The sequence below is a fragment of the Helobdella robusta genome, assembly GCF_000326865.2.
Source record: "Helobdella robusta unplaced genomic scaffold HELROscaffold_6, whole genome shotgun sequence".
Classification (NCBI taxonomy): Eukaryota; Metazoa; Annelida; class Clitellata; order Rhynchobdellida; family Glossiphoniidae; genus Helobdella; species Helobdella robusta.
Genome location: NW_008705330.1, coordinates 4,893,732 through 4,948,544, shown reverse-complemented (window position 1 = coordinate 4,948,544; position 54,813 = coordinate 4,893,732). Strand labels below are relative to the sequence as shown.

At 31.8% G+C, this 54,813-nt stretch overlaps 8 protein-coding genes across 8 annotated transcripts; 5 read left to right on the top strand and 3 right to left on the bottom strand.

Moving 5' to 3' along the window:
- Positions 1-2,442: 2,442 nt before the first annotated feature.
- On the top strand, positions 2,443-2,760 carry HELRODRAFT_164484 (hypothetical protein; the record flags this gene model as incomplete). Its single annotated transcript, XM_009029416.1, has 1 exon — positions 2,443-2,760. The coding sequence occupies one exon, from the start codon at positions 2,443-2,445 to the stop codon at positions 2,758-2,760; it is 318 nt and encodes a 105-aa protein (XP_009027664.1).
- A 4,854-nt stretch (positions 2,761-7,614) lies between these two features.
- Positions 7,615-9,170, top strand: HELRODRAFT_164483 (hypothetical protein; the record flags this gene model as incomplete). The annotated part of the gene is made up of 2 exons (XM_009029415.1): positions 7,615-8,281; positions 9,130-9,170. 2 exons carry the CDS (start codon positions 7,615-7,617, stop codon positions 9,168-9,170), a joined length of 708 nt encoding a protein of 235 aa, XP_009027663.1.
- Positions 9,171-14,503: 5,333 nt separating this feature from the next.
- On the bottom strand, positions 14,504-17,104 carry HELRODRAFT_186556 (hypothetical protein; the record flags this gene model as incomplete). Its single annotated transcript, XM_009029414.1, has 7 exons — positions 14,504-14,605; positions 14,925-15,105; positions 15,654-15,838; positions 16,099-16,238; positions 16,417-16,563; positions 16,721-16,885; positions 16,987-17,104. The coding sequence occupies 7 exons, from the start codon at positions 17,102-17,104 to the stop codon at positions 14,504-14,506; spliced, it is 1,038 nt and encodes a 345-aa protein (XP_009027662.1).
- Positions 17,105-29,710: 12,606 nt separating this feature from the next.
- On the top strand, positions 29,711-34,117 carry HELRODRAFT_68612 (hypothetical protein; the record flags this gene model as incomplete). Its single annotated transcript, XM_009028934.1, has 10 exons — positions 29,711-29,790; positions 30,106-30,166; positions 30,311-30,453; positions 31,224-31,346; positions 31,623-31,725; positions 32,034-32,109; positions 32,384-32,475; positions 32,984-33,041; positions 33,374-33,486; positions 33,929-34,117. 10 exons carry the CDS (start codon positions 29,711-29,713, stop codon positions 34,115-34,117), a joined length of 1,038 nt encoding a protein of 345 aa, XP_009027182.1.
- A 658-nt stretch (positions 34,118-34,775) lies between these two features.
- HELRODRAFT_164480 (hypothetical protein) lies at positions 34,776-36,826 on the bottom strand (the record flags this gene model as incomplete). The annotated part of the gene is made up of 6 exons (XM_009029413.1): positions 34,776-35,390; positions 35,630-35,757; positions 35,857-35,956; positions 36,025-36,135; positions 36,419-36,469; positions 36,698-36,826. The coding sequence occupies 6 exons, from the start codon at positions 36,824-36,826 to the stop codon at positions 34,776-34,778; spliced, it is 1,134 nt and encodes a 377-aa protein (XP_009027661.1).
- A 722-nt stretch (positions 36,827-37,548) lies between these two features.
- Positions 37,549-39,292, top strand: HELRODRAFT_95765 (hypothetical protein). Its single transcript, XM_009029412.1, has 3 exons — positions 37,549-38,149; positions 38,314-38,441; positions 38,642-39,292. The coding sequence occupies exons 1-3, from the start codon at positions 37,570-37,572 to the stop codon at positions 38,828-38,830; spliced, it is 897 nt and encodes a 298-aa protein (XP_009027660.1). The 5' UTR covers positions 37,549-37,569; the 3' UTR covers positions 38,831-39,292.
- Positions 39,293-41,759: 2,467 nt separating this feature from the next.
- Positions 41,760-45,015, bottom strand: HELRODRAFT_164478 (hypothetical protein; the record flags this gene model as incomplete). Its single annotated transcript, XM_009029411.1, has 8 exons — positions 41,760-41,821; positions 41,975-42,143; positions 42,407-42,667; positions 43,183-43,344; positions 43,824-43,964; positions 44,133-44,214; positions 44,456-44,586; positions 44,854-45,015. 8 exons carry the CDS (start codon positions 45,013-45,015, stop codon positions 41,760-41,762), a joined length of 1,170 nt encoding a protein of 389 aa, XP_009027659.1.
- Positions 45,016-51,392: 6,377 nt separating this feature from the next.
- Positions 51,393-52,178, top strand: HELRODRAFT_164477 (hypothetical protein; the record flags this gene model as incomplete). The annotated part of the gene is made up of 1 exon (XM_009029410.1): positions 51,393-52,178. The coding sequence occupies one exon, from the start codon at positions 51,393-51,395 to the stop codon at positions 52,176-52,178; it is 786 nt and encodes a 261-aa protein (XP_009027658.1).
- Positions 52,179-54,813: the final 2,635 nt, after the last annotated feature.

Genomic DNA, 54,813 nt, shown 5'->3' with positions numbered 1-54,813 from the left:
TGTTGTTGTTGTTGGTGTTGTTAGTACTGGTGGTGGTGCATGTTGTATGTGCAATTTGTTTTTTTTTTTGGTATGTGTGGTGTTTGCTGTGATGTATATTGGTAAAATGATTAACTAATGATTAGCGGTTGAAATAGTTGTAAGATGTTTGGGTTTTAATTCCATCTGATTTTTGGTAATTTTGTTGTTGCAGTCCCGTATTTGCACTTGGTTTTTTCTTGCTAATTAAATGAACAGTGACATAATCAGTGGCGTGATCTGTTTGATCGCATTTCGAAAACATTGGAGTCGAGTCATACAGCTAGCGTACATCCATCAGCAACTAACAAAAAACAAGTTGTTGAATATAATTTTACAACGAAATTATTGGCGGCGCTTCAACATCAATCTCAACACGAAACGGTTTCGAGTGCCGTCTTTGATGGTAGATGCTATACAAATTGGACATGTCCTATGTATCACATAGGATGATGATGAGGAAGATGGTGATAATAATGACGATGATAATATGATGATGATGGCGACGATAATAATGATGGAGTTATTAACAATCTCCTATATAATTATGCGAACCAATATAGTCGCATTTTAGTTGTACAGCATTTTAATGATCGTTGTCGATACACGTACACGTCTATAAATAAAGTCAACTTTTGTTGAACTAAAGAAATCGCCGGGAACAAAATCTGTTCAGGAGGACTGGAAAAGTGACAATGGAAACTGGACGGATCATTTGAAATGATCGCAAATCAAGAAGAGTCTGTAAAAATAAATTAACTTCTTCCTAGATTCCAACTAACTTCGAATCACGTGTAACAATCGTCCTTGGTAAAAGGGTCTTGATTATTATTATTTTTATTGTTATTATTATTGTTATTATTATTATTATTATTATTATTATTATCATTATTATTATTGTAGTTGCATTTGTGATGATATTCTAGACATCATCGTCTTAATCATACATAATTACATAGTCCTTCGTATCAAACTCACTCCGTAAAACTTTAATAAACCATCTCCAACGACAGTAATTACGTGTTCACGTTCCGGTGCGTGTTCACAGTTTGAAATAAAAATCACGTGATTCATTGATAAACATTTGCTAAGGCTGTCTATTTAATTCTCTGCTTTCAAATAGCTACATCATCATTATCATCATCGTCTTCGTCATCATCATCATCGTCGTCGTCGTATTAATGATATTAATGATAATAATATAACAGCGTTTAATACGCTGTTCTTCTAACCGTTCGCCATTTCTATACTATCATCATCGTCGTCGTCGTCATCATCATCTGTTATTGCCATTCGCATTTTTATTTTATTTCTATTATTATTAACACTAAAAATAATTTTATGAGTTTTTTCTCATCATAATTATTATCATATTCATCAGAATATTCGTCATCATATTCATCATCACCATCATCGTCATCAATGGCTATACTTAACTCTTTATCTATTTACTATTGATAATGATGATGCTGAAGATAGTGATGATGATGAAGATGACGATGAAGAAGAAGAAGGGGAAGAAGATTATGATGAAGATAATAACAGTGGTGATGATGACGATGATGGTGTTGATGGCATTGAATTTGAACGTTGACTTTAAAAATAATTGCAACTGATTAAAATGAAACGTCGTCGTTATTGGGAAATTTTTGATTTTATGTATACACCTATGTATGTGTTTATGTGTGTATGTGTGTTTGTTTGTGTTTGTAAGTGTGGGTGTGTGTCTTTCTCTTTTTTTCTCTCTCTCTCCTCTCTTGATGTTGTTGCTGTTGTGTGTGTGTGTGTGTGTGTGTGTGTGTGTGTGTGTGTGTGTGTGTGTGTGTGTGTGTGTGTGTGTGTGTGTGTGTGTGTGTGTAATACCAAATGCATTTACGAAAAAAAATAAAAATCACATACAAGGATGATTTATTGGCTGATGATAAAAATTAGAATGAGGCTGGAGATAATGAAAGTACTCTTGATTGACAGAGTAGTGATGATGAGGATGATGATGAAGGTGGGGTTGGTGTTTGACAAAAAAAATAATTTAAAATAACTACAAATAATAACACTGACATACAAAAAATTTTTTTGTTTACTTCTGCAGTAAATATATGTATTTCCAGTTAATATAAGCACGCTGATTTCAAATCTACAATCCGTTTGTCTGTATCACATCAAATGTTTGAGTAAACCTCAACTGAAGCTCAACTTATTTTCATCAGTTATCGCTAATAGTTATTTATATTCATTATATGGTCATTAAAACATAAAAAAACTTATCAAGACTTTTTGTTGGTCAAAAATGTCATCTCATTGAAAATGATTTGCAAATAATATTTTAAAATGTTGTTATTGCTCATTAAAACAAAACATGTTGATTGAAATTGCATATAAAGTTTATGAAAGAGGCTTGAGTGTTTTGCAAACAGACTTTTGACAATGTTCAAATTCTGGGGCATCAATCACGTTGCAGCTACCAGCAGTGACCTGCAAGCCCAGCCTACCCCGTCGTCTCTGGTCTGGAGGCATGATTCCATTGAAGCAGTTAAAGCATTTTGGTCACATCATGCGGAAGGAAAGAATGGAAAATCTAACCAATACTGGAAAAATTGCATGGAAAATAAATCGCGGTCAACAACGAACAGCATTCGTGAAGTCTTGTGTCACTTGTTGAATATCACCACATTTCAACTACTACAAAGTGTTAAAGATCGAGTTTTGTGGAGGTCGATGGTCGCCAATGTTTTTAAAGGATAAGAAGCACGAGAAAGAATGAAGCGTATTTTATAAAAACAGTTGAACGTTTTTCTTTGGAACGAGATGCGATAGAACAACACGGTTTTCAGATTTGAAATCAGCGTAAAACAAATTATATAGGAACATTTAACGTTTTATGGGAAAAAAATCATGTGTGCCAGTGTAATTGTAATGATGATGGTAAAAATTGTGACGAAAATGATTATGACGGCAAGGATAATTAAGATGATGTGACGACAAAGATGAGAGGATGAAGATGAAGACGATGATTATGATGACATTTTGAGTGCAATTGTTTCTTTGATGTGATGCTTTTAAACATTCTATGATGATGACAACGACGACGACGAAGATGTTTCTAATGAAAGTGAGAATGGTAATGATATCGATAGAGCGACAAGGATGATAATGACGACGATGATAATGATGACGATATTTATTCAAAATTATGACTATGATAATGATGACAAAGACTATGATGATGAAGTAATCATTTGGCGAGTAAAAAAATGATAGAGAGCCTTTTGTATCTAGAGGTAAAAATGACGGCTATGATAATTTATTGAAGATATTCGTGAGGATGATGATAATGACGACGGTGATAATGATGATGATGATGAAGAGGATGATGATGATGAAGAGGATGATGATAAAGAGGATGATGATGAAGAGGATGATGATAAAGAAGATGATAAAGATGACGATGTCTACGATGATGATGATGATGTTCTGTTATATTCGTCGCTCTTTTTTGATCTGACAGGTCGAACTTTTAACCAAGTAGACGATATAATTACTGTTGGTGAATGCCGACGACACGGCGATAAAAATATAATGATTAAAATGGATAATGATGATGATGAAATGAATGGTTAAAATGGTTGATGGTGATGATGACAACGACGATGATGATGATGATGGTGGTGATGATGGTGATGGTGATTATGAAACGAATGATCAAAATGGATGGTGATGTTGAGGAAATGAATGATGATTGAATGATTGATGATAACACCAACATTAAAGACTGGAAGGATGTTGGCTAACATTAATGACAAAATGCTTATGAAAAACCATAGTAATTGGGAAATTTGTTGCATGTAGTAGCAATGGCTGTTGTGTTGTTGTTTTTGTTACAAAACAACCATGATTATTCAGCTGACACACACACATACACACACACATACACACACACACACACACACACGCTCACACACACATACACACACAATAAAGTCAGAAAAATCTTGTAATGGTAAAATGAAAAAAATTAAATATTCTTATAATTATTCAAACCTTGAAGATACACATGTAAGGTTTTTTAACTGAATCTGGCTCTTCTTCCATTTAGTCGATAATGGCTCCAGTGTGGATCTACTAAAGGAGCATTTGGAGATGGCCACCACTGAACATGAAACCAACTTGCCTGTCGCTCTCTTCAGCATTTTGTGGTATTTGTTGGTGGGCGCTTTGTTAAAATATTTTATCAAAAATTTATTCGAAAATTTCTTAAGTTTGTATTTTTTGTCATTTTTAAGTCTGCAATTATTTTTAATTAACAGATGACTGTTTAACTCCTTGTTTATGAATATTTAAAAATATATATGTGTTTATATAAATTGTTTTAAAAGTATTAAAATTGTAAATCAGTAAATTATTTACTAATTTCAGTAAAGTAAACTGAAGTATTTCGTGTAATGAACGATTCCGAAGAACAAACAGCGCAACTAAACTTCGAAATAATTAAAATCATCATAGATAACAAGATCTTGTTTGAAACAGAGTAAAATATAAAATGCACTGAAACGAACTGAACACCTGATTTTATATACAAACAAACAAACAAACGTTCACTCATACAACATCATACAGAAAGTAGAAACATACTGACTGACTGCACACAAAATGATACCCACAACCGACGCTTCTTTGAAAAAATCAATAGAAAAGAATGACACTGTATTACAGATCGCAATTTAAAAAATAAATGTGAAAACTTGTAAAACTTTGTGAAACTTTCTAGAATAAAACGCAATAAAAAACACTACCAACCTTTTAAATAAACAGCATCCAGGACATGCGCTAACTGAACGAAAACGGCATTCGAAGCAGAACCCTCCTCAACCAAACGAGAAAGCAGAGTTCAAAAATCTCCACTTCATCTCGCAACCATATTCTCTTATGAAACTTTCTCATTTCAATGCATGTCATATTCGCTTACATTTATTTGCAAGTATATTTAAACGGTATATAAATATATACGTGTGTGTGCGTGCGTGCGTGCGTGTGTGTGTGCGTGCGTGCGTGTGTGTGTGTGTGTGTATGTGTGTGTGTGTGTGTGTGTGTGTGTGTGTGTGTGTGTGTGTGTGTGTGTGTGTGTGTGTTTGTAAAAATATTTTCTTATACAGATGAATGTATAAATGTGTGTGTGTTTGTTGTGTGTATGTTTTGTGTGCGTCTGCATGCACATAACAAAAGAAGAATGTGAAAATACGATCAACAGTCAGACGGCACCTAGCAGTATGAATGAAACGAAACACGATGAATAATAATGTGACACGACGTGCATGTGTGTTTGTTTGTGTGCGTGCGTGTTTGTGTGCGTATGTGTGGTGTGTGCGTGCGTGCGTGTGGTGTGTGTATGTGTGCGTGTAAAAAGAATTTGAGGACGGAGACTACAGTACTCGTAGCGGTTAGTTCATCAACCTTTCTCTTCAAGCAATCTTCCATCCAGATGGATTGACGATCACTGCATGTGCGTGCATGCATAACTTGATTTCATTTTGTTCCGGAAGGCGTTTAATATTATTGTTATTATTGTTATTATTATAATTTTTAATTTGTTTTTTATTATAATTATGAAAAACACCTGGATTAGTGACATCTATTCTTTGTATCTTACAAACTGACAAAAAACTACTAACTCTCTCTCTATATATCTCTGTCTTTTTTAGATAAAAATCATTCATTTATTTTTCTTAAACAATCTTGCTTGTAGGTATGTATCATTCTCTTCTCTCCTTCTCTCTCTCTCTCTCTCTCTCTCTCTCTCTCTCTCTCTCTCTCTCTTTCCCTCTCTCTCTCTCTTTCTCTCTCTCTCTCTTTTGCTCTCTGTGGTAGAGTATGAAATTTTTTCCAAAAAGTTAATGCATTTTTAGTAGACTGTCTGACTAGACTAAAGATAGATTAATAAATAATTCCAACGTTACGCAAACAAGACATGAAGGTTTCTATTCTTTTAATGCTAAACTTTTTGCTCACATAGAGATACTTATACATTATTTATATAATATTATATAACATATATATATATTACATATTTTTGTATATCCTCACATACATACATGCATACACAACACATTATTACACATGACTGCACGATATAAAGTACATACAATCTCTTTATAACTTCACAACATCTGTCATGGAAATAACTTATAAAAAAAGCCAATTCATGGAAATGGAAAACTTTTTTGAGATGGAATTGGCTTTGGAAGGTTTCACTTCTAATGTTAATTCGGTTTGCAGGTTAAAGGGGAAATTTTTGTAATGGTTGGCTGGAGTTTGGAGTATAATTCCGACACTTATAATTTCTATACCCTGCTAAACCATAAAAATGTTGAGACTTTCTGTTTTATTTGCAATTCATACAGAACTTCCCCATTAACACGGTTTATCGAAAAGCCTATTGAATTCAACACCGCAATGTCTGTTAGTTTATACGTATTAACGAACTTCAATAAATGCTTCAATTATTTTACGCAAATTATAAAACTTTTAAACAAAAGTATTCACAATTTAATCTCATTAATAAAGCTAAATTTGTAACACTTGCAAGTTTATTTAAGAAAGGACAATGATTATTATTATTTAAATAAGCAATACGAGTTCCAAAAACTTATCAAGTAGTCATAAAATTTTATCATCCTGTGTTATCTAACTACATATTAGCACACAACAACTTGTGCTATCTTTCAAAGTTTATTACATTAATTATATTAATAAGGGGGAATCAAATTGTCGCTGTCTGTTCAACAATAAAATAGTTCAACAACATTAAATAAAAAAAGTATTGCCGTGTCAAATTTAATACTGTCATTCATTATTCATATAATTTCATTTTCTTAGAAGAAAAAGCCAAATTAAATGATAAAAACTTGCTACGTGACCCACAATCAATTTATAATAAAAATAGATAAAAAGTAAATTACAACACTTTAAAGACATGAATTGAGAACGTAGAGCTGAATCACAATTATTGCACCTTAAGATGAGCTTTCTCTCTAATATTTTAAAACTTTGCAAATACTTAGTCAAAATTTAGTATTTAAACAGTATTTAAATACCAAATACTGCTAAAAGTCTTTAAATATTGGCTAGAAATGTTTAAAAATTATTTTAAATACCATGTAGTTTTCATTTGATACAAAAATTTACACGTTAAATAAAAAAAGGATCATAAATTACCAAATTTTTAAATTTTATTACTTTATATGCGATCAAATTACATTGCGGTAAGTTTCCTCATTGTTAGCATTAGAATTAAAAAAGACATCAATACTGAAATTCATCAACAATGTTTGAAAACTCAAAGGAGCAGAATAGATGATTGATAAAGCAACTTTTATGTCAAAGTAATTAAATTTTTCAAATACTAAATATCACGCTAATGTATTAAAATACTGTCTAAATACAGCTGTTTTATTAAGTAATTTGAATTTCTTTTAAATACTATTTAAGTATTTAGATAGTCTAAATATTTAACAACACTATATATATATATATATATATATATATATATATATATATAATAACAGTTCCGTGTCCAATATTAAGTGGTATTGTGATGAATGCATGAAACTACTTCCTGATGTAAAGTCATTAAATAAAGCTGTGCGTGATAGCAATGATGCGCTCAACACTAAAATTGACAAAATTGATGAATCGAACAATTTGTTGAGGAGCAAACTTGAAGCTATCAAAAGTTTAATTCAGAGAAATGTTGATGGGGCGGAAAGATTCGATGGCACAGTTTTGAGTACTGAGCTGGCTAACCTTAAAAACGATTTGAACAAGAGTTTTGCTGATGCTGTCCGATGCGAAGTGAAGAAAAATATTGAACTAGTTAATGATGAGGTAAAAAGTGTTCAAAAAACTTTAACCAATGCAAATGACATGAAAGAAAGAGAGAATAACATAATGATGTTCAATTTGCAAGAAACTGATGATGATAAAGATAGAGTCAAAGGAATTATTAAAAAGTTATCCAGTGAAGTCAAGGATCAGGATATTAAAAGAATTGTTAGACTGGGTCCAAAAGCTGAAACTAAAATTAGACCGGTGCTGATTGAAATGAGGAGTTGTGCAATTAAAGATTTAGTGTTAAAAAATTCCTTTAAATTAAAAACTATGCATGAAGATCTTGATAAAGTATGGATCAGTCATGATTTAACAGTTGATCAGCGTGCCGAGTTAAAAAAACTAATTGATGAAGCCAAATCAAGAAAAATCTCGTGCCCGGGTTTTTTATTCAAGGTGAGGGGAACGGTGGGAAGGTGGCGGATCGTCAAACTCAGAGAGCATCCGGTGAAGTGATTTCTGGTGAAGGTATTGCTGATGATGCTGGTGGTGAAAGTTTGTTCAGCTGTGGTGATTATGATAGATGTGGTTGTGGTATTTGCAGTGGTGGAGATGGTTGTGGTGGTAATGTTAACGGTGGTGGTAATGATGGTGGTATTTGCGATTGCGATGATGGTTGTAATGGTAACGATAAAAGTGGTAGTAATGATCGTGAAGTTACCAAAAAAGACTCAGAACTAAAATTGCAATTAGGTTTGTTGAACATTAGGTCAATTATGAATAAGATCAAAACTGTTCGCGATTTATTTTCTAATAATTTTGATATTTTTGTTGTTACGGAATCCTGGCATGGGTCGTCCGATAATTTATCACTTAGACTCACTCTGCCACCTGATTTTGTGTTCATAGATTTTCTGAGGCCGACCGACCCTAACCAGCACCTCCCTACCTCATCGATAGATTGGAATCATACAAATCTCATTTTTCAAAATATTCCTTCCGATCAACCGAGCGCAATTGATTTTTTATCCCGACCACAAAGTTGGTGACGGGTTCCCGCAACTTTGCGGTTCTTGGCCCGACTGTTTGGAATGGTTTACCTCCATACTTACGTGACCCTAGCCTATCATATTTACAATTTCGAAGTCAACTTAAAACTTATTTATTTGCACAATGAATGTCCGTCTTATTTGTCTATGATTTAGTAGCGCTTTTGAGATTCAACAATAAAAAAGTGCTGTATATAAATTTCCGTAATAATAATAATAATATATATAAAATTTGGTCCAGGTAAGAGTAACACAGTCTGCCTGTGCGGTTTGATGTTTTGATTTCAGGTTTGTAGAGCTCATATATGTGCATGGGCTCATCTTTCAGCATTTGGAGAACGTAACTGATGAATTTGTGTTGTCAATTCCTTATCTCCTTTGATATTTCTTGCTGCCCTGTGAACGCGTAGAGACCCTGTTCTTCATGTGTACCTCCGATTGTTGGAGAGCAAACATCATTCTATAGATCTTTCAAACAAAAATGTCCACTTTAGTCTTTAGTTTTTCAGTGTCCACGATTCACAACCGTATAGCAGAATTGAAATATATAAAATATGAAAGTTAAACCAAAAAATTATCATAATTATTCCACAAAAAATACCAAAATAAAAGATCACTCCGCCGATCGATAAAATCAAAGCGATATTTCACAGTTTTTCAAAGGGAAAGAAATATTATACCGTCTTGTAAACAAATTTGTTTTATCATTAAGGTAGCTGCTGTCGTTTCGTTCATTGCAGTGTTCTGAAACTTCAGCTAAAGTACACTCTAACCTCTTGGTAAATTTGTTTGTTAATTATAAACAGATAAATAAGAAATGTAACGATGGTTACAACAGTCATTATTAAAGTGACGTATGAGAAGATAAAACGAGATATATGAGTAGATAGATCATGATATATGAATAGATAAAACATGGTATACGAGAATTAATATCAAAGTGACGTTAATGTCAAAACAATTTTCCTTTTCAGTGTTGATTTATGAACATCCGTCATCTTTTATTTGCATCGTACTGAAAAAAAACCATCTATCAGCATAAAGAAATGTTTATTTGTTGTTTTGGGCCGAATGTGTTCGCAAATTTATTTGTTATTGTAATCGAAATACGGAAAAAGAACATTTAATTTATAAAACAATTAAATTATTTAATGAACCTGCATCGTCATGTTGTTGGATTTATATTACTGCGAGCTTATATTCAAGTTTTAAGGAAAGAACAAGGTAAAATTACGAAGTTTGTATAAATTCTACATAAAACCACATCTCGATAGTTGTGAAGCACACAGTTTTTGTATCCGTTTTTCAAAACATTATTTAGAAAGTTCAACAAAGTGCTACAAAAATAATTGCAAGCTTGCCGCGGCTGCATAATGAGGGAAGACTTGCTGATGTAATCTAACAATATTGCAGAAAAATACACCTGGAGACCTTATTGAAACTTACAAACTCATTACGGATGAAGAATATTTTTCAGCCACTAAATTTTCAAATTAAATAATAAATTCTACCATAGAGCCTAGACTAAAGCTAATCAAGTAAGGAACAAGACCAATGAAGCAGTTACTCTTTAGCAACATAGTGGTAAACTATTTGTGAGAGTTTAAATATCGCGTCTGCAGAATATACGAATGTTTTTAAAAGCAGACTGGTCAAACGTGAAGTGGATCTAAACAGATGATCAATCTTTGAGTTCTTATAAATCCTATTGTTATAAAAAGAAACAGAGAATTCCCTGAAATCAAATATTTTGCTTTTTTACATTTTTTTAATATTTGTTTCTGATAAAAAATGAAAAACACAAATGTTATTAACGTCAAACAAACTAATCTCTCTAGTGAGCGAGATTGTGCAAACAGTTGTAAACTAACTGTCAATGTTGTCATTGTCATAAATGTTGCTGTTAAGATTGTTACTGGTGTTATTAGTGTCGTTGTGTTAATGTTGTTATATTGTTGTTCATTTTTTACATAAACAAAATGTATGTTTCATCCGAGTTCAACTTTTTTCTTTATGAACTTTAAATTTCAGCGATTGTTTTCCAACAGAAGTAGACAGATAAACCTGTGAAATTCATCAAATAAGATTTTGTCATATAATTGACGTCACGACAAAAATTAACTAAATCCAAAATTGAATAAATGTAATACATTTAATGTGACAAAGTTTTATTTAACAATCTTATTTCTTAATGTTCTGGATACTGAAATAGTATAAATATATGATAATATATGATAATTTCACACTCGCACGCTCATTAGACACGTCCGGTTGTTGTAGAAATGTGAGTTTTTGTATGTATTGCTGGATGGAGAAGCATGTAACGTTTCTTGCTATTGTAAGTTGTGCAAATACTCGTGTTAAAACGTTCTCATCTCGTAACACTCGACGAACGCCGAATCTAATTAATTGTTTTTGCCGGATTTAGAGAGAATATTTGAACATTAAACATTTGTGTTTCGGTGTCTATGCGTGTATGTGTGTGTTTGTTTTTGTCTGTGTTTGTTTGTTTCACCAGATTAATGCACAATTCTCAGCAATTCAGTTATATTCATTTTCTTTGACATACAGCAGAGTGAAACTTCAAATCTATCAAAAGTTTATGACAATGATTTAGCGTAATTAATTAAAATGTCTAGTTAAAATTTTGTCTTGTAAAAGAGAAAAATAATATTTATTAATGCATTTTATCAGGCAAATGTTGGCAACATATATTCCTAATTAGGAAAACTGCATAAGGACCAGAGATTGGAAAACTATCTTTGATTTGCAAGTAACATAGGTATGGTGGCTGTCAAAGCAATCTACATACATGCATATGCTGTTCTACAACCATAAACGATGGATGGAGCATTTTTTGGTTATTTTTTCTTCCTTCGTATTCTCTATTCAATCTCGATCATGTTATTTAATTCATTTCTATGGATGAAAAGTTGCAGCAATAACGAAATTTTTTTTTAATTCTTTAAAAATCAGGATCTGACAGACGCAGAAGCTGTAACAGCATGCAAGGCAGTAAAACAAAATTAAGCAAATAAGTGAGAAAATAAATACAAAAAGTGAGGAAGAGAAATGATAAAACATGAAAAATAAAATATGTTAGAATAAAAGAAATAAAAGAAAAGTAATTGACGATGGAATATAAAATGAAGTAACGGCAAATTGATAGACTAGATGATGACTTAGTGAGGTGATCGATAAATAAAGGCTAGGCCAGTGTGTGAAAAAGTTTAATGAGTATTAATATATTTGATAACTTATTAATAGACTAAATGATGACTTAGTGAGTTAGTGAAGTGATCGATGAAAGTGAGGTGATCAATAAGTAAAAGCTAGTTCAGTAATGATGAAGTTTTCTTAAGTGCTAATATGTTTGTGGTGTCTTGTGATGAAGGTCTTTTCCTGGTATGTAGATTGGGCGATGACTTGATATGTATGTTTGCGCTGACGAAGGTTGTGTGTTGTAGTTTTGGTTGGTGGTAGTAGAGGATGGATGACGTGGTTGTTGTTATTTTCTATTTTATTGAACAGCCTTGAATCAAGTGTGTTGAATATCTGGGTGACGGTAGGATATAATGCAGGTAGGAAGTTGAAGAGATTGATGATTTTTGATGAGAGATTGTAGCTGCTGAGGTTGTTGTTGCGTGGCAAAACCAGACCAGGAGGGAGCTGCATATTTGATGCGTGAGATGATGAGTGATTCGGTGATGTCGAATAATATGATGCCTCTGAGACCATGTGAACGGAGTGTTTGAGTGCGTGAAATGTTTGAAAGCCTTTTGTGATGATGTAATTGATATGAGGTGCTATATTGAGTGTGGAGGTGAATGTAATGCCTAATATTTTTAGATAATTTGTGCGAGTGATTGATGGGTGTTCAGGAGGTAATGTTATTTTTTACGGTTATTGTAAATGATGAGTTCGAATGATTTATTGAGATTAAGTGAAAGGTTGCATCGTTTTGACTATGTGGTTAATGAGTCGAGTTCTGATTGGATGGTGTTTGAGTTAGATGATGGAATGATAAGGTAGGTGTAGTCAGCGTATTTGATGATTTGATTAGAGCTATGAAAAGTTTTGAGAGTAGAAGCGTTGATGATAAAGGTAGATAGACCAAGGACAGAACCTTGAACTACGCTAGAGTTATTAGGTAGAGTAGATGAAAGAGTAGAGCTAAAAAGAGTAGAATGACTCCTATTAGATAGGAAATTAATTATGATATTGTAAATGTTGTCAGGTAGTAGAAGAGAGGCTACTTATTTGAAAGTGAGAAAGTGTACGGGTTTGAAATTTTTGTTATTTAAAATAATTTAAATGCATTTACCAGTAATTAACTCTCACAACATCTTTTCAAGTTATTATTAAGTTTTACTATTAGACATAGTATCATAAATTTACCTAATTTCAAAATAATATTATAATGACTTGGCATGAAAATAATAATTAGTCTGAGCACTGAACATAGCTGAAGGAAGACGCTATATTTAAAGCTAATGGCAAAATAAAACATTACAGTGTATTCCACAAAAGTTCTTATTTAGCAACTTGTTACAAATCTACAATGAGCAACACTACCCTAATTCATGTTTCTGTCTTATTAGAATGTCCAATGTTATAAGAAATCAAACAACATAGGGTTAAAAATATCTGCAAAAAATATTCTAATTTACAAATTGATGACATAAATTTTATATATTTTATTGCTTGTCAGGTTATTGTGAATATAGAGTAAAAAGCAAGGATTACACTGATACCGAATTATCACAAAAAAGTTCATTTAAAATTCAAATTCAAAAATTTTTGAAATAATCTACTGAGGATAGAATCTTTAGCGTAGCACCTAGGTTAATAAATTATAATAAGTTAAATAATATTGATATATCTATATAAATATAAATGTCATATCAGTTATTGGATGGATATGAAAAACGCTAGCTCTAAAATATCGTTAGTACACTGCGGTTATTTGAAGTGCTATAAAATTTTAAATAAATCAGTTTTTCAAAACCTAAAACGATAATTCTTTGTAATATTTCTCATATATCATATTATGAAATTATATATACATTTTCACAATTATTGTCTAACTTCTTTAAATAATTACATCCACATGTAATTATAGTTGACTTGTTAGCTGTATGTGTAGAGGTTGACATTTAGAAATTGAACACATTAAAAATATAAAAATTTAAATAGTAAATCAATGTTTTTCAAGTTGAAAATTTTCCCAAAATAATCTAGGAGCGTTTTACTTCAAAATACATGCCTATAGCTATAGCACTCTAAAATCATATACTTATAATAAGATACATTCATACGTTTCCACATAAATGAAGATAACACACCACACCACACACACACACACACACACACACACACAATCACAAATTTTAACATAGATATACTCAATAAATTAATATTCAATTACATGGCAAACTACGAACAATGATAATGATAAACGTTTAATACATTTCAAAAATATTACCATTAAAACGTGCATCACTCAAGTAAAAAGAATGCAAATCGATAAAATAGAAATAATAGAACCAATAATAAAAGATATTTGATAATAATCACATTTTTAATGGATTTGTATTAGAATATGTTTTTTCCTCTTAGAGCAAGACCGTCCTGCAGAGGATCTCAGTGACTTTGTAGGGGTCGGCGTTGGCGGCTGGTCTTCTGTCCTCAAAAAATCCTTTCCTGTCATCGTGCACCTTATTTTTTGAAAATTTAAATATAAATTTTAATTCAATTCAAACTTTTTACAATTTTTTATTTTATTAATTTGTCTTTTTTTTACTTTTTCGCTTGTTCGTCTATCAATTTTTTAATTATTTTTATTAAAAATAATTAAAGTTGTTCCAGTTGTACATTTTGTGTGTTAATTTTTCTGTAAATGATTGAAAATTTTTCATTAAATTCATTACAAATATTGCTGCTACGTGTTACACCCCTCCTAGATTAAATATTTTCCAATGATTTGAATCATCGCAAGTGAACGTGAAGTTATAAGTGAAGAAACCCTTCCCATACTTGTCTGCTGATCCTGACACTGGCTCCCCTGTCTGCCACACCCGATGAGAAGCTGAAGATGGAGCTGGTTTCGTGGTGGCCAGTCAGCCTCCTCTTGTTGTCTTCCCCTCCTTTAGGGTCGTACCACTTCACGTGCTCTAGATGGTTCATCTTCAGCTTCTCAATGGCGTTCATGATGTGTCTGCAAACGGGAGACAGAAAATTAATTTATTATTCTAACTTTTGTTACATTTTTATTATTTTAGTATACAAATTTTAAAAAATATACTGTATATTATTTAGCTTTGTTAAATTGCTTAGTTTGGTTCTCTAATTGGTTTATATGAAATTATTTGGGGATTTCTTCTTCTCTCCAATTACCAAAAAAAACATTCTATCGAATCAATTTTAAAAACATCAACTTCGACTAGGCATATTTTAATAAATTGTAACCCTACTTTGTTTATTCAACCGCGTAAGCAAGGAAATTATTCAATTCATTACATTGTAGCAGAGTTTTTGAATCTTTATCTAATTATATCATTATCTCATCAAAATGCGTTAAAAAAAAGAATTTTTTGACAAATCAACTAAAAAATAAAACTCAACATTGTCTTTAAGTTAGAAGTAAATATAAACACAAACATTTAACAAGAAAGTGTTGTTCACATTAGCTACAAATTATATAATCATAATGACATCAAAGTATCACAAATCATGAAATCATCATAATGATCTACAGTAACTAACGTGATTCCACCCTCCTCCCTCATCTCCTTCGTGCTGAAGTTACAGTGACCACCAGCTCCGTTCCAGTCTGGAAGTGGCTTAGGATCGAAGGAGACGTCAACTCCGTACTCTTCAGCGATCCTGTACAGCATGAACCTCGCTATCCACAACTCGTCAGCTGCTTCGATTCCGACACACGGACCGATCTGTCCAGCAGTTTCAGATTTTGTTACATTTGTTATGCACGTTAAAATAAGCAAAAACGAACATTTCGTAACTAAGTATTTTTATGCTAATTTTTTTATCTAGAAGAGAATTTAGATCTAGCATCGTTTGTTGAATCTTCAATTTATGTTATAGTTTATAATTTTTAATATTTTATTCAGCAAGGTCTGTGTTTGAAAAATTTTAAAACTTAACGGGTTTTGCCAAAATATCTCGTAAAAATCGTAAATCGTAAACCTACCTGGAACTCAAACTGGGAAGGCATGACTTCAATGTTCGTGCCGCCAATCTTCAGCCCTGCGTACAGGCAGGCTCTGTAGTGCGATTCCAGGATGTCACGTCCGAACACTTTGTTCGGTCCCACTCCGCAGTAGTATGGTCCTGGAAAAAATTATTTTACATTTTTATTATTTCAGTTGTGAATTTTACTTTTTCTTTTTAAACCATTGTAAAAGAAAAACTGAGCCATTTTAATAAGTTTTTTTAATAAAATTTTTAACTAGTATTAAAAACAATAAAAGCGAAAACTGAATTAAATGTTAACAAATGTGAAACACACCTTGAGGAGGCAGAACACCGATGGTGGGCCAGCCCAGTGGTCTCCTGTCCTGTCCAAACAACGTGTACTCTTGCTCCATTCCAAACCAGGGCTCGTGCTCCTGAACTTTCTTCATTACTTCGACACAAGATGCTCTGGCGTTGCTTGCTGGTAAACATGAACAATTTTTTTAATAAATATATTTATCAAATTGAAACTTTAAATTTAAACATAAAACTTAAACATGAAATTTATTAAACTTTAAAATGTACACAGAATTCCCAGTTAAGCTAACATTTTTGTAAAAACAACAATTAGCATCAACCTATGGGCTTCTTCTTGCTGTCGACAACTTCACAGAGCAGCAGCTTGTTGGAACCCAGTCTGAAGGGGTCCTTGTAGAGGGCAGCAGGGATGAGGTACATGTCCGAGTTAGTCGTTCCTTCTGCCTGACCCGTGCTCGATCCATCAAAGTTCCAAATGGGACAATCTGTGTACAGCAATTTTTAAAATAATAATGCACATTGATAAAATTCGAAAACTTAAAAACATTATCCTTAAAAAAGTATAATGTCAAAAGTTTGACTTAACCTTGTGCATTTTTAGGTTCAAAGTTCAATGTTCTGTCCTTAGCACGCATTTGTTCTCCCGTGCCATCTATCCACACGTACGTGACCTGGACCGCGTTCTCCGGTTGTGGAAGTGACATGTAGTGTTGGGTGATTCGTTTATCGAGGAAGGTACGTTTCTGTGTCAAATTGGTGGCACAACTTTGCACTTTGTTGGAAACATTTTTGTTGCATATTTTGTTGACAGACGTCAGTAGTCGTCTTTTGGATTGAAATGCCACGCTGAAAAATTAAATCAAATTAAGACCATTATTTCAATGTCATTAAAGTCAAATTTCGAAGATTTTAGAAAATTAGACGCTGAATTAATTTTGTAGCTAATCTTTCCCTATCTCATTTGCATAATTTAAATCTCAGCTTATTAACTAACGTCTAACATTAACGTATATTCAACGGTAGAACAATTTGGCTCCTTTTTTTATTCAAATTAAATTGTCAATTAATCCATTTTAGATAGGAAAAATAATTTAAGACGTTATTATTGCAAGTTTTTTAGCCAAAACAACTGACAACAATCAAAAAATCAAAAAAATATTGGAGATTTCATTCGTTACTCAAGATAAATCAAACGATATTTTAAATTTAAGCGTAGAAAATTTATTCAATAATTCATGCATCATTTTGTAAACAACCAACTTTTTAATGTCATTCAAGCCAGTTAGTTCGTTCGTCGCGATGTTGTTACTAACTGAACTCAGTTTTGAAGACTGCTGCACGATTGTGGTTGAATATCTGGCCAACAACATCTTCGTTAGTTGTGTTCTGACTGACGTGGAAGCCATGGTTTTGTTGTTGTTGTTGGTATTAGTCGTTGTTGGTAACAACTGTTGGTTGTGGTTAGTTGTTGTGATGACTAAAAACCCGCTACAATATCGTAAATAATTGTGAAGTCCCTACGACTAGAGACCCTCAGAAATAATTATAAAATAGAACAGCAATTAAGAGCTGGTGTCTCGACTCATTGGAGTTTCATATGTCTGTAGTTTTACCATCTACAATGCTGTTTAATAAAAAATTTACAAAATAATTTAAAAACATTGAAAACAAATATCAAAGAGTTTTATTGACAATAATAATGACGATGACTCGATTAAAAGATGAACTAACAAGAATCGATCCGTCAAACGAGTTCCACCAAAACAAACATAATGTGCGAAGAGTGCTTTCTGTTTTTATACATGTACTCAAGTACTGTTTGTATATATATATATATATATATATATATATATATATATATATGTGCGAGTTGTGTGTTTGTGTGAGAATGTGTATGTTGTACGTGTGTATGTTATATGTTTGTATGTTTTTGTGTGTGCTGCTAATACAAGTATGTACGTATGTCATGTAAATTTATATGTACACTATACAATATAATATATTATTATTTTATTATTTATTATTTTTATTTATTATTATTATATATACACATATATATATATATTTATTTATGTGTGTGTGTTTGTGAGTGTTTGTGAGTGTATGCGTGTGCATGTATCAAATTATCTTTAAAATATTTTCAACATCTTAAAATTTAAGCCAAACTAAAATTATATGCTTAGTTCTTTTAGATTTGACATTTCAGATTGAAATATTTTTTTTACCTTATACATTTTCTTACCTTGTGCAAGTGCACCGTCTATAAATAAAGCTTTCCAGAAAAAAAAAAGAAAAAAAAAACATTAAATAACTTAGGCTTTCAAAATCCGGTATTGTCGCAGTAAGACAGACGTAAGTACGAGACACGTGATGATGTTAAGACACGCAGATTAGAGTAACAAACAAACAAAATTATAATTAATACATGATGATGATATTGTAGTAAGTATGAGAATTCAAAATTTTGTGTTATTACGATGTACGATGATACCCTAATAAGAATGAAAATACCTAGATGTCGCAATAAGAATGAGTGTATATAGAGATAATGTTTTTACAATGTGTTATTGAAATAATTAATTAGAGGTATAAAAATAAAATATCATTATTATTACGATTGTTATTGTGTTGTTGTTGTTGTTATTATTATTATTATTATTTAAAATTTGATTGATAACGTCAAAATAATAAGAATGATTGAACCCCAATTGAACAATTTAAACCAGTGACGAGCATTCTAGATTAAATAGGATTTTATAATTATTTCATTATTGATATTTGGTATTTGGAGTTAGGATGGATATAAAAGGATGTTTTCATTATTATTATCATTATTATTATTATTATTATCATCATCATTATTATCATTATATCGTAACATGAAAAGAAATACCTTTGCAGGTCTCGTTATATTGTACCGTAATAAACATATAATATATATATATATATATATATATATATATATAGTTATAATATACAAATATATATATAGCATACAATATAACGAGACCAACAAATATATATATAGCATACAATATAACGAGACAACAATATAACGAGACCTCTGTTGGTCTCGTTATATTGTATCGTAATGGACATATCAAGGATGTGTTGCAATGATGAGGTGATGAAGATTCCGTAATGTGAATGAGACTACCTAAAAATCGTATCGGTATTTTTTTCGAAATCGTAATACTAAGCGTATTACAATGTCACAAAAATGTCAGAGTGATTGTGGTCATTAGTACTGGTAAGGTTGCTAATATTTGACATAAATAAAAATCTATATTTAAATAATTACATGATGATCATGAAAATTATTATTAAAATTTTAAAAGTATATACATTTGTTAATTTTATTATAGCTATAGATAATAATAAATATTATTATTATTAACGCCACGATTTGATGATTATCACAATATGATAATTGATATAATTAACATAACTAATTAACATTTATATCATTAGCATGATGAAGTTAAGACAATTAAGGAAGAGATGTTGGCGACGTGGTGCACATCGATGATGACAATGAAAAAAGTTTCATTGTGAATAGTAATAATGATGATAACATGATGATCAGACTACAGAGATGATGATGATGATGACGACGATGGTGACGAAATAATTTCCTACGGCGATTTCGATAACGTGGACTTTGTTTGTTTAATTGAATGCTTGCCTGATGAACGACATGTCTGCTTTGTGAACGCCATGTTTGCATGGTGAACGCCATGTTCGAATATTCACAAATGAATGAGTTGATGGACAGATGAGCGAAAAATGACAGAATGATAGATGACGGATTGAAGGTTGATTTTAAAATAATGGATAAGGCGCTATGTGTTTGCTGGCACGTTTTGTATGTGAGTACAGGTTTAGAATTATGCAAACATGTGTGCATGTGGAGCTATTGTGTGTGTGTTTATGTTATTGTTTGTGTCTGTGTGTGTTTATGTGTGTGTTTGTGTCTGTGTGTGCGCATGTGCTGTGTGTGTGTGTGATTTTGCAGTCAATTAATACAAATATGTATATATTTTTATTTATACAAATGTTGTATATAATTATACGTGTGTCAGTTCACAATACGAGTGAGCGTTTGTTTATGTATATAGTTGTATATGAATGAATATATCACGTACGTCCGATCGTATCATATGTAAATGAATGTGTATGTATATTTGAAACACACGTTTGTCTTCTGTGGTATTTTAATGTTTATGTCATGTGTGCGAATACGCTTAAAATTGCAGGTATGTGCGTGTGAATTAGTGTGTATGTGTGTGTGTGTGTGATTATTTGTATTTGTATGTTGATGAAGTTGCAAACATGTGCATGAACGAATGAACGAATAAAAGCAAGTGCGTCGTAGGTTTCTTTGTGATGCACGTAAGTTAGTATTGGTGTTTATGCTTATGTTAATGATGTTATTGTGTTTGTAGGAGAGATTTCTAGACATGCTAATAAGTCTACAGATCCACTGCTTGTTAGAAAAGATTTGTTTAAACAATAAACACATTCAAATCCAGAAAGATATGATCTCACTTTAAAATTCAAAAGAGGTTGCTGTTGGTAGAACTAGAACGTTTTAAAATGAAACTCAATATGCTGTTTATCGTTTTGTAATCCGATGAAATTTTAAAAGCTAAAAACGTTTACATAAAAACAGTAAATAAATTTATTCATCAACAACTTAAATGGAGCTCTCAACTCTCGAATGATTTGAAGTTGACTGGTGGAACGAACCATGTTAGAAAAGTCAGAGAATCAAGTAATGTTTCGTTGGAACATGCTTTTCAAACTTATTAAACATATAGGAATGCCTTCTGAATTCTGATTTCAACGCATATAAGTTAATATAAAATAAATTTAGTAAACCAGTCAGCCAAATAATATTATGAAAAAACATAAAAACTAGTTTAGATGCATCTGATCTGCAGAAATGAATTCTAAAAAAATGAAAATAAGCCTTTCCACGTTAAAAATTATTATTGCCGATGACAATGATAACGCTGATGTGATTTGATGAAGATAATATTGATGATAATACCGGTTTTAAAAATGATGATGGTCATGGTAATAATAACAAGGAAAATATTTAAAAAGGTAGCTGAATCAAATATTAACAACAACTTGACAAAAACGAATCAGTTTCAACTATATCGTCAAACATACTCTTCTCAAGATAACGATTGGCTATAAATAATCTGATATAATTTGGCTACTATAAATTTATTATTCAAGATATATTTACACAAATTAAACGAATGATCTATTTCCATTTCTACGTTGTTACTCACACACACGCACAACACACACAACACAACACACACGCACACATTTGCGTAACAACCATTGTGTATGTTGTACTGAATGATAACATCCAATCAATAGACACTCTAAAAACTATAACCATAAAAAATTATACTAATCAATAAAATTGGATAATGATAATAATAATATTAATAATGATAATGATGATGATGAAATAGAAATTTTTTTCGTATCAGATGATGTTAGTAAATGATAATGAGATGAACATCTCGAAGCAGATGTCTAAGTACAGATGATGATGTCATCATCTTAATCAACATTTTAACCATAATCATCATCGTCATCATCATTATCATCTGTATCATCATCACCATTTTCATTATTATTGTTATTATTATTGTTATTATTATTATTATTATTATTATTACATATGCTCTTTCAAGAGAGTTGGCAGTTTTCATAATCATCTTAGTCATTATCCTTTCTTCACCTTAAATTCATTGCTATCCTTATCCAATTTTCGCCACAGTCATCATCATCATCAGTCTCATCACTAATCATTTTTCTTCCTTCTCCTCCTCATCATCAACAAAATCATTATCAACATCATCACAAAAGCTCATTATTTCCAACAGAATAACCTCCTATATAATAAAAATTTTTGAAAAAATCGACCAACACAAATTTCAGAAAATGATTTCGTTATAACAACAGCATAAGGCCTTTGATCCGAATGTTAAATTAACTACATTGGAAAAATTTAGTCACTAACCAGAAATTTACGTCACATTAACTACATTGGAAAAACGGAAAATAGGAAAGTGGTAATCATAAATTGTTACAGTCTATTCATGCCTTCGACTATAAATACAATAAACTAAATAATACTACATACCATAAATATACCCCATACACGTAAGAAAGCTTAAACCTCAGATACATGCAAAACAGAATCATCGTAACCCTCGTAACGTTGCACGCACATGCACAACGTACCCAACAACCTCACTCTAGCAAACATAACCATGGTAAATTTCCGCAGTTTGTTTGTTTTGTTTTTGTATTCACCAGTTACAGCTGATTATTTGCTTTCACTTTCACACATACACACATAAATATATAATACATGCATACATACATACACATACACACACATGCTTATACATACCTAAGTACATACAATCATACAGACATCACATATGTACACCACACATACACAATAAATGAAAAAAATGTGTGAGAAAAATATAATAAACAATGCACATACACACACACGCACTCCCACAAACAAAACACATACACACTCACACACACTCATTCACAAATACAAACACACACACACACGTACATGCACACACCACACACTGACACATGCAAACACGCATACCCACGCTCACACATACAAACAAGCACACACACACACATACATACACACTCACACATACAAACAAAACACATACACACTCATTCAAAAATACACACACACACACACATACATACACACTCACACATACAAACACACACACACATATACACACACTCACACATACAAAACACGAACTCAGTCGCACATACAAACACGCATACATGCAAACAAACTCGCGTTCTAGAGCAAAAATGAAGAATACAACAGTATGCAGATCTTATGCGTTAAAAAACTGATCGATCGTTCTTACTGTTTACGTTGCTGTTGAGATGCAATAACTGGTAGTAATGTAATAACTAAGATTTATTTCTAATGCAAATATAATAATAATATTTTATTATTACATAACTATTACTATCATTTTATTATTTTATTTTATTTCCATATTCTTATAAATACTATATGCACCTATATTCAAGTCGAAGCATATTTAATAGTTATCCAACATCTAGCAAGGCCTGATACTGGATTATTAAAACTGTGAAATGGGCCAGATAATATGGAGTGAAATTATGAAGTAAAATGTAGATGGATAGCGCATTACATTACCTTACATCGTTCTTCTCTTATAACACCTAGAAATTATTATAATGAATGAGTAACTTATTTGTGGCTCATAAGACAGCAACACGAAATATGCTACAAATATCCAAAAACATTTTTAATGATAACGCGATGCCTATATTAATGTTTATAGATTGGATTATTAATTTTATACGCTTTCATCACTGCTTGATTGTGTATGAGTGTGTGTGTGAGCGTGCGTGCGTGAATGTGTGTATATGTGTGTTGTGTGTACGTGTGAGTATGTTGTTTCGTTTTTATTATAGACAAATATCTATTTTTTATTACATACTTGTAGATATGGGCTCATAGACAGTGTCTGCGTTCATTACTGCTTTATGTAGTTTAATACAGGTAAATGGTATAATACACATGGCACAACACGAACACGATCCTTTGTAATATAGCATAGTAAAATATATTATAAAATATAACTGCGTTCATTACTGCTTTATGTAGTTTAATACAGGTAAATGGTATAATACACATGGCACAACACGAACACGATCCTTTGTAATATAGCATAGTAAAATATATTATAAAATATAACTTAAACAATTTTAAAAAAGATTTATTTGTTTAGTGCCAAACGCTTTTCTTTTTTAATATAATTCTATCTTTAGAATTTTCAGGGGTATAATGCATTGTTTGGGATAGGTGGGGATTGCATAGCATTCTAAAACTTAACCAGTAAACTATTACACAATGCCGCCCATAAGTTTAGTCTAATAACCAATCTAGCGTAGTTTGGTTGAATTATTTTAAACTATTTATCTCATAAAAAGCCAAATTGACAATTTTACAATTCAACATTACATGAAACAATTGAATTGTTGCAGAAATTTTTTGCGAGTCATTTATTTACAGCTGACGGTCAATTAAAAATTATTATTAGTGTCTCCGAAAACCACTAGACATATCTAGGATTGAGTTAACGACTTTTTGTCTCATTCTTATTGAGAATTATGAAATAATTAACTATTCTCTACTCAACTCTACAATGCGATGAATTTCTCATCATTGTCTACTTGATTGTTTATATTATAAACACTATCGTCATCATCGTCGTCGTCGTCATCACCATCATCATCGTCATCAACATGATGAAATTACATTTCAATTTTATGTTTTCAAAATTGAAACCGGCATTTATTTCATTTGTTCCTCATCCAGGCACCCAACCAATCCATATCATTTGCATAAATATTTTCGCAAAGTATCATCTTGTGATCTTATCGATTATATCGCAGTTTTAATATTGACAATGTCGGATTTTAGGTAGGGCGAACAGTGCTATTGCCCCGGCACCTCCACAAAAATTTATTGGTAGGAAGAAACTTAGAAGCAGAGGAATCGTCGGTAATGAAAACACGTAAAAGTGTAAACTTAACGATGTTGAAGTTTGTAAAACTAAGTATTCACTTAGTAAGTAACAAACAAGGAATCAAAAAAGTAGAGTAAAAGGACAGTATATATATGTATATATATATATATATATATATATATATGTATATATATATATATAATCAACATATATATATATATATATAATCAACATACATATGATACACTATATGTGTAATACTATATGTGTGTAATACTATATATAAGTGTGTGAATGAGTGTCTGCGTGCGTGATTGTGTGTGTGTGTGTGCGGTGTATCACGCTGCGATCAGTTTCAATACAAGTGGTGTTGCTATGGTGTTTGTTGACAATCACGAAAAAACCACGTGATGCTACACGTGACCACGAAATAGGAAAGCTCTATTTGTTGGCAGACAACTAGTTATTATTATATGTACATTATACATAAGTATATATTTTTAGTATTAACCTTTTGTGAGACTTGAGATAACTAAAATACTATAATAGTACTATTACGAAACAAGAGCTGGTCTGGTTGGATTGTTGCGAAAACTGTCAAAAACACAAATTATAAATAAGTTAAATAGAGATCATTGAGAAATGAGCGATTTTCCGGTATTGTTTACAAACAATTATGTAAAACATCGATATATAAACTGATGATATCAACATTGATATATAATTATTTTTGTTAATACTTTTTTGTTCAATTGTTTTTTTCAAAAAGAAATGATCATGGTTTTTTGAAAATCATTAATCATAATTTATTTGATAAATAAGTTACTACACTTTCCTCACTGGTGTTACTGTTGAAACTCTCAATGTTATTAACTAGTACACCTAGTAGAGTGAAGAAATCTTTAACAAAAGCTCTCTTATCATCAAAAACTTCAAATCATTTCACACTTATGCAACTTATCATGGCAACTTATGTGTCAATAGCCGGAAAATATCGTGTTGATAATCTCGGCTCTTAAATTCTTTGCATTTTAAAAATTTGATTAATCCTGATATCTGCATTATATTGATAAATTTCATTTTATTCTTTTTAACGATGCCACGTGTTATTTCAAGTAAAGACTTCTGTTATGTTTATTTTCCGTTGATTTAGGATGACTTGAGTTGCATTTGTACTAAGGTTGTTAAATTTTATTTCTACACCTAATCAGCTAACGAAATAGCTACATCTGAAAATACTTTTAATGTTGATCGTGACCGTGACTTAATACTTTATAATTACGCTATATTAAAACCGTTAAACAATAGAATTAAAATACGTAAAACGAGATTGTTAATGGCTCCATTGCTCTAGCATCTGCTATCATATGCAATGTGTATGATGCGTGGTTTGCACGCGTATTCTTAAACGCTGTGTGTGTTTGTCGTTGAAACCTCTGAAGCAAACGCAAAAGAGACAGTGGCGGATTTAGGTTTTGAAGCGCGGGGGGGCGGCGTAATATTTACAGGGGCGATTTTTTGAAATCATAACGGGTGACACATTTATTGGAATAAAAATGAATTAAGTTTTTTTATTGCTTTTTTTCTAAATAAAAACCTATATTAAGAAATAATTAATTAAAACAAAAGTCAGTTCAAATAAATGGTTTTCTTCTAGATTTCATTGTAGCAAAACGATTTATGGTTGAATCAAAATCAATATTTTCAGCAAGTTGTCGTTCAATTGCAATTAATGATAACCCAGATAATCTCTCATTGGTCATCGTTGATCTTAAATAATTGTTTATAATTTTTAATTTACTAAAACTTCTTTCGGCTGTAGAAGATGTTACTGGCAGTGTCAAGAATATTTTATACAAAATGGAAAGATTAGGAAGAGCTGGAGCCATTTGTTTACTAATAAGAAAAGGTAACATTTCATGGATTTTAAGATCTTCAGGTAGTGATGAACGTATAGATTCATAAACATTTTTCAAAGTTTCATATTCTAAAACAGCTTCATTGTGGTTAATATCATTATCATACATTGCACACAATGTTGAAAAAGTTGTGTTATCTGCCAAGAATTGGGATGGATCAAGACAATGGAAATTTGTAACTATCTCACAAAAATCATGAAAACGTTCTTCCAATTGCATTAAAAGTGTGTCTAAAGTTGCAAAGTATATTTCATTTTTGAACCGTTTGGCTGGATCATCTATCCTCTCATCTTTACTGAGTTCACCAGGCATTCGTTTTTTTGGATACCCGTCGTTCTTTAAAATCTGTTTCTATCTGTATATCAGAATCTGATGAAAACTCTTTCTTTATGTATGAACTGACAAAAAAGTTCAAACTGTTGAATGCTTCATCAGTCCTCATTTCAACAAATTTGTTTTTAGTAATATCAATCAAATTCTTTGCAATTGCTACATCAATGTTATTACTTTGCAAATAATTAGACAAAAAGTTAATGTTATTCAACACTTTTTGTAAACAAAACATCAGAAAAACAAAAGTCAACAAACTAAAAAGTCCAACAGCTTCTGCTCGGACACTTCCTGTATAACCTTTTTCTCCATAATTAATATCTTCTAGAGTTTCCAAAATAGCAGAAAATGATTCCACATTCTTTTTTTACAGATAAATAAAGGGGCGCCAATTTTAGCAAAAGACCGCGCGGGGGGGCGACTTGCCCCCCGGGCTTATGGTAGATCCGCTACTGAAAAGAGAGAGAGAAACCTTTAACCTTTTTTAACCTTTATATATACTAGAAATAAAAACAGAATCGACGTAACACATTTGCTACATTTGAACTCCTAACCTTATTTAAATTTTTAAATAATTTTTGAAAATCGTTCAAACTTCACGAGCTTGAACAATGCAATTTTTAATATACGCATCCTGATACCACATGGCAAAAGTCATAAACCTCAAAAAAATGTTATATCACTTTTTAAAGTATGCTATTATTTACTTATTTAACAAGGAGAAAAACGCGCATTACCTACGGTCAACGGACGAAGTTTGTTTAAGCAAAGTAAATTAAGCTTGCTTATTAAAATTGATGATTCCATTCCTGAAGAACTGGTCCCAATAAGAGGTTGGTCCGATTAACCAGCTTCTAGTGTATAATGAATGTGTGGCCTCAACGTCACTCTTGCTTATTAGTAAGCTCGGAACAATAGGGTAATTCCAGTGGTATTTTACACTGGCATTGATATTGCCCTTTCGTATTCTCCCATTACAAACTTTACTGAAAGTAAGAGCGGCGTTGACGTCACGCATAAACTGATGCAAAGAATCTATGTATGTATATGGTATCAATCAATCAATCAATCAATGATCCTCCTTTGTATATCAGGGGAGCGTCGAGGCCGATGTACATCTAAGCATGCTTTTTACATTTCGTTTTTTCTTTTTTTTTCCAAAAACCTTTTCTATCTTTGGCCAGTTTTATTGAATTCAGAATACCAACACCAGTCCATTCAGTAATGTCATTTCTTTGCAGGTCCTACCAACTTTCTTCTTCCAATCTCTTTTCATCATAAGTACCATCTTAACCAATCTGTCTTCCCTCTTTCTACAATTGTATCCAAAAAATTGCAATTTTCTTTTTCTGACTTTGTCATATACACTTTTCTGTCTTCCAAGTTGATTTCTGATGGTTTCGTTCTTTACTTTCTGCCTCCAAGTGATTCCCAAAAAATTTCGGTAACACTTCATCTCAAATGCTTCCAATCTGTCTTTGTCTTTTTTTTTATTGTCCATGTCTCATATGCATAGAGCAAGCTCGGGAAAACGCAAGATTCTATCATTCGCAACTTTGTTTTTCTAGATATATTTCCACTTTTCCATATTTCCTACAATAATGCGAACATTCCATGGGCTATTGCTATCCTTCTGTCAATTTCTTTTGCGCAGTTGTTGTCACAGGTTATAAGACTTCCAAGATACATATGCATATGGTATATGGTCTTAAAATATTGGCACCACTGCACTCTACGGGTAATGTATGACGTTAACTCAAGAGAGGTAACATTCTAAACCTTGAAGTAGCTCTTTGAAACTATTTTTCAATTTCACGCAGATATCATTTTTCTTTGTTCTTGTTGTTCTCTGCAAACAAGGTAGGTATTGAATAGTTAATTCTTAAAATATTTTATATGCTGTTTATAATTTATTAAATGCTTATAATAAATAAACCGTTATAATAAATGTTTACAACATAAAATATTTAAGTTATTAATCGTGTCTGTAACGTATTAAAAATATATTTGAAGAAATCCCTATTTTCGCTCAGCTTCTGTTTTTTAACCTAACTAACCTTCTGGTTTGTTTACTAACAAACAAAAGAGAAAAGACATCATTATCACTGATTTTTGAAAGTTTATTTAAAATATATTAATTAAATATAATAATGCTATTTTGTATCTGGAACTGTCATTTCAGACCTCACGGTGAGATGTGATCAGTACAGTTGGAGAAAGAACTACAATGGCAATGCAACACAAGTTGTTGTTGACGGTGCTCCTGACCAGCAGAGCCAACAAGTTCAAGCATCTACTAACAACCACACAAACGCAGAAATTAAATTTTTGCATCCGATGTACCACCAAATGCCTCATCCATCTCAACTATGAAGTCTCCCAACCATTATACAACAAGAACTGCTTCCAAAAAAAATGGAAGAGGTTTTACAGCCGATATGCTAGGGGGTTGACGTCATATAAAACTAACATGGAACCTCCATGGAGGGTCTGCTTCTTTGGGACAGATGAGTTTGCCCTGGAACATCTTAAAAAATTACATGAGAACCAGTTTAGTTTATCATTATAATGCCTTTGGTTATGTTATGTACATCTATCTATATTCTATATGATGAGTGATAATCATTATTTCATTTTGTTCTTAATTGGTAAACACAGTGTGTACATTATACTATTACAAACATAGATAGACACATCAACATGTTAAGCTTATAGGTACTAAAATAGCTCTATACATTAATTTTTTGGTGATTTAATTATTAAAATGTTTGTATTTGTAAAAAATTATTATTTAGTTAGGGTTCACTAATTTTTAATTTTTGAAATCCAATAATTTATTCAGTTTTCCATTAATATTTCTTTCAGAGTTGCTGGTGATGTTAAATTAGTTAAAAGTTTGGATGTAGTCATTCCAAAATCTGGGAAGGTAGCCATTTCAAAGCATCTTCTTTAGTTCTTTATTTATTAACAGTTTCATCATTACGTACGATTTACTTGCTTTTTTCATTTTTTGAACTAATGTTAAACATTTCTATCGCCAATATTATTTATTTAAATTTCAATTGACCAGTGTATAGTAGGTGATTATGCCGAAAGATGGAACATCAGGTGCATGCAGTGGCCCATCCCGTCGATGGTTGGAACGTACGACGTCGGTATTGTTGTGTCGTTTGGTCACCTGATACCCAGGAGCGTCATTGACTCATTTCCATTGTAGGCATTTTTCGTTTGTGAATGTTTGTTTTTTGTTTGTTTGTTTGTTTGCTTGCTTCTGTTTGTTTGTTTGCTTGCTTTTGTTTGTTTGTTTATTTGCTTTTGTTTGCTTGTTATTGTTTGTTTATTTTTGATTGTTAATGTTTGTTTGTTTGTTTGCGTTTTTGTGAATGTTAGTATGTTTAGTAAATTTGTTTGCTTTTTGCTTGTTCGCTTGCTTGCTCGTCTGTTTGTTTGTTGATGATTGATTGTAAACATTAAATATTACTAAACGTATGTATTTATTTTTTAGTATTTCTTTAATGAATGATTCGAGTGATTCGGGTGAAAATGAAATGTTAAATATATATATATATATTTTAGTTTGCATGATGATGTATTCATTAACTTTCCTTAAGACTAAGAAGATTATTTTGAAGGTACAATGATGATTATGTGAAGACATTGATGGTGACAAGTGTAGTAATATATGCCAATAAATTATAATGATGCAATAAAGATATGACCTACCTAGGATGATGTGATGATGAAAGTGATGCAAATGTGACAATGATAAATTTTTTTCAAAGATGAGTAATAAGTTAGTATGAAAATGTAACGACAAAAAAACGCTAATTTTGACAACAGTAATTTCATTGATGATAGGAATGAATAAAAATGATAATGATAACGTAATGATATTGACGATGATTGATGATGATGATGATGAAGGTGTCGATGATGAAATATGATGATGATGATGATGAAAATTTTCCAAAAAACAACTTCAGTGGAATTCTGAATATCCACCCATCCATCCTTCCCCGATGGCGAGGGGCATCTCCAATTATCCACACCATCCTCAATGGTGATCGGGAAACAGGTATCTCCGTGATGGAGATTCGACCGATACAGTTTGGCATTGTTTTTTTTTTATTGCAGTTAATTATAATTTTAAGTTATAATAATATTTTAGCATGAGTATCTCTTCTTCTTCTGCAGTTTTATGGCAGTTTTAGTTTATTTTGTAACTTTTTTTCTTTTTTTTTGTTTTACAACACCTTGCACATGTAATAGTTTTTCAAGATTTCATCCTTCATCATTCATTGGTTTATTGTTAACGACTGAATAATTTAACAAAAACTCAAAAACTAACATGACACCAACATTTTATTGGCCCACTGATGCAGCTTTGATGTCGGACCCCTACTTCTGCAGTCTCGCTTCGTCATTCCAGATGACTGCAGCACATTTCAATTGAGAGATTACCTATCAGTGGAGGGATCACACATGGTTTGTTAGGATTTCTGGAGACTTCTTATTGCTATGTTCATTTTTTTATTATCCCTTAATGAAAATCAGACTCCGATATAGTTTTTATACGACATACAAAACATGATGAAATTGATAAGTGTGATAAAAATACATACATCATGAATATAAAACAATGCGTGTACTTTTAGCTTAATAATTTACATTTATACGATATTTACAGTTACCAGAAAATAATTTTTGTGTTTTATTTTATTCACCTAGGCATAGTTTGTGTTTATTTATTTGTATTTCAAGTTAATATTATTATTATTTTCTTTTCTCTTAAGATGATGCATGCATTGCGAGATCTTCCAAGATTGGAGAAGATGGAGTATGAACAAAATGAATCTGGCGTCACTTACGGTTTGGTTTTTGTTTATTTCTTTCCTAATTCATTTATGGCTGTTGGTGCTGCACTGTTGTTTTTTATTTATAACTCCAGTTAAAAGTTAGTTGGTTAAATCATTATATTGTACGACTCTTCTGTTTGAATATGAACAACATGTTCATCACGCCACAGTCCTCAAACACACTCTCCACAACCTTCGTCATCATTACAATTATTACCATAATCATTATCTTAATCGTCTTCATCATCATAACCATCTTAATCATCATCATCATCATAATCTCCCAGCCCACAAACTGAGCCCGGTGAATGCACGAATAAATTGGGAGGAGCAAAGTTTGACTGACATCGACAGACAGTACAGAGCACTCAATGAAATTGTATGTCCATATTTATTATTTTTGGTTTTCCTGTCATCTTTATTATTAAATCAATTCACTCATAAACAACTGTAATATTCGTGAATTCAGCAATTCATATGTGAATTCAGCAATTCATATAACGAAGATGAAAGAGCTCGCTCTTGTTCATGTTAATGCATTTTACTTTCAAAGATTCTTCATTGAATTTACTTCTTATCTTCTCATTATTCTTAATCATTGTTACTGTTCGTTTCTCTGTTAATCTTTTTAAGCCTTCTAAGTTGATAATTTTTCCTCATAACTCACTCCCTACAATAGATTTTTCTAATTATAATATTGTCATCATCGTCGTTGTCATCTTCTTTATCATCATAATTTTCGATTTTATCATTATTATTGTTAGTTTTTCAATATATGTACATATTTTATTAAAGTTGGTGTCAAGGTGTAAGTTTTTTTAATATGACAAACGAATTTATGATGATAGTAATAATTCACGGTATTTTTTTAACGAATCTCTACCCAGTATCAATTAAGAAGTATGTGGAACAAGCAGAAAGTTAAACTACTGGATATGGTTCCTTGTGTTGAGATGAGGGGTTTGCAAAGATTTTTTTTGTCAAACTTTCAAAAGTTTATTTTTTCTTAACTTTCAAATGTTTAATTTGATGTTTGTTCTTTGTGGCATTTGTCTATTTAGATTTGTTATTTTGTTTTAAAGTCTATTTTAATATTTATGTTATTTTATGTTCAGTTAACATATTTTATGTTGAAAATTTACATAATTAAGAATAGATTGAACAATTTGGAATGCTCTAAATTCAATCAGTCAAAAAAGGATTAAAATAATGCAAAATACCTTGCCCATCTAATCATTCATCCATCCATTCGTTCATTCATTAATCCATCCATGCAGATCCATCCATATTGGATTCATTAGAGGAGACCTTCCCAGAGGATGAGATGACATTGAGGCCAGGCAGTGCACACTACCTCAAGTCACACGACATCCTCTGCATTCGTTGCAGGGTCAGTTGACAAGCTATAGCTATGATTAACTTTTGGCTTTTATAACTATTTTTATTTATTTTTATTTATCCTTTAATAATGGTATTATCCTTAATTTGATAATTGAAATGATTCTATACAGCCATTTATATTTCACATTTGACTTGCATCAAGCTTACTATTGTTTTTCTCTGTGATTGTATTACTTTGGCAGCAAATATTTGATGATCATTCAAACGTTTTATGGTTGCAGTTGCAAACTTGTTATTGAAATTAGTCATAAGTCATATTTAACTGCTATTGTCTATGATAAATTGACTAATATGTTTGACAGAGCAAAAATATAATTATAATTAAATTTACACGGGCAGAAATATTATATTTAATATTTTTATAATTATTTATATTTTTACAATTACATTTAATATTTTTACAATTATATTTTCATAATTATTGACGCCAGGATGCCTGGGTGGGATTCGGTGGCATCATATTAAAGAAGCCCCTCTCGGCCAAAAGCTTCTACAACGGTTACCTATCCAAGTACCACCTCAGGTCCATGACGTTTGACAGCATGGAGAACGCCTTGGATAAGTACACATTCAGGACGACCGTTTCAAAGAGTTCTCTAAAAACAAGGGCTTGGGTTTGATCAGTTTAGTGGTGAGGTATTTTATGCCAGATGAAATATCTTATAGTGAAAGTAACTGTTGACGCACAAAATATTTTTCTCGTTACTGTTTCTCAGTTGTCGATAACGTTGAATCAAATTTTTTAGTAAAGATGCTCTAGCAGCTTATGTTAGATGCTCTTATATGAACGGTTTGCTATTGTAAATTATTGTAAATATTTCGTTTATTATTTATGTATCTGAATTATTTCTCCGAATTGTTACTGCATATACATGTTCTTTAAAGAACATTTGTTGAATAAACACTAAAACCATTGATCAAATAAAAGATTGTGTCCAACCAAAAATTGACTATTGAATAAGTTATTAATTATAAAAAATAAGAAAAAGCTCATTAACACAAATTACATCCAATGTAAATGTAAATAGATAAATGTAAATTTAATTATAATTTAACTATACTCTTGCTCCGTCAAATAGGTCGGTAAATTTAATTTTTTTTATCTCAATTAAAACGGCATCATAATTTGGTGGTGATGATGAAGACACATTGACATAGAAATATTAAATTCTATGGGACGATTTTATGATTCAGCACTTGACATCAAAAATCTTCATCCTAGTTTGCATGGAAAGGTCAGTACAATAAATGCCACCATTTTTCCTGTTCGTGAATAAATTAGATAGAGAACCCGTCACCTATGCCTGGAATTTCTTTCAACCTAGGCATACTTTTGCACATGGGACATTTTTGGTTTCTTATCTTGGAACATCTTGCCCAGATGACCATGTTGGATCGATTTCCCCTCGTTATGGGATGGGCTCCGTGTATCAAGGAACCTCTGTGGACTATTGCAGAACCTTTCACGTGTGCTAGCGATATGTACCTCAATGCTGTTTCACCAACCTTCAATTCAAAATACACCTCGCCATTTTCAAAATTTGATAATGCAATGTCAATTTCCTCGTTATTTTTATTTTTTGTTGCTGCTGTTGTAACGTTTCCATCCAATGAGATGTTGAAAGTGATTTCAGAATTGTCATAATGAGGAGCTAGATCAACATCCTCTCCTACTTTATAATTTACAATGAATGCCTTTTGACTATCTAGGCTATAATACTTATGGTGCTTAACAGAATTAGTGACTTCATCCTTTGATTCTTGTTCATCAATGGAGTTTTTGTCAGGTATTTTCAAATAGTCAAAAAACAATCTGGATGAAACAGGATCAAGATAACTCTCTCGAAGTGGATTGATGAGATTTTCATAGAAGCCTACTTCATCCAACAGTATCTACATTTTTTACAAATTGGTGTAATTAACAAACGTAATTAATCAACTCAAGTTATAAGACACCAGATAAGATGCTTACCATCAGATTTTAAAAAAAACTAAAAACTCAGTGACTTAAAATCACTAAAAAACATTCAATTAAAAGCTTACCTGAAACTGCTAATTATAAACATAAAAAATAGGTTCTAATAAATTATTTAATTCAATTTTTGTAAGAAAACTCAGTTCTCAAAACATACCCCATAGTGATTCATAGAATTGGGTCTTCCCTTGGGCATGTCAGAAAGTTTAAAGTTCTCTAGTTCATTTAACAAATCAGTGCAGAATTCTTGAGTGAATACTGGAATCCTGTACATGTCTTTAGTTCCTAGGCAGCAAAAAACTTATCCTAAATTTCATGATTTAAATTGTTAACATTCTTATATTATGGAAAGTGTTATTTCTCTTGTAGCATCATGTATCTAACCTCTGATGACTTCCACAGACTTGAAAACATCTTCATTTGATGCAGTAGGATCCTTACATAAAGACACTAGCTTCAGGAATTTTTTATCCAAATATGATTCCTGTGAATATAAGTAAATTTTAGAGTTTCAAGTTTTTAGAATCAAACTCACTTAAAATTAATTTAAACCTTAAATGTGTAGACATGAATGAGTTTTGGGACGTATTTGTCAAGAATCATTTGTTTGCGTTCCTGAGATGAGCAAAACACTTTCAACCTTCTATTTTTCTCAGTATCTAACTTGGTCGTTAAAAAAAAAATTTGAAAACAGTGTAGTGAAATTTAACTAGTTCTTTATGATTATTTTAAGAAAATGCCATTAGCTATTTGTGATGTTGAGAACCACTGAAACTTGCATAGCAGTTTAGCAACCCTAGTAATTTTTAAATAGCACAAATTAAGTTAACAGTAGCATACAATAAAATAGCATTACCATACAAAACATCTCAAAAAATGTAATAAAAATGTGATGGAAAACAAATACAGCTAAGAAATATTCAATTAAAGAGCATACAATACAAACCTCATTTAAAATTTGTTTTATCTCTTCTTCTGTCAAGTTTAAGGAGAGTTTCTGAAAAGATTTATTAATTATTGTATTGCGTTGTTTGTTTGATACATATTTGAATAATAAAGCAAAATAAAAGAATCAGAGTATTTATTCATGGGTCATGGATGTGAAATGCCAAAATTATTAATAAAGAAAGTACTTAAAACAACAAGAGAATATATAAATATACAATACAATAAACAGTAAAATTGATAAAAAACGAACACGACTTCATTTTGTTTTATAACTTACAGAAAGTGTGACTTCTCTCAAATGAACTTCATCCAGATATGTAATGTGGTAACTCTGGCCTTTAATTTCGATGTAGTAATTATTTGTCAAATAGCACTGACAAACTAAATTGTTCCTCAAAGTAGACATCTTGACTTGGTGTTCATAATTCAAGCCTTTTTTAAATCTTGTCACTACCCAGCATCAGTTCAATCAATCTGTCTTCTATACAATTTTACTACGTATTTTAATTAAATTATACAGATCTAGTATTTACATTACATCACAACATTGTATCACACGTGAATAACCGTAGTGGGGTGGTTTTAAGCAGAAAAAACTAGTTCCTAAACATTAATTTGGAATGGTTTGACAAAATGATGTGATGTTTTATTCTTTGAAGTTAAATTTATAACAATTGTTCAAATCAAATTGATGGTTGAATATCGTTAGCAGATATTGGAATTCAAGTAAAATTTTTTAAAAAAGAACGCGCCCACATAATGAAAATAAAACTTTAAAACGTGATTTAACATTTCCAAGCAGGAGAAATTGTCTTAGTAATGTGGAATGCTGTGTAATTTTTAAAAATTAAATCTTGTCCCAGCCGAATATTTAATTTTTAAATAAAAAAATATTGTTGTGATCGTAATGTTCTCGCAATGTCATAACAGTTGTCTCCATCTACCTGACTAGTGTCTTGCTCTCCTGTCTTTCTGTGTTCGTTTTGCTTTCGCTACTAAAAAAAAAGAAAAAAGGTAATTCTTTGTAACTGTTAAACGTAAGTAGTGTTGTTGGCTCATTCGTTCATTAACCAAGTCAATCAAAGAATTCGTCACAACATGGAGACAAGGTTGGACCAGTACCAAGCTTTGACAGTCGTTGAATTCCACATGATGGACAAGCGAAAATATTTTTCGTTGGGGGCCGTCAGTGGAATAGCAATTCGAGCTTTAGTGTATCCTTTCAGTTTGATCAAAACACGTCTTCAAGTTCAAAGGCATCATTCCTCGTATAACAGTCTTTTTGACGCATTTCGTAAAATAGTAAAGATGGAAGGTTTCAAAGGTTTGTACAGAGGCTTCTTAATTAGCAACTTCACCATCGTTTCGCAAATTTCGTACATCGGGGCCTATGAAGCTGCTCGTAACTATCTTGTCAATAACACAGTTTACTTCCAGGACCAAAAAATCCGATCGTTTATAGCAGGAGGGTTTGCATCTCTAGTCGGTCAGACTGCAGTTTTGCCCATTGATATCGTAACGCAGCATTTGCAGGTCATCAACCTCAGACGAATACCTTCTTCCGAAATTCCTCTCTTACCGAAATCAAAAATTGACCAGACTCGAGCAATCGTAAAGTATTTGTACAAGCAAAATGGTGTGAGGGCTTTCTACAAAGGATATTTTACATCCTTGGCTACTTATGCTCCTAGCAGTGCACTGTGGTGGTTCTTCTATGATATTTATTGCAGTTAGTTGTATCAATCTTTATTTTATTTTATAAGTTTTTGGTTTGGAAGTTTATTATTTACTCATTACTGGCATTGTTATCAGTTATTTTGTCTTTCATTTTATTTAGTACAGTACAATCTTTAAAAGTATTGGAAAAATAAAGTAATTCACTCAATGTAACAGCTGAACTGGACCTACAGTTTCCCACATGGGTACCCAGGTTGACTTTGCAGTGCTTGGCTGCTCCACTAGGGGGTGCCACAACAACCATCATCATGACCCCAATGGATGCCATCCGAGCCAGGATTCAGGTTGGTCTTATTTCTTTCTTTCATGGTAGTAATTATTTTTATCACAGAGTTAAAATATCATGCAATTGATTTTGACATGTGTTTTGCATTATAAATTATAACCATGTCAAGACGTTAATCATTGATGTTGAAATACATGTTAGCACATAACAGAACTAATTATATATGTTTTACAGAACTGGTTATAAAATTTTAATTAGGTTGAAAACAAGAAATTTATTGAAACAACAAAAAACTTGTGGGCCGAAGAAAGGTTTGGAATTCTAACAAAAGGCCTGTCAGCTCGCATGGTCCAATCCATTCTGTTCTCATTTCTAACCATTCTCAGTTATGAATCCATAAAAAGGTGGAGCCTGCTGGAAGAGTACAAGGCATTAGTCAGGTGGTGAACTTCCTTCAGATCATTTGGTCCTCCTGTGAACACTGCTATCTTGTTTATAGGAAATGTGAACAATAATAACTTATTGCCTGTAGATCAAAGTTATTTTGTACAGTGTTACCAATGTTTGTTTTTTTTTAATGTTTTAGGTTGATTTATTTAGGCTTATTGAAGTTAGTCTTTATGTGAAATAAGTAAATGTGCAGTGCATCAAATGAGGCAAATTGAAAGTTTGTGGTTTGATAGCATCAGAAAAAAAGAAGAAGAAAAGGAGATTTGGTTTAGGCATACAAAATCATAACTATGAATAAGAATTTTGAATCGGTAAAATTTTTTCTGCTAAAGTTTAACAGAAAAACAAGGGGGCTTAAATAAAAGTTATTCAAAAAAGGCTCAGGAACGATAAAGGAAAAATTTCCAGCTAGCTGTAGAGTTGTCAATGAGTGGAACAAACTGGGAGATGATATAATATGTGCAGACACAACAAATAATTTCAAAGCACACTTGGCTAGAGTAGGATATTAAGATCTCTGAATGGTCCTGTCACAGACTCAGTCTTCTTGGATCGCTAAAAATCTTTTTTATGTTATGTTGTGTAAATGTTATTTATTAAACCTGAAAAATGTACATATTCACGTACTCATTGAACTGTCTACATTTATCTGCCAGCATCATTATCTTTCCATAACTTAATTAAGTAGCTCAATGTATCATCCAGCCAACTTTATCCACCACCGTACATCAACTGATGGAAATATTTGTGGTAGTTTGAGGTACAGAAACAGTCCTTGTGAAGTTTCTGTGCAGAAATTAAAAGCTGGCATCGTCGTTTCGTTTCTATTTGTTGACTTTTGAATTTAGCTTTTTGGTTACTTTTTGTAGAATTTATGAATCTTTTCAACAAAAAGTTCGCTATCACTTGTTGTTCAGACCTTGAAATAGATCTGATGATGATGATGACGGTAGTGATGTTAACAAATCGTTTGCAAATCATTGCATAGTAATTAACGTCGCCATTAGGATTATATAGATTTGTATAGAACTGTATGCATTTTTAAATGTATCATTCGTCTCCTTTTTTATATTTTGCGTCCGTTTTTTATTAACTATTTATTGTTTTTGATGTGTTTATGATTTTTTTATTTATAACAATATTGTCATTATTATTATTATTATTATAATTATTATTGTACTCTGCTCACCAATCATTTTATATGTAATCAATCAGTTCATTATCCCTGGAAAACCTAGAAGTAAGCTAAACTTTTTTCCAGTTATTCATCATTTGTATCAATATTATCATAACTCACCATAATTCGTCATCTTACGTATTCGTGCACTCACTTTGTATGCACTGCACATTAAGTAGGTACATAATAATACTTTGAATAAACGAACGAATGACTGAATGACAAACCTTAATATTAATATGGTTTAAATCGTCGTGATAGGAAATTCTTTTTGTATAATTTTATTTAATTAGATTTTTGTTGTAATTGTTTCTTCTCTTTCTTTTTTTATTAAAAACCGATAATTACAACAATCATTCGGGCCGTATTATTCAAATGATTTACGATCTTCCTTTCGAAAATTACCGAAATGATTGTGAAATAAAAACAGTCGTTTTATAATCTTACTTCCTTCGCCCTGTCGTTTCAATCTTCATCTAACTTGTAATTTGATGATCAGGCTGTAATAAAAGAAAAGAAAACATTGGGATTATTGCGTCATTATGAATGACGCAATTGATGCTTGTGTTGATGGTATTTAACTACTGTCATAGTTTTTAGTACTGTAATTCCAACTACCTATCTATTTGTATACGTGCATTTAAATCATTTGTTTGTATGAAAATTTTTTGGTTTTATTTTGAAAAAATTGTGATTTTAATTTGATTAAACAAACGATTTTTATTAAAAAAAATAATAATTTAATAAAACAATGACAACAACCTAATTTAGGAACATGATATTTGTAGAAAGTAGAAGTTATTACTAAACGATAAAGATATAAAATATATTAGGTGGGGTGCACATTGATGGTTTAGTAAATAAAATATGGCACGAAGGAATTTAGAAAAAGAAACCGAATTAGTGGAGAGAGTTAGTGTTGCTGAAATCTCTTGTAAGCATACGTTAAAAGTATTTGTAGAAAAAAACTTAAAAGATGTTTCATTAGATAACCGAGCGTCAAAAATGAAATAATTTGAAGTTTATAAGACCTCATTATCGTCAAGTGAAATGAAGAAATTATGCAAACATATTAAATGAAGGTTCTTCAGCAGCAAGCCGGGAGATCAAGAAATTCAAATTCATTTAGAAAGTAAATAAGGAATACTATTAGGTACTAAAAACGTTTGTCAAATTTCTTGAAAATGAACGTAGGATGTAACAGAAAATAAAAGTCTGACGTGCAACCATGCATATATCGGATTGGCAAGCAAAAATTTATATATTAACTTCCGTATAGGAAATTAATTTTGAAATCACTTTTAAAAACACAAACTGATCAATGATTCGTAACTTTCAAGCTGTGGAGTTAAGATGAAGCATAAATCAACATTCGCAGAAGTAAATAATATTGGAATCTGTTTGAGTGGTAACAGGCAATAAACAATTATAATAAATATACTGTGATTTTTCGCTGAGTGTTATTAACTATGATTAACAACAGTTTATGAAATAAATTAATGTCAACATATTAATAAAAAATATAAATACGTTGATTTCAGTTGAAAGAAAACATTTTCAAATTATGTTTCAGCAAAACTTTTTCCAATTAATTTTGATCTATCACTTTTTGGAGCGTTAAATAATAAATAAAAAAAAGTTTAACAATAATTATTAATACAAACAGGAAAGAATGTGCCACATCAGATAGAGATAGCAGGAACAACGCGCAAAATTGTCATCTTCTGCATATTGTTTAGTAAAAATGATTTAACTCAATCTGAAGTCAGCTGTTATTGAGGGCAATGTTACTTGTGCCTGGACTGATAAAGCTGATGGTGATGATATAGATGATGATGGTGAAGAAGATGATGAAGTGGATGATGATGATGAGTGAGAAGCAGGAGGTGGCGGTGTATGACTGGCATTTGATTGGCTGGGAAGAACCAATGGGGTGAGAGGTGTTGATGGAGATGGTTGCTGACCAGATGGTGATGGTGTTTCTGATACAGATGATGATGATGATGATAAGGCTGGCGCAGCAGAGATGGGAAGAGCATTGTGAACTTTTGCATCACCACTGCCATCTTCAATCATCCTGCCTTCTTGCAGTCTCAGATCCTTGATTTTTTTCTCCAATTTATCAATTTCATCCTTTTATGAATTTGATAATTAAATTATAATTAAGTATGTAAAACCAACAAAACGGACAAATAAATTACCGAAAAAAATTTGATCGTCAAGTAAAAAATATAAACATTTCAGACAACTATACAGGTTTTGCCTTGAGACATTATTCTTAAAGATCAGTTAAAAATGAGAATGTACTTGTGTCTTACGATCCAAAGAACTATAGAAATATATACATCTCTTAATTTCACGTAACAAATTTGAAAAATTAAAGAAATTCAACACACCTGCAGCCCTTTCAACTGTGCATTATGAGCGCTGGAAATTGAAATGGCTCTGGATGGCTCAATGTTGAAGAGCAACGATCTGAACCTGTAGCCAGAACAAACGAACACTATGAGCGCAATCATGAACACTATGAAGACAAGAATGAATGGTTGTAGGAAGAAAGGAACACCATTGAGGGCAGAGAGGAACAACTTTTTGATGGCTTCACCCAAGTATTCGAAAGGTTCCAGGAAAAACTTTGCAAACGTGACTGCCAATGCCTGGTTCGTGGAAAAATTTCATTAAAAGTGTTGTGATGTTTTGCTAAAATATCCAGTTGGAATGGAGTTAACTGAATTTTTAACTAAAAATATTATAAAATATTATAATTGAAAGTATGATAGTAAATCGTCCAGCAGTAAAAGAGAAAACAGCGTCATTAAAAAGTACATAACCACTTAGAGCAGCATTAATTAAACATGTTTGAAACTTGACGAATTAAATTATCATCAGGATAAAAATAAGCACAAAAATTATTTTATATCCTTTAAAAAACATTAAACCAATCAACCCAAAAAGAATAAACAAATAAAAAATAATGCAAGAAATAAAAATAGAACAAATATAAACAGCTTACAAACAAATGCTATTATATCAATAAAAAGACAACAAATAAGCAACCAACAAACTGACCAACCAACTAGCCTATCAACAGACTTATTAACTGACCAATAAAGCAACTAACCAGTCGACTAACGAATCAACCGACCGACCGACCAACCATTGTAGGCGTCACCTCCCACAGTGCATCGACCTGCAAGGCTTCATAATACTTGAGGCATTCGTTCTCGGTGAAGTGGAAGTAAGAATAGAGTGTATCGAAGAAGGACATTTTCTGAGGACTGCATGAATCTGGAGGACTCTTCGATAAGGCGGCCATCTTCGAGGCCAGAGCTTTCTGCACGCACGAAAGTATAAAACAAAAGAATTTTTTGACTCTGAATTGAGGAAAATGTTTGTTTTCTACATCAAACTTTTAAAAGTTCCTTTGTTGTATATATAAAATATTTGTGATATAATTTAATCCAATTGGTCATTATCTTAAATTATTTAAGAGTAATTTCAAATAAATGTAGCGCTACTCTGCTTATAAAATTTGAATAATTTGTTTCAAATCATTATTAACAACAACACTTTGTTAGTAACCCAATTTCATACAGTAATCAGAAAGCAATATGATTTGTATTTAATATGGAACACCTTACGAGAATACTAACTCACATGAATACAAACTAAAACCACATCACCCAAATACCAATTCATACAAATACCCTCTCCTTCCTCCTGTACAAATACCACACCATACAAATGCCATCCCAACAAATACCCCCCACACAAATACCTCCATACATAAACACAATCAAACACTGATATTACCTTATACAAATACCACCAGGTCCATGGTACACTGATAAGAAACAGCAGTGCAGTAGTGATGAAGATCAATCTGTAGAAAGACAGCCTCAACTTGCTCAGTATGTAGATGATGTTTGAGAGCATTGCTGCTGATGCTGAGATCTGATGGCGTGGCATCACTTCGATATTTTATAGTTATTCTTGCTGAATTTATTCATTATTTAAAAAAAAATAATGTATAGATATTTAATTGACATTGCCAGTTAATGAAGAGAGACAAACAATAGCAAAATAAAAAACTGTATATTATGACACCAGCTTGAAACTAACCATGAATACCACTTTGATGTTCTCTTGAAGATAATCACACCAGACACCCACCAACCCTGGCAGAGTAACTCTTGGAACCCATCTTTAAATTATTTTGGACATAAAAAATTAAAAATCATGCATTCATTTTATGCTAGAACTGAGAAGATCAGTAAGAAATAATGAATGCACTGCAACCAATTAAGTGAAACTGTTTCTATTTTTGCAGACATGCAAACTTCATCAAATTGAGCATTTTTAAGAGATGCACATCACAATAAAATAAAAAATTCAATTTGAAACGTTTAAAAAGTATATTATAGAGAGCTAGCCTGTTGTTTGACGTCATGTTGTTTAAGATGTAATGAACTTCCTGCAGAGTCACAATTGAATGCCTCTCCTCCAGGCTCTCTTTCAAGTAGGAACATTGCAAGTCGGTCAACGTCAGGTCGATCTGATGATAACCATCATCTGCCTGGCAGGTTGCATTTTTGATAAATATTTTCAAAATTTTAAAAACTATTTCAATGAATTATCTCAAGTCATTTAATAAATTAAAAAATATTAAAATATAACAATCAAAAATATCTTGAAAGTAAAACAGAACATTGAACTAAGCTATCATCTGAACTTATTTGATAACTCAATCAGAATAAACAATAAACATAGACAAATAAAATTAAACTTAAACTTTACATGATTTTTGCAACTTATCAACGATTTCAAATCCAAAAAAACTTACGTTAATAGATTGAGAGCAGAAATTGTTGGAGACAGTTCGAATGAAACGCTTGAAAAAGACGTTAACAGTTGTCAGGTCTTTATTTGCATCGCAATGTTCAGTGGCACTTCTAGATTTTTTATTGCAGATGGCTAACTCTTTTCTAATGTCCATACAGTCCATTTTGTTGTACTTGGCTGGGTTCACCCCTTTATTCTATATATAAATACATTACATTAATCATCATTTTTCAAGTTATACTGAGTAGAAAGTTATATGCATGAATCAATTTTTCCAAATGCTATTATATTTTCAATGCTGGAATCTTTGTTATATAAATTGAACTAATTATAAATAAATATCTGAATATACACTGTACTGTATATATTAAATTATGATACAATTAATTAAATACTTTATAAAACATATTTAAATCATTTTTTCTATACAAAATATTTTATTAAATTAATTACAAAAAGTTTAGCATACAATTTTACTCTTAATATCTTTAATTTTAAATATATTCTGTTACACATCATTATTCTGAATGAATTATCATTATAATCTTAATGTTTTAGAATTATCATATATTGATTATATCTTTTTTTCATCTTTATGATAGTGGCATTATGTTTATTTTATGGTTATGAGACTATAATATACATTATATTATGCTGATGCAACCTTTTTAACCTTCTTAATTATAAAAAAATTATTTTAAAATTTAAAATAACTCTTCTTAGTAATGGGTTAGTATATATATTATATATATATATATATATAATTATATGTATATATATATATTATTTTAATTAAACGATGTGACGAAAATTACAATTAATTACTACACAAAACGTCAAATTATGAAATTATTATCATATTTAAAAAAAATTGTAGAAAAAAAGAACCGACCCCATCTTGCTTGGTATCAGTGTCATAACTCATCATGTCGTGAGGGTCAACCCAGTTTTCGTAACAATCAATAACCGGATAATGTAGAAAGAACAAAATTATTAAATATTTGTAAGCAGAAGAAGCCATTTTTTGCATTCGAGAAATATACAGTGAGATCTTATTATTTACGCTCACAACCGACCACAGATATAGAAACGTTTCTATTTTTATGCTCACAACGCTAAAAATAGGTTCTGCAATGCTGCTGGAAAATAATAAAACTTTCGGTTTCTATTTTCCCTGGAAGGTTGAATTTCCGTGTTTCTGAGAATCTAAATAATCATTAATTGTTTAATCGATGTTTAAGGTTCTGACCTTGGACCATCAACATTACCATCAATGCTTCTATTCTCAAAACTCTTCATAGCTCTCAAATACGCTGACGACACCCACCTTATCAGCCCATCATCTAACACAAGCACCATCCAATCAGAACTTGACTCAATAACTACATGGCCAAAACGATGCAATCTGTCACTTAACCTCAATAAATCGTTCGAACTCATCATTCACATTAGTCGTAAGAAAATAGCATCCAGCAATCACACATATTAATCACATTATCACAAAAAATTTTCAAACATTTTACGCACTCAAAACACTTCGCTCACATGGTGTCAGAGGCATCAAATTATTCGACATCACTGAATCACTCATCATCTCACAATTCAAATATGCAGCTACCTCCTGGTCTTGGTTCGCTAAACAACAACAACTTTAGCAACTAAGCAAACACAGCCATTCATCAAAAAACTAATTCGCTTCAACTATCTATCTATCTGCATCATATAATTAGAATAAATATAACGGCCTTCGCTCATTTTTGACGGTCAAGCAAGGAGCTTACTTCCGGAGGGGAATTGGAGGGTGATTTTTTATCGCCCAAGTCTAAAATTACGATCGTTTATTTACTAATTTCGGAATATTGCTTTTATTTAAAATGTTTTGAAAGGTGATACTAGATGCTGTTTCAGGATAGATATTGCTGTATGACGGTTTTGCATTTTAAATTAAAAAAATTTTTTGTGAACCACTCTTATAACACTTGACTCGTTAACGATTAACTGTAACCGGTAAGGGTAACGTAACAACATTAACGACGACTAATTAGTAATTAAATTACTAAACTCTAATAATTAAGCTAAAACTAAACTACTAATTCTAATTACTAATTAAAATAAGTAACAGATAACACTAACGAATATTAACAGATTAGACTACTAGAGACTACCAACCACTACACAACAACATACTACAACTACTACACTAACAGCACTTGTTCCTAAAATCCTAAACCCTATTGCTTGATTGGTTGTAAAATTTTTACTTACAATGCTTAGGCCTGGGAATAAAGAATATATTTTTTAAAATAACTAATATTCAATGATTTTTGCTAGTTATTCAATTATGTGGATAATTTCATATAATTAGAATAATTTGTCGAAATATACGAAATATTTACTTGACTTAATATGCTTAAAACATTGTAGTAATTCTCTTTAATTTTATTAAATAAAATTATGATTTTATTAAATAAAATTATGTATTATTAAATTATTGTTGTTAATTTGAATATAAAAATTATACTTTTGGTCCTGTGAAATCCGGTGGTTTTTTACTGAAGCCGAAGGTTGGCTTAGTAGGATTGAACTAAATCGCCCTTTTTTACACTATTCGATCATGTTAAAAATTTGTTTGCTCATGAAATAAATGACCTAAATAGATCAAAATTGTTATTTGAACAACTGTCTTCATTATATTCAATGAATATTTTACATTCTGCTGGTGCTCATAGAAATTATGGTTGCTGAAATCATACGTTGGCTTACTGCAGTGGCTTACTGGGTCTCATACAACAGTGTCATGGCGGTTTTCTTTACATATAATGCTTTAAATAAGTCAATATATTCATTTCACAATTATTTTTGTCAATATAAATAAAGAAATTGCTTTTGTCAGGTAAAATACAGTGGCCAAGTAAAGCCGTATGTTGGCTTAATCGGATTTTTTTTCATATATAAAATACTATGAGATCAATCAATCAGTCAACCAATCAACCAACCAACCAACCATTCATTCAATCAACTAATCAACCAACCAATCAATGAACCATATTTGAAAAATATTTGCAAGGCTTGTTCAAACTCGAACAAACACTCAACTGTACAGATCTACAAACAATTTCGAGATTTTAGCAAAGAAAGAAAAACACAATAGTTGCTTTTATTAAATCAAGAAATATCCAAAAATTATATAACCAAATTAAAAAAACTAGAAACCAGTCAACATTTAATAAATAATTAAATAAATAAATAAACATTATTAAAAAGATTGTTCAAAAAGGTAAAATTTAAGGCGACGACGAGAATAAAATGTAATTTATTTTGTTGGTGTGGGGCTGTGAAGCGAAAACAAACACATCACAAAAAACTAGTAAAAAGTCGCAAGAATAGTAGTCAGTCACCTACCTACAATTAAATTACTCTCAGGGCCCTAGCTTACTTATAATCATTAACTCAACTCACCTACCTACAAATATGTTTTTGGAATTTTACATGTTTTAGGTATTTTATTTTACATATTTCAGCGTTTTATTTTACTTGAAACTTTTTAACTAATGTTAAGCCCTAGCCTACCTACGATTGTTCAACTCATCTCAATCCCTAACTTACCTACGAATTAAATTAAGTCAAGTAAAGAAAATAGAAAGTTGAAGAAAAACATAACAACAACGACACCGAATGAATGGATGTTGTGTATGTGTGTGTTTTATTGATGTGTGTGTGTAAATGTGCGGGCGTGTACTCTCCAAAAACTTCTTCACCCACTACGGACCTCCATTGCACCGACCATCATCTGACACGCATCGATGGAGTGAATTTGACCGGATACTGAAAAACACTAAATCATCATGAGACCACCATCTGAAACATGCTGACGCCCACCACAGCCCACCTCTCATCATTCTGTAAAGATATTTTTATTAGCTTAGTAGTAAGTAAATCAAGGAACGAACGAATAAATGATGAATTGAATGATTTAACGAATGAATAGAATGAATCAATTAGTGGAGGAATAATTTGAAAGATAGTGATAAAATGAATGAGAAAAAATAAAAAAAAAACTAAGCCATACTTCAAAAATCGTCGTTGTTTTCTTCAAATTGTCATCGGAACGATCATCATGAGACCATCATGTGAAACGAGCTGACGCCCACCACAGCCCACCTCTCATCATTCTGTAAAATATTATTTTTATTAGCTTAGTAGTAATTCAAGGAACAAAGGAACGAACAAATAAATGATGAACTGAATGATTAAATAATTAGTTAAAAGAATGAATGAATAGAACGAATTAACGTCAATTAATGGAAGAATAATTTGAAAGATTGAGGGAAAAAATGAATGAATGAGAAAAATAAAAAAAACGAAGCTAAACCTTACTTCACAAATCGTCGTTACTTCAATCCATTGCACCGACCGGACCGACCACCACATTCAGAACGGCACACAAGATTTCATCCGAACTTCTGAGCGTTAGTCGAACAGCCAACGCGCTGATTCTTCCTACACCACACCATCATACGTAAATCATCATGAGACCACCATCTGAAACGTGCTGACTCCCACCACTGCCCACCTCTCATCATTCTGTAGACAATTTTTTTATTAGCGTAGTAGTAAATGAATGTTTGAATCTTAGAAGCAAAAAATTATAAAATGGAAATAATGGCAAATAAATAATAACTGAAAATAATAAAGAGATTAAAATGTAAAAAAAAAACTTACCGTCGTCCATTCGACAAAGGCAGAATGTTGAATGCTTTCCGGTTCCTACGTTGTCCTCCAAAACTGGTGCCAGTCCTCCTCGAGATTGTTGTTGAAACACAACCCGTGGAATGGAGAAATAGAAAATTCTCATCAGGAAGCTTAGCGGTGCCTGCATCTCAAATTGCTTAATAAAAATAATCCTATCTACCTATTCAATTACCTTAACTAATCTATATTAAATTGTTAATGGTACGATAGTCGAAAGTCCCTCTTCATTCTCCCTCCTTTGTACGGAGGTTCACCGACAGCCAGGGCACCGGATAGTAAACCATTGCCGTGCGGATAGTAGATTATTGCTGTGCGGATAGTAAACCATTTGCCGTCCGGAAGCCGTGCGGGTAGTAGACTATGGCCATGCCGCATAGTAAACCATTACCGTGCAGATAGTAAACCATTGCCGTCCGGATAGTAAACCATTGCCGGTTCACCACTGGCCACCAAGGCTTACCTCTGACAACGGACTTTGAAATTCAGAGTCTTTCGGCTATCGTACCCTCAGCTTACCTATTCATTACAATTAAGCCCTAGCTTACCTAAAATTACAAAACTCAAGAGCCCAATTCATTGGCCTTTCGGCACCCACCCCACCACCTACGTACCTTTCGGCACCCACCCCACCACCTACGTAATGCCTTGGGCTCCAACTTAGTAATAATAATATAAAACTTAAACCCTAAATCTATTAATGAGTATGTGTTACAACGTAGCCTTAACTTACCTATCCATTACATTATGGCCTTAACTTACCTAAAATTAAAAAAACTCAAGAGCCCAATTCATTGGCCTTTCGGCACCCACCCCACCACCTACGTAATGCCTTGGGTTCCGACATAATAATAATAATATAAAACTTATAATTAACTTACCTATCGATACACATACAGCGTTTTAATTTACATTACAAGATTGTTCCTAGAATTACATTATTGCCCTTAACTACCTATGAAATTAAATTACTCTTAACCTTAGTAATAATAAATTAGAATGTGTATTGAAAATAAAATTACGCTCAAATACTAATATATGTGTTTATGTATGTGTTTGTGTGTGTGTGTGTGTGTGTGTGTGTAATACGCTAATGCGTGTAATGTAGATGCAAGAAAAAATAGAAGCGATAAACTTACGCGCCTACCTATTCAACTACATTACTGTTGGATGCTTCCTATCTATCCTACCTACAATTAAAATTATGCCTATCTAACCTACTTATATAGCTACTTAATGTAATTGTGTGTGTGTGTGTGTGTGCGTGTAAGCATTCTTACTTATTTTTAAATTACAGAGAAAAAAGAAAACGTATCCCAGCCAGGCGTGTATTCTTTGCCTCTGAATGAATGAACGTAGCCTGACAGCTTCCATGATGAACTCCTCTGGAAGCTTCAGCCTGAATGAAATGAATGAAATGAAAAAATCTTATTTATTTAATTAATTTAAATGAAAATAGAGAAACGAGCCGCGGTGAAACCCGCCAGCCGGAAAAGCCAGCCAATTGGCAAAAGAGAAACTGCAAAGAAACCGTAAAACGAACCCCAGCCAGGCGTGCATTCTTTGACACTAAATGAACGAACGTAGCGTGACATCACACCCATTCTGATCTTCCACGATGAACTCCTCCGGAAGCTTCAACCTGAATGAATGAACCTGAAAGAACCTAAATGAATGGACAAATCTTCTTTATTTAATTATTTTAAATGAAAATAGAGAAACGCAAAGAAGCCGACCGGTCGGCAAAGAAAAAAACCTCAAAGAAAGGTATCTATGTAGGATTTATGCTCTATGCAACTCTATGCAAGTCTATGCAAGTCTATGCAAGTCTATGCAAGTCTATGCAAGTCTATGCAAGTCTATGCAAGTCTATGCAAGTCTATGCAAGTCTATGCAAGTCTATGCAAGTCTATGCAAGTCTATGCAAGTCTATGCAAGTCTATGCAAGTCTATGCAAGTCTATGCAAGTCTATGCAAGTCTATGCAAGTCTATGCAAGTCTATGCAAGTCTATGCAAGTCTATGCAAGTCTATGCAAGTCTATGCAAGTCTATGCAAGTCTATGCAAGTCTATGCAAGTCTATGCAAGTCTATGCAAGTCTATGCAAGTCTATGCAAGTCTATGCAACTCTATGCAAGTCTATGCAAGTCTATGCAACTCTATGCAACTCTATGCAACTCTATGCAACTCTATGCAACTCTATGCAACTCTATGCAACTCTATGCAACTCTATGCAACTCTATACAACTCTATGCAACTCTATACAACTCTATACAACTCTATACAACTCTATACAACTCTATACAACTCTATACAACTCTATACAACTCTATACAACTCTATACAACTCTATACAACTCTATACAACTCTATACAACTCTATACAACTCTATACAACTCTATACAACTCTATACAACTATATACAACTCTATACAACTCTATACAACTCTATACAACTCTATACAACTCTATACAACTCTATACAACTCTATACAACTCTATACAACTCTATACAACTCTATACAACTCTATACAACTCTATACAACTCTATACAACTCTATACAACTCTATATAATAATAATAATATATAACTATATAATAAAATAAATAAAAATAAAATAAATGAGATCAGGCAGACTGCTTCATGCGGGGCAGAATGCCTGATCTGATTTTCACGTTTTCTCAGCTCCTATTTATACTCGTTTCAACTATACACTTTCAACATTTTAATCATTCACATCAGTAAAAAATTTATATAATGTATGTACTACAGTATTATACAGTCTTAACCACAATGCCGACAGTACTAAATTGACGTCATCGAACGAACGCCTTCGAAATTTTCTGATTGGCTGGTTGAATCTGCTATATTGCTTTTTATATAAAACATATAATCTTATTAATTATTTGTATACGTGGATTCTAGTTACTTTATATATATATATATATATATATATATATATATAAATTCATTATAATTGCAACAGTAATCAATGCTACATATGTACGTCGCAGTTCAAAATTTTCGGGGAGAATTCAAAATAGTTTGAGATCACTCCTTGCTTAACATCCGATTCCAAGCCAAGCCGAGCTAAGCTGAGCCATTATGCATAGATTTATAAGCGCTTTTATAATAAAATTATGCTCGCTTTATATATATAGTATATAAATTCCTTATAAACGCAACAGTCGTAATCAGTGCTACATATGTACGCAAATTTTTTTGGGAGATTTCCAAATAGTTTAAGACTACACCTTGCTTAACATCCAATTCCATGCCGAGTCGAGCCAAGCTGAGCCAATATGCATAGAGTTATAAGCGCTTTTATATTAAAATTTTGCTCGCTTTATATAGACTATATAGTATATAAATTCATTATAAACGCAACAGTAATCAGTGCTACATATGTGCGCACGCAGTTCAAATTTTTCTGCAAGAATTCTAAATAGTTTGAGACCACACCTTGCTTAACATCCAATTCCTAGCCAGCCGAGCCAAGTCGAGCCAAGCTGAGCTAATATGCATAGATTTATAAGCGCTTTTATATTAAAATTTTGCTCGCTTTGTATATATATAGTATATAAATTCATTATAAACGCAACAGTAATCAGTGCTACGTATGTGCGCACGCAGTTCAAATTTATAATTTATTATAAATTTTATTTGATGTTTTTTAATTATTCAGGTCACAATCATGAGATGGAGATGGAGATGGAGGGTGAGGTTCGAGTCAAAAGTTACGATAGTATATTTACTAATTACGGAATATTGCTTTTATTTAAAATGTTAAAATTTTATTTTTTTAAATTGTTATTCAATATAGTAATTAATTACTTTTATTTGGTATAAATTTAAACAAATAAAATCGACATTACCGAAAATAATTAAAAGTTGCAAAAATTGAGATTCTTTGCACATCCCTGCTTCAACCCACAAGAAAGTGCTGTTTAATGGTAAATAGGCCTCCCCTTGATCTGCATCATATAAAGTGCATTATTCAATATCGACACAAACGTGCCTTTTAATGGCATTCCATACCATTCAATCAACAACAGCTCATTAACATATTTGTAACATTGGATCATTTCTTTTGTGTGTGTGTGTGTGTGTGTGTGTGTGTGTGTGTGTGTGCCTACAACCAACCATACACTCAACACAAACTTGTTTTGTTGGTGTTAAATAGTTGTTTAAATTGTGAAAGGGTAATTTGTTTGAAAATTTGAAATTAACGTGTCATAAACTGATCGATTGAAAGTTCAAAATAGTTAAATGGTTATTTGATTCATTGTTTTTTCAATTCATTCATTCGTTTCTACGTTTGTTCTTTTATTGTTTATTAAAACTTAATTTGGCATAAAAAAAGATTTTAAAATCTAAGTAAAAATTATTCCACAAGTCATTGTTTAATTTTTGAGTTATGGCCTATATTTTATTTTTTTCATATCAAACTTTGAAGCAGGTTTCTTTTATAGCACATTAGCATATGTTAAATAAATAATATGTGTTGGGTTGTCGTTGGGCAAATCATTTTTTGTTTTGTTAAGCGCGTTCAAAAATTAAAGCCAAGTGCAAGTTTTAAAATGGTTATCATTGCACTCTGTAAACGTCATGAAATTTTTTAAGAATATTGAGTTTTTTTATTATTATTTTAATAATCAATCAATCAACCAACCAATCAATCAAACGGGAATTAACTCATTAGCGCCCAATGATCCCATTTGGGAACGTGTATATTTAGCGCTACATAAATTTTATATTTGCACAAGCTTTACATGTTTTGGCCAATCTATATTTATTAATAGTATATCTATGCAATACAGTCACGTGGTCTTTTGTATTGTCATCGCATGCTTTGGTAGCCATTTTAAAAATTTTGTATTTTTCAAAAAAGTTTTTAGTCTGTTTTCTGATTTTATTTCCAAGTAAGTATTATGTTTTATTTAAATTAAACTATTTTTTACTTATTCACAATTACTTCTTAATATTTTAAAATTATGAAATTAGAGGTTTATCTTAAACTTATTTTTTAAATGAGATATATGTGTTGACGTTCCCAATTGGGAACATTGGGCACATAAGGTACTATGATCCCAAATGGGAACGTAGTACCTCATGTGCTCAATTTAGTTTCTCATGATATTATAGTGATATATTTAATAATTTTTATTTTAAATTGTTTACAATTTAAGTATGTCTGAGAAGAGATTTC

What these genes read in the sequence shown, in the direction of transcription:
- HELRODRAFT_95765 (XM_009029412.1), top strand. Translation starts at nt 37,570, where the DNA reads ATGATGGACAAGCGAAAATATTTTTCGTTGGGGGCCGTCAGTGGAATA. An exon ending in CTTCTATGATATTTATTGCA is followed by an intron (nt 38,150 to 38,313) that starts GTTAGTTGTATC and finishes TCAATGTAACAG; the next exon opens with CTGAACTGGACCTACAGTTT. An exon ending in CCATCCGAGCCAGGATTCAG is followed by an intron (nt 38,442 to 38,641) that starts GTTGGTCTTATT and finishes AATTTTAATTAG; the next exon opens with GTTGAAAACAAGAAATTTAT.